A 69,281-nucleotide genomic window follows, 5' to 3' on the forward strand; every position below is an offset into this window, starting at 1 on the left:
AAGAAGAGGCAGAGTCTGTACGAGAATCAAGCTTGACCAGGTAGGCTGTGCTGGGGACCTAGGAGAAGCCTCGTGACCCCAAAATAAGGGCCTGGGGCGTGGGGGCCTCAGAAGGTCACATAAAGGGACCAGGGACCAGGTTCTGGGCTCCTGTAAAGAACCCATTGAGGGCTGGAGAGATGGCTCAGAGGTTCAGAGCACTGTCTGTTCTTCCAAAGGTCCTGAGTTCAGTTCCCAGCAACTGCTTGGAGGCTCACAACCATCTATAATGAGATCTGGTGCCCTCTTCTGGCCTGCAGGTGTACATGCAGGCAGAGTATTGTATACATAATAATAAATAAATCTTAAAAAAAAAAAAGGAGCCTATCAAAGGGCATTGGGTAACCAAGTCTTTAACTTCATACCCTTGGCCTTTCTGTTGCCCTCCAAGCCCTTGGGAAAGTCGAGGGCATCAAAGGCCAGCTCAGCCAGAGAAGTTTCGGAGTCTTAGGGAACTCTTAGTGTACAAACTGTGTGATGAACAATCAATTCAAGATTGTATATAGTCGGTTTCTCGGCATCACCTGGGATCCAGAGGCCTCCACTGACACCGAGACCCGAGGGCCCTAAAGTGCTGGTTGTAACCCACACGCGCCCTCCTGTGCACTTGAAAGCACGTCTGGTTTAAATTGTATTTATTATTGTGTAAGTACATGGTGCCCGAAGCCTTCCCTCCTGTGCTGGGGCTCAGGTGCACCTCGGTGGTGCAGGAGGCCCTGGGTTCCACCTCCGAGTGTCACCTCCCCAGGAAGGATTTGGAGGGAGGTGAGGGCAATTCCAGTCAGTTCTCTTCTCCCACCTGCCTGTGGGGCCCAGGGCTTGAACTCGCGTCTCCAGGGCTTACACAGCAAGCTCTTTACCCACTGAGCCATCTTGCCGGCCCTTTAAGTCACCTGGACGGCTTCTGACGCCCAATGCGTTAGTGTTGTCCATCCTGCTACTGCCTCGGGGAATGTTGACACATCTGCACATGCTCAGTAGAGGCACATCCGTTCTTTGTGGAGCTCATCACCCCGGGATTGGCTGAAGGTGCCGACTGGGGTGTCACAGACGGGTAGGGCCAGCTCAGTTTATTTAGAAGTCACACACTCAGATCGGGTGTGTACTCTGCTCAACACCTGCATGGGTCGTCAATGCCATGTGGTTGTGGGGTCCCCAGGCTACCTGAGGACATAAGACGTCGATGGACCCTGCGACGTAGGAGAGTGGGGTGCACACTGTAAAAGCTGGCCTGGGTGTGGTAAGGAGAGAGCCACTTCCTGAATCACAGACAGCAAGGCCCGAGGCCTAGCCCTAGTGAATGTGGCGCTGTTTAGAGTCTGCAGGCTCCACCTTGTTGGTCTGTTTTGGGTTTTTTTGGGTTTGTTTTTGTTTTTATTTTGTTTTGTTTTTGCCCTGGAACTCAGAACTTAGGCCAGTGTCGTGTACAGATGCCTCACAGGGCTCCTTCAGCCTGGCTCTGTTGCACTCTAGATAATTTCTAGAACATTGTGCGGGGATGTTACAGACATGTTACAGCATGTGCCATATAATTACATACGTGGACGGACATGTGTATATATCACAAATCCAAAGGACAAATGAATCATGTCCTAAGCGTGTCTGCTCAGGGCTGCGGTGTAGGGCTCAGGGCCTTGCATTTATTCTGTGTTGTCTGTCGGTGTTGATACGGAGTTTTAGTGTGTGGGCACAGGGTAGTGTTCCAGTCCTGATGCGCCCTATGCTTCTTGCTTGACGGTGTCTAGAGCCTTCTGTAGCGACTTTGCAACAGCCCATTGGAGGAAGCTGAGGCTCTGAGGTGATGTGAGGCGTCTGGTCTTTGATGCTCTCCTCAGCTAGTCTGTCCTCACCTCCCTCTAAATCCTTCCTGGGGAGGTGACACTCAGAGGTGGAACCCTCTGCACCACCGGGGTGCACCTGAGTCCCAGCACAGGATAGAAGGCCCCGATGGGGAGAGCCGTGCCCAGTGCTCTGCTAACAAAGCACTGTCTTTTCTCTGCAGACGGGACATCGCTGCACCCATAAACTCAAGCCTTAACCGCAGACGTCTGAACCAAGGCCAAGCCACCCGCTCCTTCCTGGCCACACTTATGTGCCTGGGTTTTCCGCCTTGAAGACACTGTGCTGAGCCCCATCTGGGTCCCCACAGCAAGACCCTGTCCCAGGACCGGCTCCAGTCCTCAGAAGGATCTTCCAGCTCTCCTTGCGGATGTGTCCAGGCCTGTGGATTGGCCTTTGGTGTGACAGCGGCCTTCCTACCCTCCACATACACCTCACAGGGCTCCCCAGCTGGGGAAGCAGACCTAGGCTCCTCTCCTTCTGGAAAGACTTTGACAGCCAACCTTGCGAGGATCCCGGATGGCGAAGGCCACTCACTGCCCCAGCATGACATGGTGTCCCCTGGGTTGGGTTTTGATTGGCTCTTTCCCCCCACTAAGATCCTGCATTCAGATTTATAAGCACACCCGTCATTCAGTCCCCACACCTGTCTTTCCTGTGGGGCCGAGCGCACAGTTGGCCTGCGTCTCACTGCTTCAGTGTTTGCTTTCGAGGGGGATAAAGCAATAACGTGTGTATGCTTCAGCGCTGACTGCAGGGTGGATGGACGGTGTCCAGTTGCCTTGGGACTTCCACCCTTGTCCGTGTCTGGCTTGCTCTGATCTCCACGGGGTGGCCTTTGCCCCTTAGTCCCAGGGGTTACGAACCTCAGTCGGAACGGTCGGTGCCTTGGCTGCTCATACCAGACCTGCTATGGGCGACTTTCTTTCTTATCTTTTCTGAATCCCCATATCCTCCAGAAGAGAACACCTGGCTCAGAACAGATGCGGGCCCCGCCCCGCCCGCCCCACCGTCCACGACCCACCTGGCCGAGTGATTGTCTGGGGCCATCTGCGCACCTGAAAGAGTCCTGTAGCGGGAGCCTCAAGCCTGATGCTCAGGCCTGACTCCTTAGCCACTCTCAAAGCTTCTGTGCTTTAGACACCACCTCATCTTACTCCCTTTTCTAAGTTCAAGGTGACATCGGAAGTCCCAACACCAGCTGCCAACACTGACGCACCAGGCCAGCTGCCCACCGTGCCAGCAGTTTCCTTCCAGACACCTTTTTCCAAATTTGCCTTGGTGACATGCTTGGGCAGGTCCAAGGTGGCCCATAGCTGTGGAGAGCCCTGGGTCTAGTGTTCTGAAGGGTGCCTGCCTGCCTGGCACTTGTGTCCACCGCTGCTCTGGCATCGTCAGTGGCGAAGGTCATTCTCTGTAAATCTATTACTTGCAAATGGGGAGGAGGCCTGCCTCTCCCTCCGTGACTGCCTCTCTGTCTTCTCACTCTGCCTCTCCCTCTCTGCCTGTTTTCCCTTTGGAAGGGTGTGATGGACAGGATGGCGTGCTTTGGGGTGCCTGTGGGCTGAGGTGTTTAGCACCACGGAGACTGCAGGCCTCACCCACACCTGACGCTGTGCATCTGTTCACAAACAGCATCCCCTTTCTTCCATGAGCTAGTGGTGTGCGGACACGCACCCCCCAAAATCATTTAGGGTTCAGTCTCCTTACAGAGGCTTCCATGGCTCCTGTTTTGTTTTTAGAATCCATTTTGTGTTCTGCAGCGATTTGGACCCAGTAGCCTGCCAGGGACTTGCTCTGAAACACACTAGCAGGGCTAAGGGTGTGGCTCTGTGGGTGGAGTGTGTGTCTGACCCACAGCAGGCCCTGGGTTCACACTAGCAGGGCTAAGGGTGTGGCTCCGTGGGTGGAGTGTGTGTGTCTGGCACACAGCAGGCCCCAGGTTCTGTCCCGACATCAATGTGGTGGCGCACACCAGTGATTCTAGCACCTAGCGGGTAGGAGGAAGGGGCTTGGAAGTTCAGGGCCATCCTTGGCTACACCAGAAAGCTGGAGGCCAGCCCGGGACAGAAGACCAAGACAAAGGAACACTGGGCTCATGTTTTGATTCTGACTTCCCTTGGACTCCTTTCTCTGTACCGGGCAGGAAGAAGCCGTGGTGGCGGGAGGTGCTCCTGTCTATCCCAGAAGGCACAGTAGAATCGAAATGAGTTTGCCTTGTCTGTCTGTTGTGACCTCTCAGGCTTGATTGACAGGAAGTCAGTTTGATTCCACGTGAAGTCCCACATGCTGACCTTGGCACTGGCCCAGGGCCAGATTTTTTATCTTTTTTTTTCCCCCTCCATCCCTCCAGAACACAAGATCTGACCACCTCACTGGGTCCTGAGTAATCCTTGTGGTGTGGGTTGACCATGCCCCCCCACCCCCACCCCCTTTTATGGTCCCTGCAGCACAGGCAATGCCGGAGCATGGACGACTGGCTCATTTAGTCTACTTTTCTAAACCAGGCGAGGACTTGGGCTAAGGAGTGTGTTGTTTGTTTTCCCCAGGACACTCCTTTTAAAGGAACCTTATATGCCTTAGTCGGGTGTGCAGTTCAGACACCTGCCTCTCCCCACAGCCCCCCCTCCTGGTGACTCTGGCTGTCTGCAGAGCCCAACCTATGCTCCATAGACCCCCTCTTTTCCCATCAGCGTTTTGACAGTTGGCATTTGGATAATCCGCACCCCCTCGCATTCTCCTGCACAGTCCTGTCCTCACATACAGAGGCCTGTGTGTGAAATTGCATGACACTGTGGGGAGTCCTCAGCTACAACAGGGAATCCAGTGGCCCTGGGGAGTTTGGGAGCCTAGTGTAAAATTTATCTGAAGGCCTGGGTTGGGTATGATGCAGGGACAGACAGGGTCAGAGGGGTCTGTATCCTAGGGAAGTAAGCCAAAGGTTCTCTCCTACGATGAGGCCACCTCTAGGAGGCAACTGCTAAAGCAAAGAGCCTTGGGGATAGGCCCAGGCCCTCACCTCTGAGCAGGGATTGGGAAAATCCTAGTGTGATTTCCCTGAGGGAAGCCCAGCTAGTCCTGGGGGAGGGTGTGTGTGGCAGGGAGCCGGGTAAGAGCTGCTGTGTCAATCCTGCTTTTAAGATCTAGGCTTGATTGCAAAGTGAAAACACGCCCACCCCTTCTTAACATTCAGCCCTGGCAAATCATTTGGGCCGCAGAGATGCTGTACCCTCCAAATGTGCCTTTGCCCCACCACGTGTCGCAGGGAGCAGATCCTAACCCTAACCCTGAGTTCCCGACATTGCTGGGGACAGTCTTGAGGAGGAGGGAGCCCCAGAGAACTAGCAGGTCCTCTCTGTTATCTGAGTCTGCCCTGGCCTCCAGCCCCTCAGTGAGGGAGGACCCCTATTGCCCTTTTAGGGAAGTCATGTTCCAGAAACCTGAGGCCACGGCAGAAGGCAGCAGGCAGGGGGATGTGACTTCACCTGTCCCTGTCCCTGTCCCGGACCCCCATTATACCCCAGAGCGTCCCCTTTGTCTCTGTGGTTCCCACAGGAAGGGAGAACCTCACAGCCTGCACCCTTTACCCTCCAAGCGTCTCCTTAAACTTTTAACGTCACCTATGCCGTGACAATCCCTGAGCATTGAGCCAGCTTTAAAAAAAAAAAATCTCTGCTAGTCTCTAGAGGACAGTCTCTGCTTTTTAATGTCGTCCCGTGTCGCCTTACAGACTCTGTTATATGGGGCTCGCAGAGGTGACACATTGATACACAGAAGGCATTTGTACCAAGTTGTTTTCTTACTCTGTTCTACAAGGATTGTGGTCCTCAACACGCTTTGTATGCTGGGGTGGGAGAATGGAATTATATATGTGAATATAGGGTATATATTTTCCTAACTGTCCTTCTGGGTCCTGCCTGGGATGTTCTGGTCACGCTAGGAAAGGACTCACCAGGTGTGCGTCCCGTCTGTGGCGCTCTGACAGGTGCCTTACCAGTCCACAAGCTGCAGGACTTTGGGATGAAGGCAGATGGTGGGCACCGTAGCGAGTCCCAGGAAGGACCTAGCTGCGTGACTGAGAACTCATCCATAAAAACCTATATTTTTTACTGTCAGAACAGATGGGGCTTCCTGGACTTCACAGTGACCGGATGTCCCCTGTGCTTTTATATTTTGTCACCGTGTAAGAGTTTTACTGGCACAGACAGGCAGCCGGGAATCCAGCCGACTGCACTAAGTGGGGGTGAGCTCTGCATGTGCAAAGGGGGGGCACACCCAGACTCCAAAAATAGTAAATAAAGTTTTCATGTCAGTTGTGCTGCTGAAGCTTGTGTCTGCGAGTAGGCGACCCTGGGTCCTGCCCTCCCACACACACAGTCAGGGCTGCTCTTGTACTGAGCTGTGCCTGGGCAGCAGGAGGGAGACTCTGGCCCCCCCCCCCCCAGATGTGTGGCCGTTTCATCCTGGGAGATATGGAAATAAGCTGGTGATCACTGAGGCTCAAGGCAGTAGAATCCCCACTCTGCTCCTTTCTGGCTGCAGGGTCTCTCTGTGCTGGTTCCTCTTAGCTACAGAATCGTGTGTGTGTGTGTGTGTGTGTGTGTGTGTGTGTGTGTGTGTGTGTACGTGTACGCAGCATTTGTGGGAAGAGTTATGGTGGGATGGTCTCTAGGAGGGTTGTCCCAGGGAGGCCATTGGCAATGGTGGAAACACTCGAGTTTTACAGGAGAGAGGAGATGCTAGGGCCATTGGTAAGTAGAGGTCAGGGGTGCTAATCAATAACCTACCTAATGATAGTCAGTAATCAATCCAGGATGGTGAGTGCTAGCCTACCCAGGGAAGTTAATCAACAGCCTATCCAGTGATAACCTAGTTGATAACCTACCCAGGGATAGAGATGGAAGCCAACCTAGAGATGCAAAAACAGAGCACCCGAGGATGTTAACCAACAACCTAGCTAGGGATGTTTATAACTTAGTTGTTTCGGTTTTCTTCCCGGCGCTGTGATGCGCCCATACCCACAAGCAACTTAGGGGGAGCAAGGTCTAATTGGCCAACACTCCCACATCACCGTCCTTCAATTGAGGCGCATCAAGGCAGGAACTCAAGCAGAAACCAAGGAGAATGGTGCTTATTAGGTTTTTTTTTTTTTTGGTTTGGGTGGGTGGTTTGGTTTAGCTTTTTCCTTTTAGATTTTTCGAGACAAGGTTTCTCCGTGTAGCTTTGGCTTTCCTGGACTTGCTTTGTAGACCAGGCTGGCCACGAACTCACAGAGATCCACCTGCCTCTGCCTCCCAAGTGCTGGGATCACAGGCGTGCGTCACCACGCCCAGCCTTGCTTACTGGTTTTACTGGTTTGTTTTCAGGCCCACGCTTAGCTAGTCAGGACCACCTGACTGGGAATTGGTGTCACCCACAGTGAGCCAAACCGTCCTATGTCAAATACTACTCAAGATATATTCCCTGAAGAGATGCCCGTAGGTCCTTGTGGTCAACAAGCTCCCCTTATCTGCTGGCTCTGTGTTGTCTCAAACTGACACTATCCAGGGATGCTAGTCAACAGCTTACCCAGGAATGCTAATCAATAGCATATCTAGGGAGGCTGATGAACAATCTACTCAGGAATACTCAGGTTTTCTAGAGGGTGGGACTGACAGGGTGAATTATGTGCTCAAAGGTCACTTATTAGGCTGCCTTTCACAGTATGACCCAAGCAACCCGGACATGAGGTGTCTTCACACTAGGGAAGCTGAAGGTGGGTTCTGCTCAGTCGTGATGCAGGACACCTCAGTGGGCCTCATCTGGAGCTGGAGGACTCCTGGGAAGCCGCTGGTCTTCGGTCTGTGCTAGGAGGCTGAAGCACCTGGGTTCTGAGGCAGCTGTGGTAGAGAGCAAAAGGCAAACGCAAATGCTTGTCCCTTACTTAGATGGCCTTCTGTCCAGGTTTTTAAGGTGGGTGTTCTAGGTTCATTTCTGTGGCTGTAATAAAACACCCCAAGGAGAAGCAGTTTGTGGAGAAAAGATGTATTTGGTTTATAATCCCAGTGTCAGCCCCGTCCACAGGGACAACTTTGGCTGCTCACACCCAAGAGCAGAGGGACATGAGGGTAGCTTTGCTTGCTCCTGCCCACCTCAGTCTCTCCACCCTTAGCAGCTTAACACCCTGACTAGGGAATGGTGCCACCCACATTTAGCGTGGGACTTGCTGCATCAATGATCTTGCTTAGGACAATTCCCATGGATGTGTCCATGGGCAACGCAGAGTAGACGACCCCTCACTGGGATTCTAGGTTTTGTCAAGTTTCAAATAAAAGCTAATCATTGCAATGGACTTTTCCACACCCATTAACCTTATCTGGAAAATCCCTCACAGATGTGCTCAGAGGCTGACAATACAACATCACAGGGGTGCCCAGAGATGACCTAATCTATATAAGCCCACTCAGGTGTTCCCAGAGGCTGACATAAGCTAGTTGACCCCTCGCAGGTGTGCCCAGAGGCTGACATAAGCTAGGTGACCCCTCGCAGGTGTCCCCAGAGGCTGACATAAGCTAGGTGACCCCTCGCAGGTGTGCCCAGAGGCTGACATAAGCTAGGTGACCCCTCGCAGGTGTCCCCAGAGGCTGACACAAGCTAGGTGACCCCTCGCAGGTGTGCCCAGAGGCGTCTTCTGTGCGTGATTCTAGGTCTTGCCAAATTGACAATATGAACCCCCAGAGGTGCTGATCAGTAGCTACTCAAGCATTATAGTTGTCTTAGTTAGGATGAAACACCATGATCAAAATCCAGTTGAGAAGAAAAGGGTTTATTTCGCTCACAGTTCCATATGACACTTCATCATCAAAAGTCGTGAGGGCAGGAACCCAAGCAGGGCAGGAACCTGGAGGCAGGAGCTGATGCAAAAGCCACGGAGGGGGACTGTTTGCTGGCTTGCTCCCCATGGTTTGCTCAGTCTGCTTTCTTACAGAACCCAGGGATGGCCCCACCCACCGTGGCCTGGGCCCTCCCCCATCAATCATAATTAAGAAATGCTTTACAGGCTTGCCCACAGCCTGATCTTATGGAGCCATTTTCTTTTCTTCTTCTTTTTTTTTAAAGACTTATTTATTTAATATTTATATACTGTTCTGCCTGCATGTTAGCTTGCACGCCAGTAGAGGGCACCAGATCTCAGTATAGGTGGTTGTGAGCCACCATGTGGTTGCTGGGAATTGAACTCAGGACCTTTGGAAGAGCAGACAGGGCTCTTAACCACTGAGCCAGCTCTCCAGCTCTGGAGCCATTTTCTTAATTGAGGCTCTCTCTTCTCTGGTTAGTCATAAAACTCTCCAGCACCGTGATTAGAGGCTTTGGTAGAGATACTGAGCAGCAAGCCCCCTCACAGGGCAGTGCCCTGTTCCACCCTTGCTAAGAGTGGTGTGGCTCTGGAGGGCAGCGATGCTGATGTTCAGAGCTGTGTGTTAGGGGATAGCAGACAGAAGTGTTGAGATGGCCGAGTGCTCAGGGTCCAGTGGAGAGAGGGTGCCATGCTGCCCCCAGCACTGTTCTTTTCTTTGTATCCCAGCCAGAGACAACTGCCTCAGAAAAGAACCTCTCTTGGCCTTGTCACCTGTGGCAGGAAGTGGCCATTGGTGTGAAATATCCATGGTAGGCAGGGCTCTGGGGGTACAGAATAAAATGGCAGCCATGTGATGTGTTCTGTGCTCACATGACTTCTCTTTGAGACAGCTCAGGCTGGCCTCAAACCTGCAACGTAAGACTAGTCTTGAATTCCTGATCCTCCTGCCTCAGTTTCCCAAGTGCTGTGGTTACAGGACAGTGCCACCACATCAGTGAGGAGCTTTGGAGTGTTGATTTGTGTGGTGCCGGCCTCCCTTACGCCAAGCCAGCAAACCGCACTGGCTCTACCCATCCCCCTCCCCCAGCCATACACTCTCCGGAGACAGAAACCCTGCATCGTCACAGAATATCCCCCATAGTCTCATGTGTAGACAGCTGGTTCCCAGATGGCAGTGCTGGAAAGTTTTGGAGCCCTTGGGAGGTGGGTCTGACAAGAAGAAGTGGCCAGGGAGCTCGTCTTCCAGAGTGTTCTGCCCTGACCCCATCCTGTGTCTGTCCTTCTGCTTCGTGGTTTGCCTCAAGGCAAAGAACTTTGTCCACCACACACCTCCTGCCGTGAGACTCTCTGTAAGGGTGTGCAGACCAGCAACCCTGGCCTGAGCTGCCTGAAACTGTCTGCCCTTGTTTCTGTCAGGCATTTTGGTCACAGTGACCTAGTGATAACTTACACATTAGTTCGTGGGGATGGAGCGATGGCTAAGTGGCTGTGCAAGCGCAAGGACCCAAGTTCAAATCTCTGGCAACCCATGAAAAGGCGGTGGTGATCCAGGCCGTGGTGGCGCATGCCTTTTAATCCTAGCACTCAGGAGGCAGAGGAGGCAGGTCTCTGAGATCAAGGCTAGCCTGGTCTACAGAGTGAGTCCTAGGACAGCCACAGATGATCCTGTCTTAGAGGTTGGGGATGGAGGCAGGAGGATGCCTGTGGGCTGCCTCTGGGCCTTGCTCCAGGTTCAGTGAGGGGGCTCTGTCTCAGAGAAATAAGGCAGAGAGCTATAGGGAAGGCCACCAGACTCCACTGGCCTGTGTTCACACCCAGCCACACACATACTCGCTCACAGAATACATGCTCACACACCAAAACTCAAACCTATTTGTAGCTATGATCCTGAGACATCAGTGACCCACCTCAGTCATGAGATCTGTGAAATTCAGAGTCTAGGGGGTGGGGTCACTGACAACACCCCCAAGGATCCAGTAATCAGGTTTTAGGCTGACTTGAGGGTTTGAGCCTACAGCAAACAGCTATGTAATGCTAAGTAACTGATGTGGTCTTTCTGAACAGTTTCTTCATCATTGTTAATATGAAGATCAAAGCTTCTCCCCTAAAGATGCTGAGAACGGGTCAACACGAAACTCCCATTAATAGGTCCTCTATAAGTGGCAGTTGCCACTCATATGTGCTGCCCTCATGAGGATCATGTCTTCACTGAGGTGACAGCCCGTGTGAGTGTCTGCGTGGATTTACAGTGGATGTAGAAAGGCGTTTGTGGTGCTCTGGCTTCAAGTCCAGCTGCCCAGCACTTGGAGCCAGAAGTCTCCTGCTTCAGGATCCAGAGCCTGTACCTGTCTAGGGATGCTGAGAACTCTGGTCAGAAAATGGCCCTGAGAAACTCGAGAAGGAGAATTGGGGGTCACAGGAGGGGTTTGTGCCCCGTGCCCCCTGTCTAGTCTGTCGGGCCTCCCATAAAGCCAGCAAAGGCCATCAGTCCCCAGGAAGTCATCAGAGTTGCGCCGGAGGTGACTGGCCTTGGGGGCCTCCCCAGCCTTCCCATTAGGGTGAAATGGCCCGGACAGGATTGGGTGGACAGGGTGCTATCTCAGCAGGCCACAATGTGCTGGGCCAACAGAACATGCCCATAAATAGGCCGGCCTTGGAGGCAGGCCAGTCTGGGGACAGCTGGCCCTTGAAGCAGGTTTGTACTGGACTGGGTGAGGCAGGGGGGACGTGTGCATTGTGGAAGGTGCAACCTCGGCTCTCTGTGGGTGTGCATGGCTGGTGCCCGGCTCACTTGAGAATAGGGGCTGACCTACCTCCAGGACGCAAGACTGCCTGTAGGCCTGGCCGCAGATGGACCTGGGGAACTGCCTTGTCTGTGGGTTTGAGCACGAAACTGTGTGTAGGCTAGGGGCCAAGGACTGGCCGGCTCTGAGGATGGGAAAGCACCCTTCAGGTATATGGGGGCGTCCCCATGAGGTGGGCCAAGCCCCATGCCCTGCTGATAGTGGCTAGATGCAGTTGATGGGCCTCACACCACTGTGCCAGGACAGGTCATGAGGGAGACAAAGATCAGGAACAGGTGTGTGAAGGACAGTGTATGTGTGCACAGGCCTGTGAGCAGAAGTCTGCAGAGCCTGGATCCTGTGTCTCTGTCCTCGAGGCTAAGAGGACCCTGCTGCAGGGTCCACTCTGCAAAAGCCTAGAACACACAGCAAGCACTCAAGGGGGTGAGCAGTCAGCTTCATGGATTGGTTCCGAAGACCAGGCCCATTCCACAGCTGCCTGGTCCGTCTTTCTGTTTTTTTCCTGCCTGCTATGGTCTGCTGTCCACCCTGACAATGGTGTCCTGTCCTGGTCACTGAGGCTGCAGAGAGTCCCATAGAGATGTCCATCCTTGTGCAGAGAGCATTTTAGTGTCGGGGTGGAAAGGATGCCAATCTGGTCCGAGTCCTTTCTTCCCTGTGGCCTCAGTAAAGTGGTTCTTGCTTTTCTGGGTCCCTGAGATTCCCCAACCCCACTGACTGGCCCAGATGCATGGCGCAGAGCACGTGGCCAGGGGGTGTTTGCTGACTGACTGACTGTAGATCTTGATTCATGGCTATGAGCCATGGGCAGCAAGGGCCTCGCTACTGTTTGGTTCCAGTCACGTCGGCACTTGATACCACTGGGAGGAGCTGGTGACCTGGTTCGGCTCTGGTCTGAGGCAGAAGTGTCCCTGGAGAGATGGCAGAGCAGCACAGTGCACCTGAGCAGGCTGCAGCTGGCAAGAGCCACGGAGGCCTTGGGGGCAGCTACAAGGTACCTGGGACTCAGTGGGACCTCAGCCCAGGGCCGAGGGCAGCAAACGACTCCGTGGAGCACAGGGGCACCAGGCTTCAGGGGATGTGGCTTCAAGCTCTGCCTTTCCTGTGTGGCCATGCGTGAGTCTCTTGATGTCTCTGGGCGCTGACAGCTTCATCTTTAAAAAGGGAGTGATGCCAGCTGTCCTCGGCCTCAGAGTTGTCCTGAGATAAAGCGGATGGCAGGAGCCTGTCTGGCAGATGGGAGAAGTGTGACGTTGCTGACTCTGTCCCTTCCAAGCCAGGCTGAGGCTTTGGAGGGAGCGTCTGACATGGATGGGGTGAAGGAATGCAGGAACATGTGGTGTGGGCATTTCTGAGTCTGCCCTGGCGATTTTAAAAGGCAGGAGCTGTGCCATTGTTGTAATTTCTCACTGTGGCCACCAGGGAGCGGTGCAGACCCGTGTGTTTCAGGCTAGCGGGGAAGCAGATGCCCCGCCCCTGCTGTTTTGAGGGAGGACTTTGGAGCCAAGACGCTCACCTGTGTCATTCCAGGTGACGGTGTATGAGTTAGAGAACTTCCAGGGAAAGCGATGTGAGCTCTCGGCCGAGTGTCCCAACCTCACCGACAGCCTGCTGGAGAAGGTGGGCTCCATCCAAGTGGAGTCTGGACCGTGAGTACCTGGCCCTTGCCCACTGCCCCAGCCTCCTGCTGTCTGAGGCCCAATCCAGCCCTAGATCTGCCCTGGGCCCTTAGACCACGCCCTGCATTTCTTTGCCTCAGTTTCCCCGATTCATAAAACATCAGAATCCTGGCTTTAGATACTGTGATGTGTGGCAGGAACAGGAGGGAGGTCAGCTGGTGCCCAGTTCAGAGATGAAAGACCAAATTAACACCAGCTGTATAGAGTTACGTAAATAGTGGCTTCTCGGCTAAGAGCGCCTACTCCTGTTGTTGCAGAGGACCTGGCTTCAAGTCCCAGCAGCCACGTGGCAGCTCACGACTTTCTGTAGCCCCAGATCCAGAGGACCCCATACCCTCTCTTGTTCTCCGCAGGCACCAGGCTGTAGAGTTTCACATGAGTTATAGCAGGAAGGCTCAGCCCTTTTTATCACTGGCGTAGCAGAGGGAACTGGGGCCGGCCCTCAAGGCAGCAGGCCCTTGTGCAGGGCACTGAGCTCTGGCCTTCAGATCGCATCTAGGTTCTGGGACTTTCTGTTTATAAACTCGGGCTGCATGTCTGCCACCTGTGTCTCCTCACCTGAGGACAAACAGTGGTGTGGATTTCAGAGAGCGGGAGAAGCAACGTGGATGGGTGGATACAAGGGGGAAAAAGGGAGGGCAGGCCTATGCACCAGATGCCTGCAGTACCCTTGGTGGCCAGAAGAGGTCACTGGATCTCTCAGAACTGGAGTTGTGCCAGTCATGGGCTGCCATCTGTGCTGGGACTTGAACCCTGGTCCCTGTAGCACCAGCCACTGATCTTAACTGCTGAGCAAGAGCTCCAGCCCCTCACCCATGGATCTTTTGTTCAGTCTATGGCAGGAACTTTAGGGGATTTCCCCCCCCAAAACTCCTCCCAAGCTCGGCCACATGTGGACTCTCGGCATGTCCCCAATAGGTTTCTGGCCTAGGGCATCAGTCCTGGAGCCCCCCTAGTGGCAGGCTATACAGGGAGTCTGTTCTGGGTTAGGGATGGGGAGGGTGTGCAGTCAAGGTGTGCCCTTTCTCCTGCATCTGGGTCCCTGCTCAGCCACCCCAGAGGTGACCCTGTTCCTACCACGCTCAGGTGGCTGGCATTCGAGCGCAGGGCCTTCCGTGGGGAGCAGTTTGTCCTGGAGAAGGGGGACTACCCTCGCTGGGACGCCTGGTCCAGCAGCCGACGCAGTGACATTCTCCTGTCTCTCCGGCCTTTGCACATTGTGAGTCAGGGCTGTTGCTATCTGTGTGTGTGTGTATGTGTGTGTGTGTGTGTGTGTGTGTGTGTGTGTGTGTGTGTGTGTGTGTTCAGGCCAGTTTGGCCACTGCAGCCCTGCCTGGTCAGGACTTAGATTCTTCCCTCAACAATAGTATGGAGGAAGAAGAAGCTGGCTGCTGAGTGGGCCCTGGGGAAGGACACAGGATCCCAGTCCTGAACTATCCGGGCACGACCCAGGACCCTCTCATAGTAACCTGATTAACCCGAGAGGCCTCATAGTCCAGGCTCAGATCAATATTGCTAAAAGAAACACAGAGCTCAAAAGCCCAGAAAACCAGTCCGCACTCCTGCGTGGCACTTCCTGAAGGGGACACGGTCCGTGAGGCCACTGAACCACCAAACCACTGCTCCATCCACACAGAAGCCACCACAGCTCCTCCTCCCAGTGTCTGGACAGAGTTGTTTTTAGCCAACAGGGGAATATAACCCAGGAAGATGAAGCCAGATTCAACCTAGGAGAGGGGAGGCTGGAACATTGTCTTTGTGGTCCCCTCTGAGCCTCAGTTTCTCTTTCTGGTGGTGAAGACGGTGGCATGAGATCTGTCCAGTTGCCTTCCCCTATCTTGCTCAGCCGCGGGAGGTGGGGTTGTCTTGAGTCCTGCTCTCTTGCAAGAAGTTGTGTTGAAAAGATTCTTCCTGTTCTGGGTGTGGGGCCCCCCTCTCACCCTTGACCTTTGCCCCCCAGGATGGCCCAGACCACAAGCTGCACCTGTTTGAGAACCCAGCCTTCAGTGAGCGCAAGATGGAGATAGTGGATGATGATGTGCCCAGCCTGTGGGCCCACGGGTTCCAGGACCGTGTGGCCAGCATCCGAGTCATCAATGGGACGTAAGGGAACCCCAGCCCCCTCTGCTCCAGCCCTGTCCCCTGGTGGCTGCTCCTGTAGCGCCAGGCTCACCACAGCCACCAGTGGCTCTGAGCCTGCGTGGTGGAGGGAGCGGTGGACCGGTCCAACATCCTAGCACCCAGGGACTTGGCAGGGGGAGTGGGAGTTCAAAAGTGGCCTGAGCTCCAGAGCCAGGTCCTGCCTCAAAACTCCAAGAGTTGTGGCAAGGGCACGGTGGTGCACACCTTTAATCTGAGCACCTAGGAAGCAAAGGCAGGTGGATCTCTGTAAGGTCAAGTTCAGCCTGATCTACAGAAGAAGTTCCAGAACAGCCAGGGCTACTGGGAGAAACCCTGGCTTTCTTGAAAACCAAACCAAACCAAAAAAAAGTTTAAGAGTTGGACTCTATCCTCAGCAATGTGCACAAGCTCATAATCTCTCTCTCTCTCTCTCTCTCTCTCTCTCTCTCTCTCTCTCTCTCTCTCCCTCCTTATTTTCTCTTTGCCTTTCTCCCCTCCCTCCCACTCCCTCCCCTTCCCCCTATGAGAATGCCTCAGCACCAGCCTCCTGCTCCACTGAGGTTCCTAGGCAGCCTAGACTCCTAGCCGGTTTTGTTGTTTTGGTTTTGTAACTAGCCCCCACCGTGTGGTCTACACTCAGGTCCCTTTGACTCCCCTAACTCCCCAGGCCTGGAGGCCTGAATTCTCAGGGTGACCTTGATCTCACAGTCTCTGTTATTATCAGTCTGGAGCGAGCAGCTGTGAGCTGGCTTGCTGTTTCCATTATCAAAACCTCGGGGTCACCTTGCCTTTCCCCTCCCTTGTGGGTTTGAACCTGGGATGGAGCCTGGAAAGGTAATGCTGAGAGTACACTCGGTGGCTTTTTCCTGAGTGTCAGGGATGGGGGTCCTGTGGTCACTTAGAGCTTCTCTCAGTTACCGTCAGCCTGATGGTGAGCGTGACAGGCACACTGGTGGAGGTGCCTCTGAGAGCCCCAAGGGTATGTGTGACCTCCCAGGAGACAGAAGGTTGGGCAAGGAAGGACAGACCAGTCAGAAGGGATGGCGGGTTCGAAGGCTCAGACTCCGCCGCACGGTGGGATGAAGGGCTGGAGGATGAAATGATGCGGAGAGGTGAGGCAAGAGACGCTTGGAGAACGGTGGATGGTTAGATCCATCCCAGGGGCTCTGCGGAGCCAAGGAGGACTTGAGATAGGTGGGAGGCATAGCAAACGCAGGCCTTAAAGAGCTTTAAAGGGCTGTGCCTGCAGCGCGGAAGGCGACTGGAGGGACGCGCCTCACCTCACTCACCCATCCTCCGCAGGTGGGTGGGCTATGAGTTCCCCGGCTACCGTGGGCGCCAGTACGTGTTCGAGCGGGGCGAGTTCCGCCACTGGAATGAATGGGACGCCAATCAGCCGCAGCTGCAGTCCGTGCGACGCATCCGTGACCAGAAGTGGCACAAGCGCGGCTGTTTCCTGAGCAGCTGAGGACGTGGGTCCCAGGGGCCAACGCTGCTGTACCCTACCGACCCCGATCAATAAAGCCCACCAGCCATGCTGCTCTGTCTGCGTCACTTCCTGTGGTGGGGCCGCTTCAGGGGCCAAGATAGGCAAGGTGGGGAGAAGGGGGTGTGTCTGTGCCCAAATCTAGTCCTGTCAGCTGAGGGACACGTCCTCTCTGCCACAAGCTTACTTCTGCCACCAGTGCCTACATCTGAACAGCTGTCCATCTGCCTCTCATCTGTTCATTTATCCGTCCTTCCATCCATCTTCCTACCCACTCATCTATCCGTCATCTACCCATTTTTCCTTCTTTTTCTTCTATATTTTCTTCTTTCCATCATATATATTCCATACATCCTTGCTACCATCCATCTATCTTTCCATCCATCCATCATCCATCCGTAGATAGAGCTATCTATCCTCCTTCCATCTGTCAGTTTGTCTGTCCTTCCACCCATCCTTCTTTCTCCCACGCTTGCCCGTGTCATTCATTTCTCCTGTAGTCTCCCATCTGCCAGTTAAACCCATTGCTTTTCTTTTATGTGGCAAGTGCCATGCCCTGCTGGAGGCAGAGGGAAGTAAGCCACCAGAGCATAGGGCTGCCGTAGCTGAAACCACTCTGATTTGCGGAGAAACAGAGGTGCGGAGAGCTGACCATGTGCTGCCCTCAGCTGCACAGCTTTCAAGGGGGAGGACCAGGGCTCCCGGGCTGCTCCAAAGCCCCTTGTCCCCACACAGGGGCTGCTATGCTGTGCTGACCTTCACCGTACTCCCAAGGCAGCTATGACTGCCCTCCCTGTGCACTGAGCATTGCTGTGCCCCAGGCTGCAGCTCAGGGCTCTCTGCAGCCGGGCAGCTGGCTCTGGGGTCTCCTGCTGAGGAGGAAACTTCACCAGAGCTGCCACTTGAACAGCCCAGGGTCCTTAGCCCTCAGGGAGAACCTCCTCGTCTTTTTGGCAGATCCTGGCACCCAGGCATTTTTTTTTTCTCATGGTGTTTGAACAAGCCTGAGGTAGAGAGATACTAACGCACATTCACTCAATAACAACGCCCTCGCCAAATGCCCGTTGAAAACAGAAACCTCCGGCTGCCTTCCTTCCTCCACCCTACCCTAGCTTTGTCAAAGCCCTAAGCTATTGCAACATTGTTTCGCACCATTCTTTAGACTACAGTTAAAGAAAGGCCACCTGCCTTTCTCTTCACCCTGCCCTAGCTTTGTCAAAGCCCTTAGCTAATGCAACATTGTATCAAGGCAGTCTGTATACTCAGTTAAAGAAAGGCCTTCTTAACAGCTTTGTTCTGAGAATCTGTATGAGGACGGGCCGTAGTTAATTTCATTTCAAGATACCAAAGGGGTGTCACAGATAACAGTCACAGTCCCTTTGGATAGATTCCTGAAGGAGACATAAACGTATTTTCGTTACAATCCCAAGAGTGGGATCCGAACGGTCTTGGGAGAGAACAGGTGAGGTTAATCCACTCGAAGAGCAACCACCTCCTGTGGGAGCTTGATTGTTGCCAGCTGAAAAGATCCCGTGACCAGACTCTGGGAGGAGATATATAAATGAGCCCAGAACTGGAGGTGGGGCTTTTTAGAGACTTGGGAGAGTTTTGGCTGTTCATCACTGCACTTTGAGCCTCTCCAAAAGAGAACCGCTTGAGGGAAGGCTTCCGGGCTCCGGCTCCGGCTCCGGCTCCTGCTGAGGTTCTGGGTTCTGATTACTCCAGGTTCCAGCAGAAGAAATCCTACAAATTATGCCAGGAGAATCGTTTCTCAGAACTGATATCCTTAAGGTTTTGTTGTTGTGTTCCTTGATCCTCATTTCCTATTGTTTTGGTTGGTTGGGTTATAAGCGATGACGTACGCTCGGTTAATAAGTTATAATAAAATATATTGGTTAAGAAAATTGAGCCTACAGATTCCTCCCAATTGGATGATCTAAGAAGCATTTTGAGTCCCCATTGCTTTTCATCTAAGGACTATGTTGTGTTTGTCCAAAAGGTACACGCAGGCCTGCTGTCTTCACAGCCACTGAAGGTGAGCCTTTTCTTCTGGGCATCGGTTGAGCTGGCTGCACTGACAGGGCCTCGGGTCTCATGTTTCTCCCTCGTACCCCTGTCCTGGTCAGCAGGAGCTTGGTTACACATGGGTGTTCAGGGCAAAGACTCTGCCATCCCGCCGTGTCACCATCTTAAAAACATGCAGGAGGAGAGAGCCATGGCACATGGCATGGTTATTTGGCTAGAAGGCGTCACATGACCTAGCATGCCCACGAACTGATGTTGGAAGCCCCAGTGACAACCCCGTCTCAGATGTTATCTGTGTGTTCTGCCTGTGGCACTCCCAAGACCCCAGTAAACAGTCCAGCCTGGGGCTCTGGTCTTGACTCCTCCTTCTGGGTAGAGCCTTCTTGCTCTCTCAGTCAGTCCGCACACACATTTTCTGAGGACCTACTATGGGCTGAGCCTGTGCGTGTCCAGAGGGTACAGAGGTAGCTAAGTTGTAGCTCCCTCCACACAAGGTTTGCAAAACAGCAAAGGGCTTTGAGAGCTTGTGGACCTGTCAGCAGAGAGCTGTACTCAGGCTGGGGAGGGGATGTGAATCGGTTCCCACTGAGTTCTCTCGGGAGGCTCCGTGAACTGAATGGACAATGGATGATCAACTGAATACAAAGCCTCGGGCTGCTGCTGACCCTGTCCCCCAGCATGTCCTCCTTTGAATGGATGGTCAGAAAACAAGAAACATAAAAAGTTCAGAAGATGGTTTGGCCCAAGCGATGAATGTTTTCAGAGATGAGGCCACCAAGTGCTTTCTATGGTGGCTTCCAGGCTGCCTTCTCTGAGAAAGGACTGACCCAACCCTATAATAGCCATGTGTTAGGTACTTAGCCCCACCCCATCCTGGTTTGAAGAAGGAAACTTGACTGTGGGGGGGGGAGGGGGGAGGCTTCTGAGATGTTTTCTACTCACCATCCTTTCACCTGAGAATTCTTTTATGTGATGGGTGGGGGCGGGGCTACAGACACATGAAACAGTCAAATATTCCCTGATAATTTACAAGTTTATCTTTATTTAAGACAGGGGCTGGAGAGATGGCTCAGCAGTTTAGAGCACTGTCTGCTTTTTGAGAGGTTATGAGTTCACTTCTCAGCAGCCATGTGGTGGCTCACAATCCTCTATATGGGGATGCCTTCTTCTGTCATGCAGATGTACATGCATATAGAACACTCATACATGTGTGTATATGTGTGTGTGTATGTGTGTGTATATATATATTTAAGATAATACTTCACATGCACATAAATTTGTGATTTATTATAAATAAAAGCAACTTTGTATGCTAAAGGGGTGACGTGCTTGTCTGACTTTACATGGATGTTCTACTTTGCTTTTCTGTTGCTGTGATAAAGACGCTCTGACTTAGGGATGGAAAGCATTTATTTCATCTCATGCTGTCAGGCTGCAGGGCATCACTGAGGAAGTCAGGGCAGGAACCCAAAGCACAGCTCACCGTGGAGGAATGGTGCCTGGCGGATTGCTCTCCCTCTCAGCTGGCTCTGTTACACAGCTCAGGCCCACTTGCTTGGGGATGGTGTCACCACAGTGGGCTGCATGCTCCTACGTTCACAGTCAAGACAATGTCCCGCAGACATGGCCGTGGGCCACCACGAAGGGGAAGTTCTCTAACTGAGGTTCTCTCTTCTTGGGTGATCTTAGATCAGTGGTTCTCACCCTTCCAATGCTTTGACCATTTGACACAGTTCCTCCTGTGGTGGTGACCCCCATCCACAGATTTATTTTCACTGCTACTTCATAACCATAGTTTTGCTACTGTTACGAATTATAATGTAAATTATATATAAACTTGCCAAAGGGGTCACGACCCACAGGTTGAGAACCACTGCTCTAACTTGTGTGGAGTTGACAATAAAACATCACCAGGACAACGGACACTGAGGAAACATGGCTCTCCCTCCTCGAGCAGCCACCCAATCCAACAGCTCCTCTGCAAGGGGCGGCCCTGTCTCTGTTCCTCCCCTGAGCATGAAATGTTGACTTGGCTGGACCTTGTAACCACAGCTGCTGTGAGTTCATGCATTGAATATCTGGGTCATGTTCACAAACAACATTTTACAGCCCCCTTTCCCATCCCCAAACTCTCACATTCTCTTCGTCTCTACATGCCAGGTGTCTGCTGCTTTCAAGCCATGCACTTTCTAATGCTTGGTCTGTGTCAGGCTCCAGGCTTTGAAGATGGCACAGAAAGCAAGCTGGGCAGGAGGCACCTCTGCCCTCATGATGACCTGCAGGTGGGAAATACATGAGGAAGGGTGTTGGGACATGTGAGAAACAGCATGGGCAGAGGACTCAGGAACACACACACACACGTGTGTGTGTGTGTGTGTGCTTGTGAACTATGTAGTGTGTATGTGATGTGTCTGTGTGTGTGTGGTGTACATGGGTGTGTGTATCTGGTATGTGTATGTGTACAGGTGTGTGTCTTTGTGTACTATGTGATGTGTGTGTATTTGTGTACTATATGGTGTGTATGTGGTAGGTGTAAGTGTACAGTGTGTGTGAGTGTGTGTGTGTGCGTGCGTGCATTGTGTGGCTGCTGAGAGAATGGAAAAGTGACGAGAGAGAGGTTTTGCTATCTTGGCCTCAGTACCATCTCTCTCTCTTTGCATGACCTTGGGTTCAAGGTCAAGACAGCCTGGGCTGTAGGAAGACAAGAACTCCAGCGGGACAGCAGTAAAGTTTGGAGAGACTTCTCTTACGTCAGGACCCATTCCTAGTCATGCCCCACTGAAGGGCAGCAGACACAGGCAGCCAGGGTCCCTTAGAAGTTTACCCCTCAGCCAGCCCTCCTAGCCCACCTTGTCACTGCAGGATTGGGCCCTAACCTGCTTTGGCCACACCTCAGTACACTTGAATTGTTAATCTGGTTTCTTTGAATAAAATCCCATTGCTGTCAGATCTTTCTCCCATGCTAACTCCTTATCACGGAGTGTGGGTGCCTGATGCGGACAGGCCTGAGGAGGAGGAGTCCGTCAGTGACCAAAGAACAGAACTTGTCCCTAGTGGATGGCTGGATGAGTGAAGGAACAGATGGACAGACAGGTGAGTGGGTAAAACGGTGAGTACGTGGATGGATGGTTGGATGGACAGACAGACAAATGGGTGGGTGGAAAGATGGACAGATAGACAGGGATGGATAATTATGGCTCAGTAGACGGAGGGATGGATAGACAGATGGGGGCTGTTTGAGTGAATGAATGGTATACAGTAGATCAGTGAACTGCGGCTGAATAGGAGTCACTCTTCCCTCGTGGTGGCTGGCGAGCTGGTTAGGATTGCCGGCTTAGTAACGAGAATCTAGAGAGATGCGCTATCTTAGGCAGCGTCTCTATTGCTGTGAGGAAATGTCATGCCCAAAAAGCAAGTTGGGGAGGAAAGGGTTATTGGCCTACACTGTTCATCATGGGAGGACTTCAGGACAGGCACCCAAGCAGGGCAGGAACCTGGAGGCAGGAGCTGATGCAGAGGCCGTGGAGGGCTGCTGCTCACTGGCTTGCTCAGCCTGCTTTCTTATAGAACTCAAGCCCACCAGACCAGGAGTGGCTCCACCCACAATGGGCTGGGCCCTCCCCCTCCCATCAATCACTAATTAAGGCGATGTCCCAAAGCCAGAGCTTACGGAGACATTGTTTCAGTTGAGGCTAACTCCTTTCATATAACTCTAGCTTGTGCCCAGTTGACATAAAATGAGCCAGGCCAGTGAATGATGGACGGGTGGGTAGGCAGGTGGATTGGCACGGGATTACGTGGACGAGTGGATGAGTGGATGAATGTTGGTCTCTTCCTAAAGTGTCCCTTTTCTGCTCGCTTTTCCCCAGGGACACTGAGATGGCCTTTGTCTGCTATGCCCCAAGCCTGGTGACTGCACCCGTGAACCTGGCATGGCCCCGTCCTGGCAGCAGGACGGCTGATGCATGCAAAGTGGGCATCTCCTTACCCGGGCCGCCTGACACACTGGCGCAGCCGAATCTGAAAGCTAATGACATTATTGTGTGGAGACACAATGTCTGTGGGCATTTGCTGACCCGGGCTTTGGTGTAGGCTTAGCCTGCATTCTCACCCCGCTTTCCGCAGGGAGGCAGTGCTCACCCGTCTTGGCACCAGCTCCCCTGGGGAAGGTATAAATACCACCTCCCACCAGCTGGGCTTCACGGCACTCGCGGGGGCTGGCGATCTGGTAAGAAGGCTTCTGCCGCTTGCTCTGCCCTTTGCTCTTCTCTCCTCCTTTTTGGAAAGTGTGGAGCAGTGACTTCAGCACTTGGACTCAGTTTCCCCTTCTGTTAAGTGGGTAGAAGGGGTCGCCAAAGCCCTTCCGCCATGGGTTAAGAAGCGATATAGTAGACTGGCCAGGTGCCTAGCCAGTGCCTGGACAAGGCTCCCCCGTTAATGTGTTAACCAGATTCTCAGCACCCCTTTCCTGCTGGATGCTGGAAAGGAAGATGCATCTGGCTTGTGATCCAGAGGTGGCCTCAGCTTGAGCACGTCTAGGTTGCTGAGACAGCTTCCTCATGTCAGTCACTGTAGCTCCCTTGGGTCTGCCTTGGGGGACCCATGGGCTGAACTCAGCGGCACTTTTTTTCTGAGCACTGAGATTTCGGTGTCACCAAGTCCCCTGGAAATGGTCCTGATCATGCCACCCTGGTTGTCCCTTCCTGGGTGCAGTGTGCGTGTGCGTGTGCGTGTGCGTGTGTGTGTGTGTGTTCCAGGGCCCAGTGAGATGCACCCAGTTGTGTGTTTGGAGTCCTGGCTCACAGAGAGGATGAGGAACCTCTATTGCTTTCCTGGTGTACGGAGCAGGAAACTGAGGCACTGGGAGAGGGTGGGACTTATGGGTGGCCCTTCAGCTGCTATGAGCCCTTGGTCTGGTCCAACTCCTAAAAGGTAGAGAATTTGACGAGCCGGAAGTGGACACCGGAGAGCCTTCCAACACGACTCCACAACACGAGAATCCAGCAATAGGCGAGAGAAATTGTGGGAGAGAGTGGGAGAACTTTTCCACTTAGACTTGGGCTGGATTCCCAGTGAAGGTGAGGCCAGAGGCCAGGTGGCTGCTTCCAGAAAAATCTAAAACCAAGCCGAAGAGAAAAGGGCTGAGGGCTGTACCAGGGTTAGCCCAGAAATCCTCTGGCAGCAGAAAGCCGAGAACCAACAAGGTCCTCATGCAGCTCTGTCATTTCTTTCAGGTCACCTCGACACCAGAGAGTCCACCATGGCCTCAGACCACCAGATGCAGGCGGGCAAGCCGCAGCCCCTCGACCCTAAGGTGGGTACCCTGCTGGTGTGTGTGGGGGGCGGGGTCAGTCCCCTCTGCAAGGTCAACTTCCTCCTTCCTGGTGCCCTTTCTCTGTCATGTTCCTCTGGGGACTCAGTCTTCCCCAGCTAGCTGCACACCTGGGGCTCTGTGCCCCTCCCCCCAGCTAGCTGCACACCTGGGGCTCTGTGCCCCTCCCCCCAGCTAGCTGCACACCTGGGGCTCTGTGCCCCTCCCCCCAGCTAGCTGCACACCTGGGGCTCTGTGCCCCTGCCCCCAGCTAGCTGCACACCTGGGGCTCCTGTACCCCTGCCCCCAGCTAGCTGCACACCTGGGGCTCTGTGCCCCTGCCCCCAGCTAGCTGCACACCTGGGGCTCTGTGCCCCTGCCCCCAGCTAGCTGCACACCTGGGGCTCCTGTACCCCTGCCCCCAGCTAGCTGCACACCTGGGACTCTGTGCCCCTGCCCCCAGCTAGCTGCACACCTGGGGCTCCTGTACCCCTCCTCCCAGCTAGCCGCGCACCTGGGGCTCATTCCCTGTGCCCCTCCCCACCCAGATGCCTAGTGTCACCTTCAGACTTCAGAGAATTAAATTTCTCTGCTTCTCTGCTGCCCCACATGCTACTGCGCACGGGCCTACCTGAGACTAGGGCAGAGACACAGTGCCAACTGGAGAGGATTTCAGCCCCACTCCCGCTGTGTGGCCCAGACTGGTGGCTTGACTTCTCTGAACATCAGCCTTATGCAATGGGGAGTGTCAGTCACATGTAGAACAATTGTGCAGCTCCTGCTTAGCCCCCCCCCACCTGCCCCCTCCAGAGGCTCGCGTGCTGTCCTCCCACCTGCTTTCTGATGCCTACACTTCTGAGGGGGCAGAGCTTATTCCAACCTCGGGGGCTGGCCACGCTCAGTCTGGCTCAGCCCCCACCTCCTCATTTCCCTCCCCATGAGCTTCCCTTTCAGTGGGTGACAGTCAGCAACCAGGGGACCCATAGCCTTGAGGAGAGGAAGGCACTGAACACTAAGTAGGTTAAGGGGATCCTGAGGACTGGCGTACACAGCAAATGGTGTGTCAGCTTAGTGCTTAGTAGGGACCTCCATGAGGAGGTGACTGGGATCACGTGATGGAGCAACCTTGTGAAAATAGGGGCAGGGAATGGAGCAGTGGGAGCAGCATGCACAGAGGCCCAAAGGTTGCCAATCAGCTGGGAGAGTTTGAAGAAAAATGAGGTGGCTAGCTTCAGAGCACAGCTCTTCAGTAATATGATGTCATCACACACATACTGTGATGTCACATATGCACTGTGATGTCATAAACCCACGGTGCCATCACATATACATACAGTGATGTCACACACATGCTGTGATGTCACAAATGCACCATGCCATCACATATACATATAGTGACATCACATACATTTTATGATGTCACAGATGTACAGTGACGTCACATATATACCATGAACACATACATAATTAAAATCAGCCAACAGCCACAGTGGAAATTGTCAAAAGAAAGAAACAGGTGATTGATTTTTATATTCTCCCTTGTTAAACAGTTCACGTCCACCCTGCCTGTCTTCAGATCTGTGCTTCCCCTGAGCAGCCCACATTCCAGCGAGCTGCGTGTGCAGGGCGGTGCATCTAGTGGCTTCTGCACTGGGCAGTGCTGGTTCAAGGGTTAACCAATAGGAAAGAATGTCAACTCTATAGAAACAATAACTATGTTAATAACAGCAATCATCAGTATTTCCCACACCAGCAGCAGGGTACAGCACTCCTGGGACCCAGGGCTTCCCAAACGCATGGACAGCTGGACCCTCCACACCGGTCACTCCCCAGGAAGCCCTTACATCCCAGGCCACATTCTAGATCTTCTCAGTGCCCCCTACAAACAGGTTCTGCAGAGCTGGAAAGTCCGGTTCCTCCCGGGGGGCCTTCCACTGCTGTGCAGGAGGGGCCAGTGACCGTGAAGACTGAACTGAGCCACAGAATCCCTCCTGGCTGCTCCTGTTGCTCCCTTTATCCCATTAATCCCGAGCCTGGGAAACAGAAGTGCTTTCTCCAGCCAGGGCTGACCCTGCTGACCCTGCAGCTACCCCTCGCGCCTCACCCCCCTCCTGCCCACTTCTTCCACCAGAAGTGGCCGCGGGCCCTGAGGACAGGCTGAATGCCTGGGAAGGCTCCTGTTCTCAGTGGAGCTGTGAACATGGACTCTACTCATGCTTAGCTCGTGGCTGCAAGGCCTTGTGGGTCTCTTTACTCTGCATGGTCTTACTGGGATCTTACTGGGATCTAGCTGGGCCCCCTGCCCAGGGCTCATGAGAGGGCACCTCGAGGTAAGAGGAGGATTTCTACTAAGATCCATCTCCTATGCCGGGCACAGGAAGTCCTGAAGCTTGCCATGGGTAGAGGCTTGAAGGCCCAGGAACGTGTGGGTTTACAGGAGACACAGGAAGGGCTGTGTGGTGCCTGTGGAGGGAGATTTTGCACCTTCTGAGAGCTGTGTGGCACATAGCGTCTGGGCTGCTGGACCCTAGAACCAGTGCCACAAAACTATCTTTTGTCAAGATCTCAGGTTTGGTGTGCATGCTCAGCTTGCACACTGTCTGCTAGTTTCTGCTGTATCACACAAGTTCACACCCTGATCTGCGGCTCGTGCCCCAGTTAATGTACTCATGACAAGCTGGGGTACTGCTTAGGGGAGAGTGGCTGCTGGACATGTGGCGTGAGTGACCCCGGCGTCATCTCCAGCACCCCACAGACACAAACATGATGTCTCCCGTGACTGCACAAAAGCTAACCACCACCCCTGCCATCCTGATAGCTTCCCCTGTCCCTGGTTGGCTCTGCCACCCATCTTACAGACATGGAAACTGAGGCTCAGAGAGCAGCACCTACAGGCGTCAGGTCTCAGGCCCTCACTCATGCTTTATGCCTGTTCTGACTTGGAGGGGCGAAAGCCTGCAGCCCCAGGACTCTGAGCCGGCTTCTCAAACCCTGTTCAACCCACTCTCGGTTTTTTCCAGATCATCATCTTTGAGCAGGAGAACTTCCAGGGCCACTCTCGTGAGCTCAGTGGGCCCTGCCCCAACCTGAAAGAGACCGGCATGGAGAAGACAGGCTCTGTCCTGGTACAGGCTGGACCGTGAGTGTCTGGGGGCGGGGGTGTGTCTCACCCAGCCTGGGGCTGTCAGCGACGCCAGTCAGGGTGTTGAATTGGGGCCGTCTGACCTTTCTGTGCTCCTAGGCTGTGCAGTGATGGGGGTCAGGATTTTGGGGTCTGGCAGCCCAGAGGGAGCTTATGTTTAGGAGGCAGAGAGAGCTGGGCTCAAGTCCCAGACAGGCAGCTTCTAGGCTGTGTGGTGTCCAACCTTGGACTTCTCTCTCTTGTTATGCACTTTCCTTTTGGTAGTCCACGCCTTTGCTGTCACACTTCAGGCCCTGTCTCTGCTCAAGACAGGAGAGGTAATTATGGGGGCTGCCTCTCCCCGCGCCATGCAGCGAGGTGTGCAAGGGCCGTGGTGTCCCTCATCTCCCTCAGCACTCCTCTCTAGACGGCTTTTGAGTTTGGGAGCACCAGTGACCCCCAACAAGTCAGTAGACAAGTATGTCTGGTGGTTCAGGGGTCCCGCACCAGCCAGGTTTTAGGAGAATTTGCTGAGTGTGATGACCCACTGGAGTCTGAGTCTAGCGAGCCTGTGCAGATGCAGTTACTAATGTGTGCAGGGAACTAGGCTATGCCTCCGGAGAACTCAAGTCTTCACCCTTTGAGTATCACTTATGACCTCATCCACTTTTATCACTTGATGGGAGAATTTCCCAAGCACATTTTTAATATTGAAAATAAGTTTTTGTGTGTTTGATCAGGTGTGTGTGTGTGTGTGTGTGTGTGTGTGTGTGTGTGTTGTGTGAGGGTAATAGTGGTGGTAGTTACTGAGGGGGAGACCCATGGCCTTACCTATGCAAGGCAAGTTCCCCCGCCCCAAACCACCACCACTGAGCTATCCGTTGCCCTTGGAAACTATTTTATATATATAAACACTCTTTCTCTCAGAATATGTTTTAATTTTTAAAACTAAAATTTTAAATTTTTTGAGGGCCTCACTACTTAGCCCAGGTGGGTTTGGAACTCCCCGGAAGGCTGGAATTCCAAGAAAAAAAAATTAATTCTTGTGCATTGCTTAAAATATGTGCTCAATAGCAGGAAGGAATGGCACAGGAAAAAGTCATCCTTTTACTCTCAAATTTGACACTAGCTTGCCCTTCAGAAATATCCATTAAGATTTTGCCACAAATCTAGATTTTTTTTTCTGGCTTGTTTTTGTTTTCATATTGTTGCTTGTTTGGGTATTTTAAAGGTTGTATTTGGATGGTATTGTGCAGTGTCAGGAGACAGCACAGCGGTACCCGTGTCATAAGTCACACTTTACATCGTCATCTTCAGAGCAGTTTGAGGTCCTTACACATCAAGACCACAGAAGGAAACTTCAGATCAGGACATAGGCCCCACCTAGGACTCCTGGGTTTAGAGCCCAGTAACTCACGTCCGGCCAGATCTCATGCTCATATGGGTGTCCAGCTGAGTTTGTGGACCTGTGTCGTCTGTCACTCCGTATGGTGGCTTTGTATGTGTTTCCTAATTTATCCACCCAGCCCTGGCTGGTGCAGGCTCGAGCCCTAGGCTACATCTAGAGTTGTAACCATGGAGATGTAAAGGTGTTGTAAGCAACACCATGCCGGTCAGCATTGTCCAGTCCTGCTGGAGCTCTGACTGCCGTTCTCAAGATCACAGAGCCTAATGCAGACTCGCTCCATCCAATGTAAATCTTCCTTTTAGTGTGCTTGACAGACGCAGTTGCCTCTCTCACCAACTGACTTAGATTTGAGTGGCCACCACTGTCATGGTCTCTGCCCTGGAGAACCCCAGAAACTTGGCATTTGAGGTTCCTGCCTCCTCTATGGGCCACGCTTTCTCAAGGCATTCCACCTCACACCCACAGGTGTCACATCCTGGATTCAACAATCACCAGCAGAAAATGTCTGTAGGGAAATCACGTGCTCTTAGCAAGTGCTCACTCGCTTTCTTGCTGCTGTTCCCTAAAAAGTGGGGTACAATAGTTTCCACACTGCCTACAAGGCAGCTGATGGCCCAAGTCACAGGCCGGTCTTGATCCACTTTCACCAGCACTGAGTGGCCACTAGATGTCTCTCTACCATGGCTCCAGGAGCTTACAGTATAAAGAGACAAGGGGAGCATCGATTCTGGAGCCTGTTGTATGGCCTGGGTGACCTCATGGTCCAGAGCTCAACGGCCAGCCGATGGCGCTTACCTCTTTTCCCTCAGTGCCTGGCTGAGGTCACCCTGTCGGCTGTGGTCTCCAGGCTCAGGCATGCACGCTGTGCCCAGTGGCCAGTGTCACTAGATAGGGCCGTGCGGTTCTTGTTCTGCACTCAGGACTGGTTCTTGCTTTCAGCATCCTCTTGGTCTTAGGATGCAGGGTGTATGTGTTGTCGTCTGTAGCCAAGCTGCCCTTCAGATTTGTCACTCAATTCTCCTGTGCGCTGCAGGCGTTGAGGGCGGTGGGGCCTGAGTTCTGGAGAACCAAGGTCCGTCTCTGTGCTTGGGGCCGGTGCAGCTGAGCTGGCAGGCCCTGCCCCAGGATGCCTGCAGAGGAACTCACTAGCCCTGTCTTGTGCCTTTCAGCTGGGTGGGCTATGAGCAGGCCAATTGCAAGGGCGAGCAGTTTGTGTTTGAAAAGGGTGAGTATCCACGCTGGGACTCCTGGACCAGCAGCCGGAGGACAGACTCCCTCAGCTCCCTGAGGCCCATCAAAGTGGTAAGCCCCTTCAGGTCTTCCTGCCTTCTCCTGAACCATGGGGCCAGAGGGACAGGGCCCAGGGGACCTCTGACCCACACTGTGCAGTGATGATTAACCAAGGACCACCACTGTGGCATTTGGCCTCCTCGAGCCTGTTTGCTCTTCTGCAAAATGGGGCTTTAGTTCTTGCAGGTGGAGACTCCCTCGTTCCTAGCCCAGCTCCAGGCTACTTCCCGGGACAACTGTGATGTCCTGTGGGACCTGTCCCTTAGGACCAGGCTCAGCTAGCAATCATGAGGAGGGAGCGGAAGGTGCATTAACCTCTAGTCAGGACTCAGCCAGTGTGAGCTTCCGTTCTATTTCGGACCCTGATTCTTACTAGCGTGTGAACTGTTGAGGAGGGAAAGAGACTCAGCAATGCTCAGTTTTGTGCCCAGACCTTCCAAAGCCAGACTTGCACCTCCCAGAGCTCCCCGCAGACATGGGCTCTTGTGTGAACTGTGCTCCTTTCAGCTGTGTGATTTTGGGCAAGTCACTTGACCTCTCTGAGTTTCAGTTTTCTCTTGTGTCACATGGTGTAGGGGCTGCTGAAAGGGGGGAAAAAAGGGGGAGGAGGGAAGGAAGGAAGGAAGGAAGAAAGGCAGGGGAGTAGGAAGATACAAGAGAGGGGGATAACAATGGAGATGTAATCTGAATAAACTATAACAAAAAAAAAAAGGAATTGCTGAAAGGATGGAATAAGAGCTAAAGGGGCGGTAGGCCTGGAGATGGTGGGAGACGCTGTGCCTGCTGCGGCCACCAGAAGCCAGCACGCTGTCTGTGTGCAGGCTGCTGCTGTTTATGAAGTAGGAAGTGGAAGTCAGGGGGGGGGGCAGCTGGAGGAACCCAGAAGTTGGGGGCCTGGGGGGGGGGACCCAGAGTCTCAGAATCAAATGCTCCCTGAGAACAGGATTTGAGCCCGCCAGTCCCATAAGCATCCAGTCCCCAGCCTTTGTCCCGCCTTGAGGTGGGCGTATTGGCAGAGGTGGGGGAGGGGTGGGACAGGATGGGAGGGGCACCCCCAGGCTCCACCCACCCCGGTTCGCCCACAGGACAGCCAAGAGCACAAGATCATTCTGTATGAGAACCCCAACTTCACCGGGAAGAAGATGGAGATCGTAGATGATGATGTACCCAGTTTCCACGCCCACGGGTACCAGGAGAAGGTGTCTTCTGTGCGCGTGCAGAGCGGCACGTGAGTGCGACCCCAGGCCTCAGCCTCCAGGACCCTGAGTCCTGCCCTGCCCTGAGGTCGCTGGCAGGACCAGGGGGTGGGAACCACCAGCCTGTAGACTACAGGAAGTCCTATCTTTGACTGTGTCCCCCAGGGTTGCCCAGGCGGGTGGAGGGAGCAGGTGACACAGGTGGACTGGTTGTAGCTCTCGGAAGAGAAGGCAAAGTTTCTGCCTCTACAGACCCCTGAGGCAGCAAACAGTCACAAAGAGGAACTCCCCTTTGACACATGACCTTGGTTGGCCTCTGGCTTGTGGAGTCCTCACTGTGAACTGGGGCACACAGGAAGTCCTAGGCAGCTCCTCAGGCAGTGTGTGCTGGGGTGGTGCTTACAGTCGGCAGCCTACAGCCATAGCCGGGATGCCGAGGCAGCGTTAGAATTACAGAGCAAAGAGAGCCCGAAAGCCGTCCAAAGAAAGCTGCGGGTGCAGCGGCCCTGTGGTGAGAGGAGGCCTCTGAGGCGGTCGTTTCCTGGTCTCTGTTGTTGAATGTGGCCGTGACAGAGCACAGGACTGCAGGGCAGGGGTGGAGGTGTCCAGTGTCCGCCGGGCAGGTCTCTCAGCCTGGACAAGGTTGCCGTTTCCAAGTACACTCTGCCGGGTGAAGGCTTGAATAGAGGGTTTTCACTGTCTCCCCCTCACCCTGAGCCTCGCTGCTAGGCATGGGGCCAAGATGGGGATGTCCCGAGGGCGCACAGACGCCCGTGTGATTCTAAGCTTTTGTGGAATATCCAGTTTGTGCTGGAAGATAGAGAGTTTCCCATCAGGAGAGGGAAGCAAGGAGAGGTCCAGAGTTAGAGACTGGGGTACAACGGGGTGTCCTGGTCTTTCCTACACCTCTTGACGTCAGGACACCTCCACCGGTTTCTGCTTTCATTTCACCATGCCCCTCCCCCCTACCTCTGCCTTCAGGTGGGTTGGGTACCAGTATCCCGGCTACCGTGGCCTGCAGTACCTGCTGGAGAAAGGGGATTACAAGGACAACAGTGACTTCGGGGCCCCTCACCCCCAGGTGCAGTCTGTGCGTCGCATCCGTGACATGCAGTGGCACCAGCGAGGCGCCTTCCACTCCTCCAGCTAAAGCCCTGACCCTCCCCCTCCCCAGGAGCCAGGCCCACCACCCCGGAGCCTCCTGACAACCAGAGTGAATAAAGTGTGGCTTGCAACTTGTTTGCTGTAGATCTTTTATCATGGGGTGTGCCTGGGGCACATGTGTGTGCACATGTGTACATATGTGTGGGGAGGGAGGAAAAGGGAGGGAGATGGGCAGTTAGCAGGCATCTGGGCTGAGGTCTGCGATGAGGCCCCGTTGAATCCTGCATCTCTGCCACTCCATAGAACACACCAGCGGCCTCTCTGAGCCTTTGTTTGATTTACCTTGCATGTGGGCAATGTGGCTGAAGTTCTGGGCTGTGAACAGTGACTCTCGGGGTGAGGGACAGGTGCCTGGCCCACCTTCTGCCACCGTCACTGCCCAGTCATTACTACAGAGTGGACCATGGCTTTTGGAGTTGTTTTGTGTCTGGCGGAGGATCCAAGAAAGGCCTCGCAGTGCCCGCCACATCTTGAGAGAAGCCTTAGCCACGTGTTCCGTGCATGCTCGGATTCACTGCTCTGTGTTGGGGTTGGTTTGGTCACCTGTGTGGCTAGGCTAGGAGATCACAACTCAGGAGGTCACTGACAGGACTGACCCAGGTGACCTCTCAGAACCGTGGTGCTCCTAGGAGGGAGATGAGGGACAGAGATGACAGGCACGTGCGGGCGATGCTGGTCCTCTTCCCCTTTGTGGCTTCCGGTGTGAGGTGGGTGCTGTGGTCTAACTTTCCTCCCCTCTCCTCTGGTAGCTATGGGTACCGTCTTAAAATTGAACAGACTCAGACCTCAAGCTCCCCCCTTCCTGGTTTGCAGTCCTTAGAAGTCTTGCTAACCCCAGGACACAAATCCAGTCTCCAGCACCCCCGAATGCCCCAGAGCTTTGCTCGCAGTGTATATTCCTCCTTTTCCTGGAGGTGATTTCTGTGCACTGAAGGCAGTAAGACCCAGATTCTCTGTTGGTTTTTAAATTTTTTCCACTCTAGGCAGCTGCTGACTTGCAGGGGAAGAAACCCACATGGGGTCTGTTCCCGGGCTGTATGCTCTGTCCCTGTCGCTTCCTACGTATTCTGCCCCTGCTGCTACCAAGCTCTACTTTGTAGGTGAGGGTCCCCAAGGCTGTAGTCCGCAGGAACACTTGGATGCTCTTGTCCATCTACAGGCTCTTTAGAAGCACCCTCTCCAACATAGAAGAATGGGACACCGAGGTGGCATTATCAGTTTGTGCCCAGTTGCTATAACAAAATACCAGAGGCTAGCTACTTATAAAGCAAGAAGTTAGTTCCTCAGGCCAGCAGCCACCTCCTGTGGACACAGGAGTCCCCTTGGAAGGGTGACAGAGTGGAGCAATGGCAGGGAAGCAACTGTATACGGAAGGGGCTGAGGTCACTCTGGCAAGGACGTCCTTCATCCCACCAGACTGGAGTCATGACTTCCCAGGATGGCGTCCCAGTGACTCTGGCTCCCTGCTCTAGATCCTGCCTCGTTTTTATTATTATTAAAAACATTTTTAGATTTATTTATTTCATTTTATGTGTATGAGTGTTTTGTCTGTGTGTGTATGTATGTGCACCTCATTAGTGTCTGCTTGGTACTGGATCCAAGAAGAGGGAACTGGACCCCCTAAAATGAATTACAGATAGTTGGGAGCCATGGATGCTGGGAATCAAACCCAGGTCCTCTGAAAAGCAGCCAGTGCTTTTAGCCACTGAGCATCTTTCTGGCTCCTCAGCCCCAAATCAGCATTCAGCACCAATCTCTGTCTCTCTGTCTCTCTGTGTCTCTGTCTGTCTCTCTGTGTCTCTGTGTCTCTGTCTCTGTCTGTCTCTCTGTCTCTCTGTGTCTCTGTGTCTCTGTGTCTCTCTCTGTCTCTGTCTCTCTGTCTCTCTCTCTCTCTCTCTCTCTCTCTCTCTCTCTCTCTCTCTCTCTCTCTCTCTGTGTGTGTGTGTGTGTTTGCAGCAGGAGTCCCACTTGACCCACAGCAGGAGGGAATGGCCACATGCTAACACATTCCATTTCCTTGCTTATTTTCAACCACCATGGTCAGGGGATACTTTCTTCCTGAGACTAAACTGGATGGGGGAGTTGAGCCAAGGTGATTGGCTATTATAGATCCAGTTGCATCATCATTCACCAGGCCTCCAGGAGCTCAAATTGGGGGGCGGGGGGATGTTATTTGGATGTTGGCTGGAGCAGATATAATTCGATGGCACTGGAGTAGGGGACCTCTAATCCAACATGAGTTTTCCCTATGAGAAGGGAAAACAGACACAGACACACCACACGCAGTCATGGAGAGTTATGTGCGACTGTTGATCTTGTTGCCAGCTTGAGGGGACTGGACTCACCTGTGGAGCAATTGAGGGTGGTGACCACCCTCACGAGGGAGGCAGCACCTTCCAGTGGGAGGCCTGGGTATAAAGAGGTCCACTGATGAGATCAGGGTGGGCCCACCTGCCTTCGCCCCTGCCTGAGCGAGAGTATCTGTTGCCGCTGCCTCGCCCTGTTCGGACCCCAGACTCCAGCGTCTTCTGCTTTCCTATGTGGAGCCAAGCCCAGCCACTCTGCAGGAACCTCCCAGACTGCACAGCTGTACCGGGGCTTCCGGGCATTTAGCCTTGTGGACTGGTGGCTCCTGGGTTCCCTCCAGGGTGTGAGGGGTCATTGCTGGACTATAGCCTGGCTGTCTGAGCCCCAGAACAAATCTTTTTATTATGTATTTTACTACGTCATTATTTGTTCTTTTAGGAAGCCCTGACACACCACACTAAGAAGGGTGCGTTGCTTTTGTCATCGGTGAAAGTCCTAAGAACGCTGTGAGGGGCAGCAGACAGGTGGAGCAGGCGCCCCTCAGCCTGTGGGAGGAGCTGAACTGCCAGTACGTCAATCAAACAGAAACCACACCCACAGAAAACTCACAAGGGGGTGGTGGCAACAGAAAAGAGCCATCCACCTCCCCCAGCCAGCCAGGTGAGGGGGAAATGTCTAAAGAGGTGTGGAATTTTCCAGGTGAAGTCGAGGTAATCAGCAGCCTTGGCAAATGGAACAGATGTGCAAAGTAGTGCATGGTGAGTCGTATTCCCTCCCCCAATCCCTGTGCCCCAGCCCTGCCTGCACCCACAAAGCTTAAGAGGCTTGGCTTAGAGCCAGGTCCAGTGGTGGCACATGCCTTTAATCCTAGCACTCGGGAGGCAGAGGCAGACAGATTGAATGGCTGTGAGTTCGAGGCCAGTCTGTTCTACAAAGTGAGTCCAGGACAGCCAAGGCTACACAGAGAAACCCTGTCTCTAAAAACAAAACAAAACAAAACACCCAACAACAACAACAAAGCGGCTTGGCTGGTTGGGTTCTGAAAGATTAGGATGACGGCTGTGATACGTGGGTGCCCAGGAGGGTTGGGTGCTGCCAGGGAAAGCAGTTACCCACCGCGGAATGATCAGCCTGTCACACAGTAAGTGGTAAAACTTTGAACCGCCACGTCTTTTGTTTGAAGGTCTGCGCTTGTGGGAAGTGGGTTGCTGAGGGTGGCTCTGGGCAGGGAAAGCTCACGTGACTGAATGCACAGCTGGCTGGGCCTCAGCTTAGGTGACTTGGACACACCCAGGTGGATGCTCCTTGGGGTGTTGGCATCCTCCGTCCCCTCACTTCATGGCAATGCCAGTGCCCCAGGAGGAAGGTGCAGCTGAGTGACATCTTTGTGACTGGCTCCTCACTCTCCTGAGGAGTCCAGACCGTGCGGGTGGGACACAGGTCCCACCAGCCAATAGAACATCTGGTGGTGGCCACCCTCACCATACACAGTCTTCGGCTGAGACACTGGGCGCATCAGGAGTGGGCTTCCATTGGGGCAGGACGGGGTCTGTGAACTCCAGAACGCTACAGGTTCTCTCGGACCTGGACTCAGGACTTGGTGGCTGGTCCGAACTCCTGGCCCCCGTTTGTCTGTCACTGTGGAGTGTGATCTGTCCGTCACCTTCCCTCCCTCTTTACAACCCCCGACTTGTCCTGGAAGCCCACAAACATCCTTTCTGGACCCCACCCTCTTCCCAACCCTCTGGGAGCCACTTCTCCTGCTGGCCACTAGGTGTCAGCAAAGCGCCACCCTCAGCGAACCGTCAGTCACCGAGGTGGGCGGGGCCTCGCTCCCCCCATCACTCTTCCCCCCCCCCCCACACCCCCAAAGCGGCGCAGTGAGCCCTCCGGGTCCCACGCAGGAACGCGTGCCGGGCACGCACGGACTCTGGCAGCGCAAGGTACCTGCAGGGAAAGATCAGCTTTCCGTCGTATGCTTCCAATCCCTGTAACAAAAGTCAGAACACAAACAGCCGCGGAGGCCAAATGAAAAATGTTTTATTCTTGCCTTCCTCACAGCTGGATCGCTTGGGGTTAGGGTAGCTTCGTCTAGGCTTCTGCGCTGACTGCCTCACGTGGGCGCCCACGAGCCTTTCTAGAAAAGAGCTGGGTGAGAGGTGTCTTCTGTAGGAAGGGCCCCGCGTATGTATAAACCACAGCGTCAGCCAGTTTCCATGAAACTCCAGGAATCTGAAACTTGAATTTTCTTCTCCCTTATACCAAAACAACAAACAACAAACAAACAAAAAACTTCGGTCCCCCCCCTCCCCCGGCCCCCAAGCATTTAAAACATAAAAACATTGTTCAAAAAGAGTTGATGTGTGGCCTGGGAACACAGTCCTGTCATCCTCTAAACACCACGTTCACACATGGCCAGTGTCTTGTGAAGTTCTGTAGTCACAGAACAAAAGAAAAGCCACCAATCAAGGCACTTTTAAAGTATTGGTGGTGGCATCAGGTAAGCAGGTTGCAGCAACGCCAGTGGGGGTGGGGCCACATCTGAGCTATGTGCCAGGTGTCGTCTGATCACTGTCTCAGCCTGTCCGTGGACACTAGTGGTTTGTTCATGCATTGCAAAGGAGGTACCTAGTGGTCACAAAGGCTGCTGGGCCAGGCACAGAGAAAGGCAGCATATATCAAAGGCTGAAGATGCCCGAGACAGTTTGGCTCTGAACTTGGCAACTTTGCAACCCCACCCCCACACCCTGCATCCCTGCATTTCTGATCAGTAAGCCAGCCTTGTAGGGTCTTTATTGCTGCCATAAACACCAGGGCCAAAGCAAGCTGGGGAGGAAAGGGTTTATTCGGCTTACACTTCCACATCACTGTCCATCACTGAAGGAAGTCAGGACAGGAACTCAGCAGGGCAGGAACCTGGAGGCAGGAGCTGATGCAGAGGCCATGGAGGGATGCTGCTCACTGGCTTGCTCCCCATGGCTTGCTCAGCCTGCTTTCTTATAGAACCCAGGACCACCAGCCCAGGGGATGGCCCCACACACCATGGGCTGGGCCCTCCCCCATCAATTACTAATTAAGAAAGCACCCCACAGGCTTGACTACAACCTGGACCTTATGGAAGAATTTTCTCAGGTGAGGCTCCCTCCTGTCAGATGACTCTAGCTTGTGTGAAGTTGACATAAAACTAGACAGTACACAGACAGCCTCTCTCCAGGAATTCCCCAGGGATGGCCCTGTGATAGGCCTCAGGTGACATCTGGTGCTGGCTTGTTAACGTCTTCCAGAATGTTTCACCTGGAAGTCAGAAGTTCAGCATTGAACTGGGGTCCCTCGCTCAGTCATCTTCCCTTCCTCTAGGCTCAGAGCAGGAGGTTTCTATTCATCCTTAGTAACCATATCTCTCCCACCCTCACTAGACCCCCATCTATCCACCAACCCCTCCCCCCTGTCAGCAACTGTGTTGCATCACACAGTCTCTGGTACAGAGCAGGTGTGAGACAGCTGCTAGCTGGGCAAAGGTGCAAGGACACCCTCCTTTCCTTCCGAGCTGAGCCCTCCAGTCTCCAAACGCGGATGTTCTCAGCAGGAGGGAACCATCGAGGGCCCACATTGGGGTGTTCCTTCACTCACACCCCAGAGACCTCACCCACGAGGAGCTGATGGCTTTTATGTGAGGTTGGTACCACTCAGCACCAGCCTTTGGACTTTTTGCCACACTGGCAAGCTCCCAGCAGCACAGAAGAAGCCGCCAGCACCTGGCTTACTTGATTTCTCACAGCTGATGTAGGAGCTACCTCGTTTGAGCTGGGAGATTTCTCCTGCCTGTGGGTGCTTTGCAGCGTCCCCCCAGTGTGCACCTGAACCTCTCTGGCTAGGGCGGGATACCTGGTGAAGGCGACGGATAGCAGAGATCAAAGCCTCTTGAGGCTTTTTGTAGGGATCTTGGTGGTTTGGCATACTGTCTCCAGATTGAAGAAAAAGACTGTTTAATTAATTACTTCATTATTTTATATGTATCATTGTTTTACATATATATGTATACTCGTGTGTGTGTGCGTGTGTATGTGTGTGTGTGTGTGTGTGTGTGTGTGTGTGTGTGTGATATGCATGCTTGGTGCCCTCAGAGGCCAGAAGAGGTATCAGATCCCCTGGAACTGGAGGGTGTAAGGTACCATGTGGGTGCTGGGAACTGAGCCCTTGTCCTCCACAGGAGCAGCTGGTGCTCTTAACCCCTGAGCCATCTCTCCAAACCCAGAAGGGTGGTTTTATAGCATTTTGTCTAATTCCTTGATCATGCCCTTCTCCTGGGCTGAGGTCTCTATGAAGGCAGATGCCAGCTCTGCATCCTTAGAGCCTGGTGCACGGCTGAGCTTGCTTGCTTGAATGAATGAATGAATGAATGAATGAATGGATGGGTGGATGGATGGATGGGTGGGTGGGTGGATGGGTGGATGATGAGTGACTCAGCATCAGTCACGTGAGGGTAGGAGGCTATGGCGGAACCAGCCAGGTTATTGAAGTCAGATGGCGTTCCTATGAGCACTATCTACCAGCTGCCGAACACTTGCTAGTCTCTCCCAAGAGCACAGACTCTGGCATGTGTCATGGGATTCAGCGGGACTGTGTGTGTGTTTGGTTCTCTTCCCCGGAAACAGGACGTGTGTGGTCTGCTCGGCTCGGCTCGGCTCGGCTCAGGGCAGTGTGTGAAGCAGGAGTTCCCGCTCGGGGCCCAGCTGCCGGGGCACGGGAGTGGGGGCTACCGATGTGTCTGATGCGTCTCATACCGGACATGGCTGTGTTGCCAGCCAGGGGCGTGGAGAAGGCATCCTTCACTCCAGGACCTCTCTGCGTGTCATTGGGCTGTCCCCTGCCTCACAACATCAGGGTGCCAAAGAGGAGTGTCTTCAGACTTGACCTTGGCAAGTGGTCAAGTGAGAGCTGTCAGCGTTAGGTGGGGGGGGGGATGACACTGGGTGGGGTCAGGCCAGCTACAGGGGTGGGGGTGGGGGACACTTCGGGGCAGGTTAAGGGAAGTACATGCTAAGATGGGGAAATGAGGCCCAAAGCCTCAGTCCCTTGGTCTGATCCTCTGTGCTCCCATAGACCAAGGCACACATTTATTGTGTACATGTGTGTTTGGTATGTACACAGCCATTACTGCAAGTGGACGGGGGCGGGGCTTCCAGGTAGAGGAGGGGTTTGGGGAAGGTGGACCACCACTTGCTCGCAGCATGAGAGGAGCCACGGGTTCCAACCCTGACACCTCATCGACCTGGTGTGGTGGCAATGTATCAGGACTCCCAGTTCTTGGGTCTTAGAGGCAGAAGGGTCAGAAGTCCAAGGTCATTGTTGGCTAGGTAGGGAGCGCAAGGTCAGTCTGAATTGCATGAGGTCCTGGCTGTCTCAAAAAACAAACAACAACAAAACAAACAAACAAACAAAAATAAAAAGAGACAAAGGAGATGAGCTCTGTAGTGTTTTTTGGCCCACACCACCCGCATGTGGCTGCTCACACACACCTGCCACACATGGCTGCTCACACACACCTGCCACACATGGCTGCTCACACACACATTTGCTCCCCCCCCCTCCCCAAGATTCCCACCCCTAGCTTCTTGCCCCTTGTTCATGGGCGCATTTGGGCACTGCCCACAGTTGTTGGCCTCAGATGGGGGGTTGTGGGGAACAGGACGAGCGCTGTGGAGCAGCTGCCTTCATCACCCAGGGAACATCTGTGGGGTACCGATAACAACCCCATTTGGCCTCTTAACTGTTTCATTGGCATCAGTTTTTCAATGAAAAGAGCTGGATATTAGCCTTGACTTATTCAAGAAGTTGGGTTTTGTTTTGTTTTGTTTTTGTTTTTGTTTTTAAAGCAGCAAACAAGAAAACCAACATACAGACAGGCACCAAGAAGGTGCCAGGGGGACAGAGACATCCACTACTGCCTCTCTTTGACACCACCTTTCCCGGGCTGCTGTGCACTGGGGAGTCCTGGACAAATTTGGTGTCCCCTGGTGCCATAACCTTGAGGATAGCACATCTAGCTAAAGCTTGGGGGTGTCCAGTGTGTGGAAAATATGAACAGACTTCTCCATGTCTCTGTGGATGCTAGGGTGCAGGGCGGGACCTCTGGAGACTTGTGTGGGAGACCTGAGAGCTTCCCCTGTGAGCGCACTCTGTGGTCCTGTTCCCCACATGAGCCGATGAGTCAGAGCACATTCTTCCGCTTTCTGCTTCAGATATTTTTGTTTACAGAGTTCCCACAGATACTGCGTTCTGTTGTGACCAGTTTTGTTTGTTCAGAAAAATGTAGACTCGTGTGTGTGTGTGTGTGTGTGTGTGTGTGTGTGTGTGTGTTAACTGACACGTAAAAACAGGCTCAGATGCAATGGGAAACTGTATGGTACTTCAAAACACACAGCTTTCTTATCTATCTATCTATCTATCTATCTATCTATCTATCTATCTGTCATCATCTATCTATTTGCTATCTTGGCAGAGCTAGGGATTGAATCTAGAACCAGGCAGATGCCAGGCAAATGCTCGGCCACTGATTTACACCCCTGGTTCTCTTTCTTCCCCACACCTTTCAGGTTTTTTTTCCCCCAAAATCTCATTTATGAACAGGGCCTCAGAAAGTTGTCCAGGCTGGCCTCGAACTTGCATTACTTGGGCATGTGTTGCGGTCATCTTGGAGGAAAGAGATAGGTTCAAAAGGGCTGGGAGTTGGCTGGGTGGACTCTGCTAAATGTCACAGCACTTGGGGACCTACCCCCCTCATCCCGTAGTCCCCACCTTACACCTGTCCCTCCCTCCTGTGCCCTGGCCTGAACCCCAAGCTTGGCCCCCCACTGTGTTTTTGCAGGGAGTGGACCTCATACAAACTGGACCACACAGCCTCTCAGAAACTGCCACCAAGCACTGGTATCTTGGCAACCACAAGATCAAAACAAGCTTGGAATAAAAGATGGAAAGGGAGGGGGAGGGAGGAACTCGCTGGACGCCATCACCCTCACAGCGACCCGCTGCGGGAGTCAGAGCACCTGAGTCTGTGGTTGGCATCCTGTCTGAGGAATTCCCATCCCAAAGTCGCTTACTGCCAGACTGTGTCCAGAGCAGAGGAGCACACCTTGAAACACACAGGCGACAGTGTCCCTGTGGGCACAGCTTCTGGGGAGGATGAACAAGCAGGTTCCTAGTGTAGGCTTCAAACTGTCCCAAACCTACTTTATTTGGGGTTCTTTAATGCTTATACCTCCCTTCCAACCCACCTACCCTAGATAGGAGAGAAAGGAGGTTGATGGGGAACAGGAGAAGCAGACATTTTTACTAGACATTCAGTTCCTGGGAGCGATTCCACTGGCGTAGTTGGCAGGATTCCAGCGGACCCGTTAAACAGCATCCACGGCTACGGTTGATGCCCAAGGGTGTCTGAGGGGGAAGCTTGGCCTCTCAGCTCCAGTGGAGCACAGATGCCATCAGTTCACGTGGGGCTTCCCGTATCCGAGACCTTCCCCCCCCCCCCCCCCCGTACCCTCTGATTCAACTACAGTTGGATCAAAATCACCTAGAAAGGGCCGTATTTTTGAACATTGTGGTGCCTTGAGTAAATGTGCCCTATAGTCCTGGGCATTTGAGGACTTGGTTCCCAGTTGGTGCTGTTTCTAGAGCTTTGGGTGGCACGGGAGGGTTGGGAAGCTAGGCCTTGCGGGGAAGTACGTCACTGGCAGTGGGCGCTGGGGTTAGTACGTCACTGGCAGTGGGCTCTGGGGTAAGTACGTCACTGGATGTGGGCGCTGGGGGAAGTACATCACTGGAGGTGGGCGCTGGGGTAAGTACGTCACTGGAGGTGGGCGCTGGGGTTAGTACGTCACTGCCGGTGGGCTTTGAGGGCTTAGAAGATCTTGCATTACTTCTACTTGGCTCTATTTCCTGCTTGCAGTTAAGGATGCTAGCACTTGGCTTCCTGGTCTGACTGCTTGCTGCCATGTTTTCCCACCACGATGGCCTCATCCCCCTGGAATTAAAAGCCCAAATAAACCCTCCGCCTATAAGTTGCTGTGGCCCTGGTGTCTTACCACAGCAACAGAGAAGAAACGAATAAAAACATTTTGGATTACTTTTACCCTAAGTTGTTCCCTGGATCACCAGGTATCAAAGACCACAGCACTCCAGCTAGGGCCCCACTGTCAGCCCTCTGAGATGACTGTGCGGTGTGGGAGGGCGTGAGCTATGCAAACACTAACTGCTCCGGCGCCTGGCTAGCAACATTGTGTCCAAGGGCCCCGCAGCCTACTTTATCTTCTCCAGGATCATAAAACCAGCCCCAGCTGAGAGCTGTCACTTACACCATCACCTGCCAGGATGGGGTGGTAGTTGCTGTGGTGGCGGCTGTATGTCATTAGGGTCACCTGGTTTGTAGAGCCATTTGGATCTCGTTAGCCATTTACAGCTAAGGAGAAAGCACAGAGCTCTAGTCGTTTCCTAAAGTCACCCAGCCATGTTTGGAGAACCAGCTGTGAGCCCAGTGTGGATGTTGTAGACTTAAGCCACTGTGTGGCCCAGGGAGGCAGAAGGCTGGAGCAGAGACACCAGGAGCAGAGCCAGGGCCTGCAGTGGAGGAGGCTCACAGGCCCTGCTGGAGTGGGGTGAGTCGTCAGGGAATATGGAATGCAGAGAGCACAGGGCACCTTAGGACACCTCCCCTCCCTTGTCTTTCTTCCTCTCTCTCTCCTTTCTCTCCTCCCTTTCTCCCACCCTCCATCAGCCCCTCCCCCCTCCCTCCACTTAGTCAAGTTTTGTTATATGGTCAGGCTACAATCCTCCTGCCTCAGTCTTCCAAATACAGGACTTACAGGTATGTACAGTTCACTCGGCTCACTCTGAGATGTGACCTTAAACATTATGAAATGCTCATTAGGGAGCTGGCATCGTTGTTACACGTTTACAGATGAGGCCACTGGGGCCCAGAGACACGTAGCAATTGTCCAGGACCACACAGCTGTGGAGTACGGCGGATGCTAACTCAGCATGGGTTGTTTGCTGAGCCTGTGGGGTGGGTCCCTGGAGAGTGACCACAGTAAGGCTGTACTGTACATCTGTACCCCGGGACCACAGGATAATACATGTTTATGCTCCTGTGTATCCTGAGAGTGGTCGTGGCCAGGCTGGACCCTGCTGCATAGCTACCTCCTGCCCCATGTCTAGGGTCCCCCCATGGAGTCAGTGGGCTACCCTGGGCCTGTTCTTCTTTTGTTGATGGTGGCAGATGAGCAAGTGAGTGGCAATATGCCAACTCCCGAGGGCTAGGCTCAGGACTGGCAAATGGTCACTTCAGCCTCTTCTTGGCCTGAGAAGGTCACAGGACTCATTTTGTGTGGAAGGGTAGATGGCGGCCCTACATCCCGTGTATGCCATGTAGCGTGGAGACCGTCCCAGAAGGGAAACACTGGGAGCTGAGCTTCATTCTTCCATTGTGTCTGCTCTGTTCCAGAGCCTGCAGGCATGCCCTGACTTTCTTTCCAGAGATGGAGTGTGTTATTGGCTGTAACCTGAACTCGCTGACTCTTGTCACACAGAGAGCATGCTGGGAGGTGGCAGGACTCAGTAGGGATAGGGCTACCACTGTGACAAAATACCAGAGACAAAGCGATTACAAGGAAGAAAGGTTTTGTAGGTTTCTATCTAAGCTGCTTAGGCTTTTTCACTTTGGGCCTTGGTGGAAAGTAGGTGGATGATGGGAGCCAGGAAAAGAGTGTGTGTGTGTGTGTGTGTGTGTGTGTGTGTGTGTGTGTCCCTATATACCTGCTTCATAGCCCCAGTGATGTAACTTCCTCCCATTAGGCCCCGCCTCCTAAGGCACCCTGTGGCGCCCAAGCCTTCAATACATGGGTCTTTGACAACTTTGCATCCAAATTGTAACTGACACAAGGCCCCCGGCTCTCTCCCTGTGGAGTACAGGCTGCCACACTGTGAGAACACTCAAGCGCCTACAGAGACGCCACACAGAGAAGACCTGAAGCCTCCAGCTGCAGCTGTGTGGGAACCAAGTGAAGGTGGGAGCCCCTGACCACGGGTCACAACCCCTGGCCTGAGCCACTCCCAAATTGCTATGGACCGTCCTCAGCTTCCATCAGCAGGCGGCTCACACACAGTCGCCAGGCGGGCAAGGAGTCCGGTTCTCTGATCGCCATTCTGGACACGCGCTGGCTAGGGTTTGAGAGGGGCCGTTCCATCTTCTCCCCAGGCTGCCAGCGGCATCCCTGCAATTTCCCAAGATTGGGGGACCAAAAATACCCATGGCAAACTGCAGTCGTTAGGAGGCACCTGCTCCTCAGAGGCCCAAAGCGGGCAGATCTCAAAAGGAAAGAAAAGACTCAGCAGACAGGGACAGCTGCGCGGGGACCAAGCCAGCACCGAGGCAGGCTCACTTTGTCGCTGGGGTCCCTCCACAGAGCTGAGGGGGTGAAGAATTTGAGCACAGATGGATAGAGTGAATTGGAAGGAGCTGGCGTTGCAGAGTGCCGAGGCCCCGCGGGGCCTCCTGGGACACTCAGCGCACACCGTGGGCAGGCGTCATCCTCATTGACTGGACTGTGTGGAATCATCTAGAAGACACAGCTCTGAGTGAGGTGTCTATGAAGATGCTTTTAGGGAAGTTTAGATTTAGTCTGAGTGTGGGGGGCAGCATCCCATGGGCTGGGGTTGTGGACTGAAAAAAGAGGAGAAGCAGGGGGACCAGCCGTCGCCTCTCTCTGTCTCCTGACTGCCCATGCGACACGTGAAAGTGGCTTCGCACACGATCACCAAGCCTTCCCACCGGGATGGGCTGTGCGTCACCTGGGATCGCAGTATGCCCTGTCGTTCCTGGGGCTGCTTTTGTCAGTGTTGTGTGCAGCAACAAAAACAGAAGCTTATGCAGAGCAAGCAGAGGCGGGCTGTGGAGACTGCACCGGGGCCTGGGTGTTCTCAGGGCTGCTGAGACTTGGGCCTGTGGTCAGGTCTGCAGGGTTAGAGACAGTGCGGCATCCAGAGGCCACGACAGACCTCGCGGAGACTCTTAGCATGGCGTTTGCTAGCTGTTCTCATTTGGAATTTGGATCTGGAATGTTGCCACAGTCCTGCATGTGGATGTCAGGGTTCAGGCTAATTGTCCCTCTGCCCCCCACACACACACCTTGTATCTCCACCAGGGAGCTGGTACCATAGTCTGGGTACAAGAAGAGAGCCGCCCCCCGCCCCCCCCCCCCCACACCAGGTATGTGTGGATGGTTCCAAGCCTTCTGCTGCAGTGCCTGATAAGGTTTAGAAGGCAGGAACCTTCCTCGAGGCTGGACTTAGCTACCTAGTCTCATCTTAATGTTGAAAGCCAAACCCAGTCTCTTCTTGTGTTCTGAAATGAAGTCTAACCTCCCAACTCTAGTGGATATCCTGGGATGCACAGGTCAAGGGCTGTGCTAGGGAGGCAAAGTATGATGGGAACTTTCCTACTCTGACCTTGTTCTATACTGCCCTGGCCTTGGTGGGGGCACTGGCTTTGACAGCGACATCTCTTCCTTGGTGTCCCCACTGCTGGTGCATATCGCTAGTTCAAACCTTTCCTTAGATTGCTATGTAGATGCTGAGAGAGGAGGAGGGAAAGGAAGAGGAGGAAATATGTGGGGGGAGAGAGACGCACAGAGAGAGACACACAGAGAGAGACAGAGACAGAGGGAGACAGAGAGAGACAGAGAGAGACAGAGAGAGATAGAGACACACACACACACACACACACACACACACACACAGAGACAGAGATAGAGGGAGACAGAGAGAGACAGAGACAGAGAGAGAGACAGAGAAACAGAGACAGAGACAAACAGAGAGAGACACACAGAGAGACAGAGAGAGACAAAGAGAGACAGAGAGAGATAGACACACACACACACACACACACACACACACACACAGAGAGAGAGAGAGAGAGAGAGAGAGAGAGAGAGATCCAGTTTGGATCCAATCACCTGTCCTCCTGCCTTACAGACGGAGTAGTGCAGAGATTGCCGAGGAAGAGAGGTCTGAAAGGAAGGAAATTGCATCGACACCTGGATCCAGCCACGCCTGAAGCAAGATAACACTTCTCTGTCTTACTTGAAACTTAAAACCGTTTGCACGGAAGCCATGATCTCAGCCTCTTCTCATCCCTTAACCTCACTTAGAAACTGGCAAATGAGGCAGCAGCCACGGCTTCAGGCCCCCAGGCGTCAGTCAGTCTGAGCCGAGAGCCAAGATGCCAGGTGGCCAAGCTATCCGCGGCTCACGGGGTAGCCTGCAATCTGCTTTACTGCATGTTTGGACTTTGGACCTGGAGCCCTGCACCCTGAGTTCCCGAGGCTCAGTTTCCCTCTCTGTAATTTGTAGATCCCAATGCGTTCATTCCAGTGTAGCACAAGGGAGGGTTCACGAGGTCACAAATATTGAGTGCACAGCCTGGCGCCCAGCACAAAGGGAGAACGGTCAACTGGAGCTGTCCAGCTGCCCATCCCTGAGCTCCTGCCCCCAAGCCTGACCCACTTTCACCCACAGTTGGCCACAGGCCCAGGCCCTGGCCTATTTTAGATACACCTCTTCCCCCCCTCCCCAGAGGAAAAAACCTTGCACAGGCCACCTTCAAACAGGCAGGTTATTGTGGGGAGAAACCGGAGCGCGGGCAGGGACAGTGTGGGGCTAGAACTGGTTTCTTGTGTCCTTTGCTCTCTCCCTGGTCCCCCCAAGGGAAGGGCCCTGACAATGCCCGAGAATAAACCACAGCTCAAAGCATGATGGGAGGTGAAGCCCTCTCTGCCCTTGTAGGCACGGATGGGTCCATTCGGTGCTGACAGACTGGGTTCATGGCCTAAGAGCTGTGCGGTTCCTCATGGCCACCGGGAAAGAGGAAGCAGCTGGTATGTTCAAGTGGAGCGATGTGTGGGTGTGACTTACCATCCAAGCCTGGATGCTGAGAGCGCAAACAGCCACCCAGGGAGCAGGCTTCAGCAAGGGAAGGATGTTAGAGGAGGCAAAAGCCACTGGCAAGAGCTCCTAGGACCAGGCTGCTGCCCTGGAGGTGCCAAGGTTGATTTTGCCCTGAGAAGGCTGCTCTTAGTGCCTAAGGTCTATGTGTCTTGTCTGCCTGGTAAAGGCAGACTTTCAGGTGTGGCTTCATCCGGGAGGGTGGGGTGGGGTGGGGCGGTGGGTTGGGCTCGGATGATGTCACTAGAATTCTGTTTCTCTCTTACGCTGACTTTAAGGAACATTGCTCTTTTTGTAACAGAGGCATTCGGCTCTCAGAGGCCAGGAACCTTGCTCTGGGATGGTTCGAGAACTCTGCGATGCTAGCAAGGTGACCTGTATGCACACACATGTGCTTCCAACATGCTTGTACACGTCTCTTCTTATGCAGAAACAGAGCCCCTGACTCATGAAGGTGCAGACACTCACTCATGTCCATTTTCCAAATTTCCAGGAAGCTTTCTCCACACTCAGGATGCAGAGTGGGATGTCCTTGCTCATCTGGCACAGCTGGCACATTGATCAGCCGGGCCGCTTACTGGCCTCAGTGTGAGGCAACCTGGGTGTGCTAGGCTTGGATCCCTGAGGACACGGAGGCTTTGTCCTGGAGTTCAGGATGAAGACAGACATGGAGCTGCTGGGCGTGGGTTCCTTACAGGGACCTGACTCCGAGAAGCAAACTGGAGCTGAGAGAAGGGTCCTGATAAGATCATTGGAGTCAGCTGGGCGGTGGTGGCACACGCCTTTAATCCCAGCACTCGGGAGGCAGAGGCAGGTGGATCGCTGTGAGTTCGAGGCCAGCCTGGTCTACAAACTGAGTCCAAGTCAGCCAGGGCTATTACACAGAAAAACAACAACAGCAACAAACCACTGGAGTCCTGGGACCCAGCTACACAGCCCCCGGGCAGTTCAAACGCAGAAACTAATTACATCTGGTTTCCTCAGCTCAAGTTCTTCACCACCTGCGACTGACAAAGTGCTAGCTGTTTATTGGGGTTCAGGGCATGTTTGCACTAAGGGGATTGTTGGTGAATATATATTTTGGGGTTCAGGCATGTTTGCACTGAGGGGATTGTTGATGAATATATATTTTTGGTTGGGCAAACAGAAAGTCTAGCAGACTCTACCGTGTGCAGAATTCAGAAGGCGTGGGGCTCATCTTGGACTCAGACTCCTGGGCTGTGTTCAGCCACTTAATTATTTAGTTGTTTTTATTGTGAGGTGCTGGGAATTGAAGCCAGGCCTTTGTGAGTGCCAGGAAAGCACTGTACCCTTGAGCTGTACTTCTGCCAGGGCCACTTTAACTTTATCCTCCCTTTTCTCCAAAGATTTTGAAGTCCAGACACCCCTGCTGGAGTGGGATGAACAACTTCTGGGCTTAGCAACTAAGTGACAAGGATAAATGACGTCGGGTCCCAGCTGAGCTGACTGGGCTCACTCCCTTTTATGGTAATGGACAGTGCTGTGGCCTCACTGCCTGTAAGTGCCACCCATGTCACCAAGTTACTGCAAGAACCTGGCCCCTGCCAAGCCAGTAGCAGATGCTTCTGCGGAAACTGGGGGGCTTTGGACAAGTTGCCCTACTGTGGGAGCCGCAAGGCCTGGCCCTATCACAGCAAATCACGCCTCCACCAGCCAGCTGGCGCCTAGCCCTGCGAGCATGGACGGCCTCTGTGCTTTGAGGTAATTAATTATGCGAAGTGGCAACGAGCCGGCAAGACTTAGAGCAGATGGACCCGGGAGGAAACCAGATCCCCTGGAGACAGGAGGGTGGTGGAGGGGGTGTGCCTGCCGGTGTGCCTGTGTGTACATGTGTGTTTATATGTGTGTCCGTGTGTGTGCTTGCATGTGCACCTATGTGTGCATTGTGTGCCTGTGAATGTGCATATCCTATGCCTGTGAGGGGAGAGGCTATGTGCCTGTGTGTGTGTGCCCATGTGTGCACGTGCATGCCTCTGTGTGTGTGCATATCTTGCGTGTGCCTGTGAGTATGTGGGAGGTTGTGTGCCTGTATGTTTGTGTGTTTGTGTGTGTGTGTATGTGTGTGAGAGAGAGAATCTGTGTGCCGGTGGAGGTGTGTGTGTGTGTATGTATGTATGTGTGCCAGTTGATGGAGAAGGCTGTGCGCCTAGGGAGGAGTGTGTGTGTGTGTCCGTTGGTGAAGGCTGTGTGCGTATGGAGGTGTGTATGTGTGTGTATGTGTGTGTGTGCCGGTTGGTGGAGAAGGCTGTGTGCCCGTGTGTGAACAGCTGTGGGCCCTCCGCAGTTCCTTCTCCCTCTGGAGACTTCTGTATGTCCCATTTCTCAATGGCTTCCAGAGAAGAAGGTGTCAGTTGGGAGAGACCGGGGAGTGATAAAACTGAGAGAAGGCGAGCTTGGCTCCATGCTTGTGTGAGCTTGGAGCTGCCTGCTGAGCACTGTGCTGTCAGAGTTTCTGGATGAGAGGAGCGACTGTGCCCAGGTGCCACCATCTCCCTGAGGGGCCACCAACATGTCAGGACTGTCCTCCCCAGCCCGGTCACTCTCTGTAGCCCCAGAAGCAGCCCCCCTTGCCCCCCTTGCCTGCAACGTCTGCCTCTACTTGGCCCAAGAACTTCTCGAATATTCACCTGGCTGCCACCAACCTCCACCTAGTGCCTTCCAGACTCTTCCTCATGCTCTCAGGACGCAGGCAAGCTTGTCTGTGGGGCACCCAGGACCCCTTAACATCCTGGCCTCTGGTTGGCCACTCCATCCCTCTCCGGCGCCCTCTCATGCCACCTGGGCCGTTTTCTGCCTCTGTGCCTTCAGGAAGGCTGCCCCCTCTCCTGGCATGCCTTTCCATCTCTTTTTGCCTAGAAAGCCCTGGCCAGGCCCGCGGTCTCCTTCACACCCCTCCCTTGTGCCCACCTGAATGTGTGACCTGGTTTTTAAACAAGTCTGCGCTGGAGGTGTTCCTTCCTCTTAGCCTGCCCACTTGCTACCTAGTCATGGTGAGTGCGCATGCTCCAAAGACAACAGAGGGGGTGCTTCCAATCCTTACGTCAAGGGCGGAGCTGGAGGAGGAGCTTGGAGGAGGAGTGGAGCTGGTGGGGTTTTGCTTGCTGTAGTTCAGTTCCATGCCTGTGCCTCCGCTCTACAAAGCACCGGCCAATAGCAGGTGGAGCAGTGTTCCCAGGGCTGTGTTCTGAGACTCAGTGGACCAAAAGAACAAAAGTGGAAGTGATAATAGGCCCAGAGGACTTCTGGAACTCTCCGTCTTAGCACCCTGCCCAGCGGCATGGGAACATAGGAGTTCCCCCTTAGCTAAGACATATGCTCACACCTGCTCTGTGTGGAGGCTTGTAAGTGGCGGCACTGGCCTTGTGTATGCAGCGAAGGTTGGTCATCATAGTAACCGGGCTGGGGTTGGGGTCGCCGAGGAGACACTGGGTGTGCCCAGTAAGGGGGTTCCCAGCAGGGCTTAACTGCGGAGGGAAAGACCCATCCTGAATGTGGGCTGCACCACCGCTGAGCCACAGTGCGGAGCCAAAGAAAAAGAAAAACGGACGCAGAGAGCAGCAGAGCCCACCCGCGCTGCTCCCTGACAGCGACGCAGGGTGAGCAGCACCGCCGAGCTCCCAGCACTTTGCCTTTCCTGCCACGACCCACTGTGCGCTCGACACACTGTGCGCTGGCACTGGGAGCTTCGACAAGCCCTTTCCTTTGGTTGCCTTTGGCAAGTATTTTGTGGCAACAAAGAAAGAAGTGCAGAAGATCCTAGACTCCGCCCCCCCCCCCCCCCCCCCCGCTTCCCCCACCCACCCACCTGTAGTGTAGGTCTTACAATGTAGCCCTCTGAGCATGCTCTCCTGTGTTGCCAGAGCTTTCTTTTCTAGGATTAGCTGATGTTTCAAGGAGGCAAAGGGAGGTGTTAGGGTCAAGTAAGGTGCTGGCTTCTTGAGGGCCACAAGCTCTTTGGATTACTGAGCCCTTGTGCCTGTTGCGGCTCCGTGTGGCATCTGACGGGGGTTGTGAGCGTTGTTGAGTCTGACATGTTCTAACCTCTTTTACTCTAGAGTTCTACCAGATGCCATGCTGGCTGGTCTTCTGTCAACTTGACACAAGCTAGAGTCATCTGAAAGGAGGGAGCCTCAACTGAGAAGATGCTTCCTTAAGATTCAGCTGTAGGAAACTTTCTTAATTAGTGAGTGATGGGGGAGGGCCCAGCCCATTGTGAGTGGGGCATCCCTGGCCTGGTGGTCCTGGGCTCTATAAGAAAGCAGGCTGAGCCAGCCATGGGGAGCAAGCCAGTGAGCAGCACCCTGCCCCACCCCCGGCCTCTGCATCAGCTCCTGCCTCCAGGTTCCTGCCCTGCTTGGCTTCCAGCCCTCACTGCTTTTCCTACGGAACTGTGAGTGAAATCAACCCTGCCCTCCCCCTAGTGACTTTTGGCCGTGGTGTTTCATCACAGCAGTAGTGACCCTGACTAAGACGGATGGGGTTTTGGGAAGGCTGAACTTCTCTAAGCGTCCTTCTGGAATGTGGGTCTAGCTGTGTTGTTCTTGGAAGTGGTCAGGCCCCGCTGACTCCCCGCTGGGAGTCATCTGCTCAGCCGACTGTGGCACCTCCATTAATGCAGCCAATGACTGAACCCCTAGTGTACTGAGCTCATAAGCGTCCTTCCTTTCTTCCTTCCTTCCTTTCCTTTTTTTTTTTTTTTAAATGTTATTTATTTTCAAACGTGTGGGTGTTTGGTCTGCATATATGTCTGTGCACCACATGTGCGTGGGCAGTGCCCTTGGAGGCCAGAAGAGGGTGCCAGAGCCTCTGGAACCGGAATTACATACAGATGGTTGTGAGCCTCCCTCCATGTGGGTGCTGGGAATCGAACCCTGGACCTCTGGAAGAGCAGTCAATGCTCTTAGCTGCCGAGGCATCGCTCCAGCCCCTTGTTCTCTTACAAGTGTCAGTCTCTGTGGTTCTGTCATTTTATCTCCTGCTTCACAAGTTTGAAAAAAAAAAAAAAAGGCCAATTCTTCAGTCACGCCCTACAGGCTGTCCCCAGCTCCAGCCCCTGGCCTGGGCACGCTCCTTTGCAAGAGAGAGACAAAACCAAGTTCAGGACCCAGGTTAGACAGCATCCGCCCCCCTTGCCCCGCTACCTCTCTCTCAGAATGGCCTGAGGAGCAGTGAGGAGGGTTCCCTTCTGACTCACGGTTAGTTTCCTTGCAACAGGAATCTGTTAATTTTATTTCTGTTGAGCTTTTTTACAAACCCATCTACACCGCCTGTGCCATTTAAAAGGCCCCCAACACAAGCTTGTACTTATCCCTGGTAAATGTCACTGTCTAGGATTTGCCTTCTGACTCCTCCTGTGCTCCTGATCCTGCTGCAGCCTTTCATATTTCCAGCCTCCAAATGGACTCTGCCCGCATGGCACAGTGCAGCACGTGACCTTTGGCGTGGCAGTGTGTGTTTGTGCCATGCCGCCGTATCTCTGCTAATAACCAGAGTTTCCTCCTGAAAGTTCCCTCCTCCGCCCTCGGGGAGTTCCTAGACTTGGCTCTATCTCCAGTCCGTGAAGAGCTCATGACCAAGGTCTGGCCATTGGGATGTGGTACCCACTTCCCGTCCCTGATCAAGGAGACACTTAGAGACCTCATTGGTACTTGTCCCTTGGGGGAGCCCAAAACATGAGGCCCCTGGCTCAGTTCCCAGAATGCACAGAAGCCTTGGGCGTGGCAGCAAGCATCTGTAATCCCAGATCTCCTACTGTGAGATGGGAGGGGAGGCAGGAGAGACCACAGAAGCAAGCTCTGGGCCAGCTAGCCGGGCAGAGATCCCCTCTGAACCAAGGTGGAAGGTGAAGACTGACACCTGCTGTCGCCTTCGACCTTACATATCTGCTATGACACATGCACTCTCATACTCATTAACACACACACACACACACACACACACACACACACACACACAGAGGCAGAGTTTTTTTTTTAAGTTGGTATGTGGCTCTTTGTGGTTTTTGGGTGGCCTATGATCTCTTGAGAACTTACTAGAAGCTATGCGAAACCTCTCTCCAGCAAAGCAGACCCAGCACTGTGTATGAAGCCCAGAACCTTGGTCGCGCTGCACAAATGCGGGGGATAAAGTTAAGAGTTCTTGCCGCTCTTCCAGAGGATCTGAGCTCAGTTCCAGCACCACATGGAGTGGTTCACAACCAGCTGAAACCCCAGCTCCAGGGCACCCAGCACCCTCTTCTGGTCTCTGAGTTTATTTCACGTATTTGCACAAATCCACACACATAACTAAAAATAGAAATAAGACCTTTGAATGAGTAATTGTGGTGGAGGGGGCAACAGGTGTAAGATCTGAACACAGCACCTTGGCCTGAGCGTAGACCAGACATGTCTGTGCTCCAAGCACAACCGGGTGACCGTGGACAAGTCTCTTGACATCTCTGAGCCTGAGTCCCCATCTTTAAAGTGCAAATAAAAAAAAAAATGGCATCTGTATTATAGGGGAGTGGAAATGAAGCAACAGTGCCCAGGAAGAGCGGGGAGCACAGGACCCCAAAGATCTATTTTACATTCACAAATGTTTATTCATTGAGTAATACTATATGTTGATGGTATTTTAAGTGCTGAATGTGTGGCCAGGGGCAAAGAGACATAAAGCCACGTCCTCCTAGCTCAGGCATCACCTGGATTTATCCAGGAAGTATAAGTTCAGGACAAAGGATTCTGGGTAGCTACTTGCCCAAGGTACAGTGACAGGCAGAGCCAGTGTGGAGTAGGAGGACCAAGGTAAGGAGGAGAGGGTAGCACGTCCTGCTGGTGGCCACGGTGCCTCTCTTGGGGACTGTCTTCGGTGAGGACATGTGACCCACAGAGCAACATTCCTAATCCCGAAATGTAAACTCCACAATGTTCTGAACGTTAATGCTTTCTGAGCACACGTGTGGTGTCACGCCAGACCGTGTCAGCACACAGGGGCACATCAGGCCCCCCCCCCCCAGACCGGTCTGTTCAGTAGCCTGCTTACCCATGGCGTTGCTTGATTTCTTGGTATAAGCACTCTGAGTTATTTGTGCATTGTAGATATTAGTCTGCTAGAGTGTCGCTGGCAGAGATTTTCTCTCATCCTGTGGGCTGCCTCTTCACGCAGCTGTTTCCTGTGCTGGGTGGGAGCCTTTTAATTCTACAAAGCCCACTCGTTGGCTCTTGTCTCTTTCATGTCTGAGTCTTTTGCGGAAAAGACCCTGCCCGTGTCTATATATCCTGAAGTGCTTTCTGGGTTTCTCCTCTGACAGTTTCAGAGGCTTAGGTCTGACACCGAGGGCTTTGATCCAGTTGGAACTGCCAGTAAACATGTGAAAATGTTCAACACTACTAGCCATCAGGGAAATGCAAATTAAGAACACATTGAGACTCACTCTGGCTCCAGCCGGAAAGGCTGTCATCAAGAAAACAAGAGAGAGCAAATGTTGGCGAGGAAGCGGAGAGAAGGGAGCCCTTGGATGGGGCTGGGGGACGTGAATTCCTGCAGCTGCCATGGAAATCAGTGTAGAGGTTCCCCAAAAGCTGAGAACAGAACCACCCCAGTGTGTTTGCTCAAAGGACTCCAAATGAACACCTCAGAGATAACCTATGTCAGCTTTAACCGGCTACTTGATCCAACCTCAAATCACATGGGAGGAGTCTCCATGAGGGCTTGTCCACGTGGGGCACGTCTGTGAGGGTTGTCTTCATTTGGTTAACCAATGTGGGAATAGCCCAGCCCACTGTGGGCGGCACCATCCCCTAGGCAGGGGAACCTGAGCTGTGGGAGAAAGCGGTGGAGCAGAACACAAGCAAGGGAACGTGTGCAAATTCACTCATTTCTGCTCTTGACTATGGGTGTGATGCATCCAGCTGTTTGGAGCACCTATCATCCTGATGCCCCTGACGCTATATATAACCTGACATAAGCTCCCTTTTCCGTAGTGAAAGCTTTTCATTTCTTTAAAGACATGGAAATGTTCTGGGAATACTTTTTTTTTTTTTTGGCATTTAACCCAGGTGTGGGATACAGGGATGCTTCAGATGGTCCACAGCAGGTGACTATTTTTTGCCTCGTGCTCTAGCAAGGGTGTAATTTTGTCAGCTGCAGATAGTTTCTGCAAGTGTCTGGCATTTGGGATTCTGGGGACTCTTGAGAGGGGATGTAAGTGCTAGATCCCTGACTGAGGCTGTGGCAGCTGCTGCTCCTCCTCCTGATGTGTTGATTGCTGGTTGCTGTTGTTGCCGTTTTCCCAGTGGTCATGCACAAACTGACTAGGAGAAGAAATTGAATATCCTCATGGCAAAGGTCAAACTTGACCCAAGGAACTCAGTGCCCCCGATCAGCAGGAGGTTGTCTAACGATAGTGATGGCCTCCCTTTTCCCTCCATCCTTTTTTCTCTCCTACCAAGGGTTGTGGGTTGGAAGGGTGGAAGAGAGTAAGGAACCCCCAAAGTAAACGAAAAAAAAAAGTCCGGTTACACTTCTCCTGTAAGTTGCGTTTTTCCAGGTATTTTATCACAGTAACAGAAATGAAACTAGGACACCACCATTCATGTTTATTGCGGTGCTGTTCCCAACAGCTGAGTTGTCGGATCAGCCACCAACAGAAACACAAATAAAGAAAAATGAAATGCATAAAGAAAATGAATGATATCATTTGCAGGAAACTGATGCAACCGGAAATGATCATATTCAGCATTTTAAGTCAAACTCAGAAAGACAAATGTTGAATTTTTTTTTCTCATTTGTGGATCCTATGTTTTATACAGACACATAAGGTCACGTCTGTATATGTGACACAAAAGGGGACTGATGAGGAGGGAGGGGCCGAGGTGTGTGTGTGTGTGTGTGTGTGTGTGTGTGTGTGTATGTATGTGTGTGTGTGTGAATGTGTGTGTGTGTTCAGATTGTGTTATGTAATCACATGGATGCATCTATGAAGGGAACTGATGAGTAGGGAGGGGCCGAGGTGTGTGTGTGTGTGTGTGTGTGTGTGTGTGTGTGTGTGTAGGGTGTGTGTGTGTGTGTGTGTGTGTGTGTGTGTGTGTGTGTGTAGATTGTGTTATGTAATCACATGGACGCATCTATGAAAGGGAACTGATGAGGAGGGAGGGACCAAGGTGTGTGTGTGTGTGTGTGTGTGTGTGTGTGTGTGTGTGTTTAGATTGTGTTATGTAATCACATGGACGCATCTATGAAGGGGACTGATGAGGAGGGAGGGACCGAGGTGTGTGTGTGTGTTCAGATTGTGTTACATAATCACATGGACGCATCTGTGAAGCACAGTTCTTGCACACTAGAGACTCACAAGCCCCAGCTGCCCCACGTGGAAAGCAGCCGGCAGGGCTACGTGAACATGGCGGCTGGGTAAACGGATTTGGGGTTTGGACTTGGCTCCCAACCCCAAGATATCTATCGGGTATTCAAACATGTGAGGGAAGCGGAGACTCCCACGTTTCTGGTCTCCAGCTTATCCTTGTTTTTGTCCATCTTTGGAATCAGAATAACCCTAGCCTCAAAGGATGACTGAGGCCATGGCCCCTCTTCTGCTTCTAGAAGACAGAAGAATGCTACCCACCCCCCTTCACGTGGTCAGCAGAGTTCACAGCGCTGTCCACGGGGTCCTGGACTTTCTTTCTGAGGTCCTTGGTGACAACTCCACCCCTTGTCACATTCTAGGGCTTCGTACGTGCTCTAGATCAGGGCTTCTCAACCTGCGGGTCACACCGCCTTTTTGTCCTTTGGGGGTCAAACAATCCTTTCACCGGGGTCACACATCAGATATCCTGCACGTAAGACAGTTATACCACCATTCGTAACAATAGCGAAATTGCTGTGGTGAAGCAATGGAAGTAATTTTATGGTTGGCAGGGGGTGGGGGGTCACCACAGCACGAGGAACTGTATTAGAGGGCTGCGGCATTGGGGAGGCTGAGAACCGCGGATGCAGGTCGTCTTGGGTTTTCTTTCTGTGGCTTCTGTGCTCCTCGCTGTCTGCTTCCTGTAGGCTACCACAGTTGGAGACTGTCCCCTGCTGCAGAACGCCAGGGGAAGCCTGACAGCAGTGTGACAGGAGCCTGGAGGGGGCAACGTGGCCCAGTTCCCTTTCTGTCACTGTGGCAAAAACCTCTGACAGAAACAGCCTGGGGAGGAACGGTCTCTCTTTGTTCAAAGCTTGAGAGAGCTAAGTCCATCCGCAGGAGTTGTGGTGGGGTTTCTGTGGCGGGAGACTTCACTGGACATGGGTCAGGAAGCAGAGAGGAGACAGAGCTAGAGATGCTCCATTGGAAGGTGTCACACCCTCCCTCAAACAGTGCCATCAGCTAGTGGCTTGACACTCAACTCTTGAGCCTTCGGGCACGTTGTTTCAGATTCAAACCCTAACGGCAGGGTTAGCTCAGGACTAGAGGCAGAGAGATGAGATGGGTAGACACTGATTATATGGCTACATGGAAGGGAACTGAAAATCCCAGTTAGGAAAACAGTTAAAATTAAAGGCAGAGGTGAACAAAAATAAACGGTGGGCTGGGCGCGGTGGCACACGCCTTTAATCCCAGCACTCGGGAGGCAGAGGCGGGTGGATCTCTGTGAGTTCAAGGCCAGCCTGGTCTACAAAGTGAGTCTAGGATAGCCAAGGCTAAACAGAGAAACCCTGTCTCGGAAAACCAAACCAAACAAATAAACAAGTGGCCTGTTCAGAGAGGCCAAGACAGGGATGAATGAACAGGTGCATTGGACCAGAAAGAAAAAATGAGACTGGAGCAAGATTATGAAAACACTTATCTGAGAATGTGGGATTACACTTCTTGATTGATGGGAAGCTGCCCGCATTTTTCTAAGCTGGACCCGAAGGCCATTGCCTCAGTAACTATCTAGGACGATGGTTTGAGTGACATGGAGGGGGTAGCCGGAGACAAGCCAGGCTGCTGTCGCTGTCAGGTAGGATGCTGAGAGAGAGTGGAAGCAGGCAGAAGGGAGCTGGAGGCTGGACCCCTGTGATCCCGAGTGTGAGAATCGGTGAGCCAGAGGGTGAGCTATCAGCGATGGAGCAGCAGGAAGGAACGACCAAGGCTAGAGGTAGGGCAGGAGCTGGGGCAGCCGAGCGCCACGTCTGTGCACCCCTGGAAGCAGGCTGCAGACACGGCTGGACTGAAGCTGGCACATTAGTTTCAGAAGCGTCAAGGGAAGAGACGCCAACGGGTGTGAGGAGCCTCGGGAAAGCATTCTTGTCTCCTGGAAGCCGTGCGCTGGCTGGGAAACCTTGACATTGAATCGATTGCTCTAATCACCAGGACAGCGGTGTTCGCATTCAGGCTTCCCAGCAGGCTTTGCAACGGCGGAGGACTGGTGTGCAGGCTCAGGCAGGTGAAACAAACAAACAAACAAAATGTCTAGTTTCAGCGTACAATATTTTTCTTTTTTTTTTTTTCATAGGAAAAATAAAAACGCCTGTAGAGAGAAATGCATCCTTGTTGGCAGTCTGAGTGATACTGCCTTGACTTCCCCTGGGTGGCCGGTGCAGAGTGAGTGTGTGTGTGTGTGTGTGTGTGTGTGTGTGTGTGTGTGTGTGTGTGTGTAAGCGCTCTGATGTGGGCAGCCGCTTACTCAGTGGCTGAGCCTCGAGGTTTCTCTTAGGATTGTGAAAACACAAAATGAAGCAAGTGCATGCTTGGTGACTTAGCACTCCCTAGTGACCCCCCCCCCCCAGCTGCACATCCTCAGGCAGAGACCTCCAAGCACAGAGCCAAGCAAAATGCAAACCTAGACTTGTTTTGTAAAGCTGAAACAACCCTGGCATGGGGAGGTGGCTCAGTATGTAAAGGGCTTGCAAGGAAGCAGGGGGATCTGAGTTTGAGTCCCCAGCAGGGACGTGAAAGCCAGGCATGGTGGCGCATGTCTACTCCAGGGCTGGGGAGATGGGGACAAGAGGGTCATGTGTGGGGAGCTTACTTGTTGTTGTAGCTGACTTAGTGAGCTTCAGGTTCAGGGAGAGACTCTGCCTCAAGAAGAAATAAGGGGGTGAACTGAACGGAGGAAAAGGATGACACCTGATGTGGCCTCTGTCCTCCGCACACTTGTGGACACACTCATAAATTTGTATGCACAATGCACACGCACACCCACACATGTGTACATGTCCAAATATAAGCATGCATAGATGATACACACTTGCAAATGCGTGCTCACATAGACATGCATGTGCATGCACTCATGCACAGATGTGTTGTATCGCAGCTTGTTTTTCTAGGGTCAACACTATAAAAAACTTTTTTTTTTAAACGACAATGACTACTCAATGACAGCGCAGCTTCTGTTCTGTGAGACTTTCTCGGTAAAAGCGGCCAGTGACTCTTGGAGATGAGGCTGATTTCAGGACGGAGCAGGAAATGGACTTAGGTATCTCGCCGTATCAGAAGCAAGACTGCTGTGGCTGTCTGGAAAGGCCTCAGGTCCAACTGACTGGCTTCCTCTGTGTGAGGTCAGGACTCTGGGAGCCGCAGAAAGAATGACCTTAGGGCCACGGACAGCCTCAGTGGCCGGCAGCACACATTGTGAGGGCTTTAGTTAGAATCCCCAGGATTCGAGTGAAGCCAGGTACAGTATAAACTTGGTGCTTCTATGAGGTGGGAAGTCAAGAAAGAAGAGTCTTCCAGAATCCTCTGGGCCAGCTGTCTGGCTTACACAGCCACAGCCACCTTGGCTTCGGAAGACGAGGAGGAGGATTCTGAATGACCTTTATGTTACTGTGACAAAATGCTCGACAGGAATAGCTCCGGGGAGGAAGGGTTTGCTTTGACTAGGGGCTTTCACAGCCTCTCAGTCTTCAATACGGGGTGGGGGTTGGTGGAGGAGGGCGAAGGCGGTGTGTGTGTGTGGGGGGGGACAGAGAGGTGTGCTGCTGAGGATCACACAGGACTGCAGAGGGCGAGGTGGGGCTACAACCAGTGATCCCTTCCTCCATCCTAAAGCGTCTGTACAGAGCCTCTCAGAACAGCTGGGGACACTCATCAAAATACGAGGTTGAAGGAGACATTTCAGATCCAAACTACGACACCATTCTCATGAGAAATGCCCAGAGAGGAGGCTTGTTCTCCACAGATGTCACTCAGGTAACAAGTGAGGAGCAGCTGACAGGGCGGGGCTATAAGAGCTCTGGGCAGCCCTGCCTGTTATTGTGTGTGTGCCTGGCAGACACGATGTGCCTCCCAGCAGAATGAGGGCGCACACTGGGACAGCGCTGAGGCAGAGGGGCTCCTGTGACTTGCAACCCTTGTGTCCTTCCCTGTCCTGTGGGAGGACACCGGGTGGGCTTGGTGATGGTGTGTCATGGACGAAAACCTTGGGCTGTGAAGTGGTCCTAGTATTACTTTATTATTGTTGTTGTTGTTGTTATTGTTATTATTATTATTATTATTATTATTATTATTATTATTATTATTCAGGCTCTCACTATGTAGACCTGGCTGGTCTAGAACTCTCTATGTAGACCAGGCTCTGGCCTCAAACTCACAAGAGATCCTCCTGCCTCTACCTCCTGAGTCCTGGGATTAAGTGTGTTCGCCATTATGTTGACGTTAACTTTAGTATTTTTCATCATCTTTTTTTGTCGGGGAGGGGTTGTGACTTCAGACAAACTGTTATGATAATTTCCCAAAGCCTTCCAGAGTCTGTGTCGCTAGGGCCCAGTCCTCCGTGTGGCAGCGTTGGGAGGGGGAGCCTCAAAGGGGAAGGACCTTGTTGAAGGGCTGAGGATTGAAGGGACTGTGTGACCTGAGGGCTTCCTTTCCTTTTAGTGCTGGCATGAGGGAAGCAGTTCAGTCTCCCTTGCGCTCCTGCCGTGAAGCACTGCCTCACACAAGGCAACAGGAGCCATCAGTCACAGACTGAGAGCTTCAGAACTGAGAGCCGAAACCTTTCCACTTAGTACGTCTGTGGTCTCGGGGACTTGTAGTAACAGGAGGCTATCAGTGTATGGCGCCGTTTCTGTGTGGCCTGTTTCTCCTCTTACTGCTCATGTCTTCTTATCCTGTCACCCTGTCTTCAGGTCTCTGGACGTAATGGAGTGACACCAACACACCATTTGTATTTGTGCAGCACGTGTGTGCCTGGTGGCTGCAGAGCCCAGAAGAGGGCGTCAGATCCTTTGGAGCTGGAGTTGCAGATGGTGTGAGCCTCCGTGTGTGTGTGTGTGTGTGTGTGTGTGTGTGTGTGTGTGTGTGTGTGTGTGTGTGTGTGTGCCCTCTGTGAGAGCCGCCAGTTCTCTCAGACACTGAGCCACCTCTGTAGCCCCTGAAGGTTGATTTTAGACCAGGTGCTTCAGATGTTCACCCTCCCTGCCTGAGCCTGACAATTTCAGGGTCTCCTCAGAGTGAGCCCCAATAAACCCTCCTCTCCACTCCTACCCCTTTATGCTGTTTTTGGCAGACAGCTTGTCAAAACGACAAGAAAAGTAGCTAATGTGTAACTGAATACAAAGGAAAACACTAGATATTAAGTGACAATAAAATAGATGATTTTCAGAGACTATTTTTAGTTCTAAGATTTACCAGGCTCAGAGAGACTCCTTAGCACTTAAGGTGCTCACAGAAGTCTACACATAGAAAGGTCACGTTAGGGGTGGTGGCTGTTCCATCACACAGATCCAGACATTGCTTGCATCAGGGCTCCTGCTCTACAGCTGCGCTGCTGTTTGGGGGGGGGGTTGACCCTGTGGGACCCACCCCGTCCTCTGCAACCTGAGAAGACACACAGCAGCTGACCCCCTAGTTCACCGAATGCCGAGTTCCCAGAGCTTGTTCCTGCCCCAGGACCTTTTTGCCAAGAGCAGCGGTTCTCCATCTTCCTACTACTGTGGTCCTTTAATACTGTTCCTCACGCTGTGGTGACCCCCAGCCATAAAATTATTTTCGTTGCTACTTCATAATTGCAATTTTGCTACTGTTATGAATTATACTGTAAATATTTGTGTTTTCCGATGGTGTTAGGCGACCCCTTAGAAAGGGTCGTTCATGCCCCTGAGGGACCGCAACCCACAGGTCGAGAACCACTGGCCTAGAGTGTCCTTGTCATGACTTCTGTCCTCTGCCCATGTGTCAGTGTCTCCTCAGAGAGACCTCCTGACCACCCCAAATCCCTGCTGTTTCCTCACAGTGTCATTTACAAGTGCACAGTGAGTGACTGCTTTGCTTAGCTTCATGTCCCATCATCCTCTCAGCCTCTTCTGGGGCCCTTCTTTGACTGTTCTATGTCCCCAGGGGCCCCAGCATCTGGTTTGGGGACCTAGGGTCAAATCCAGGCAGCTAACTCCCATTTGTGCGCCACCCTGTGTGTTGTCAGGATGCCCTTCTCTTGGGTTTTTAGAAATTCACGTGTATGTACACATTTGCACATGCGTGTGTGGAGGCCAGAGGTCACCCTTGGGCATTATTCCTTAGGTACTGTTGAGTAACTTTTTTAAGGATAAGATCTCTCAGTGGGAGACCCCGAGCTCACCCAGTAGGCGACACTGGCTGGTCAGCGCGCACAGGCATCTCCCTGGCTCTGCCTCCCCAGTGCTGGGATTACAGAAGCCCGCCACCACGCCCAGTTTTACACATCGGTTCTGGGTATCACACGCGGATGCTTAGGTTTGCGTGGCAAGCACTCTGCCGACTGAGCTGACTCCCCAGGTACAGAGAACGCCATCCCAAACAGCCGCTGTCACCAACACAGAGCTCGCAGGAGATGGTGAAAGAACAAACGGAGCTCCAGGCAGCTGTGCGAGCCCCTCCCTCCTCGTGTTCCTCCCTCCTTTTCCTGCTCAGGAAGGAGACCAGAGCTGCTTCTCTGAAGATTTCCTTTGCAGAAGGATGCACACCGTGTGGCTACCCCTGGAAACTGACAGACCATAGGTGCTGGTGCTCTTGAGGAGCCTAAAGTGAGGATGTGCGGTGTGCGTGGAAATGCCAGTGGCCAGATGGCAAGGAGGATGGAAGAGGGGGCAAGGCAGGTGGGGGGACAAGAACTTGCTGCTCCCTTCTTGGTGCTGCTGCTGTCATGGCCGCTTGGAACATGGACACTCACTGCTTTCTCTCCTTCCCTTTGGTCATTTCCCCTTCTTTCTGGTTTCTTTGGTCATTTTGACTCGTGGTGGCACCTTGTGTGTGTGTGTGTGTGTGTGTGTGTGTGTGTGTGTGTGTGAAGAATTTGTCATGGCCTGTATTTGTGTCTGTATGTGCACATGAGTGCAGTGCCCACAGAGGCCAGAAGAGGACGTGATGTTCTCTGGGGCAGGGGTTACACGTGGTTGTGAGCCATCCAACATGGCTGCTGGGAACCAAATCTGGATCTTCTGCAAGATGGGTCCGTGCTCATAAGTGCCAAGCCATCTCTTTTCTCTTTGTGGTGCGTGCGTGCGTGCGTGCGTGTGTGCGTGCGTGCGTGTGTGCGTGCGTGCGTAATGATTGGGTATATGTGTATGTGGGGAGCATAGTTCACCCTTGGGCATTCTGTCTTGGCATGCTGTCTGCTCTGGTGTCTGAGGCTAGCCTGGACTGGCTGATTTGGCTGGCTAGCCTGTGCTGGCCAGTGAACACCAGTGATCTTCCTGTGTCTGCCTCCTCCCTGCTGGGATTGCAGGGACATATCTTTCCACCTGACTTTTCTACATGAATACTTTGGGCGGGGGGAGCGAGGAACTCAGGTCCTCACGCATAAATGTCCATCAGTGTCCTGGCCCAGGCACCTCCACAGCCCCAGCTTGGGATTTCTTAAGTGTGGCTTTTGATGCTTCGGGAAGGAGGTGACACCACAATCCCCTAAGGCCCTATGGTCTAGAAATCTGACGTGCTTGCTCAACACAAGCCTCAGCACCATTTACACCACCGCAGAGGTTTGACTTTCACTTAAGGTAGCAGGAGACGAATCCTTCAGACTACGTGAGCACTGTTTCCTGCCCTCCTAGAGTCCCTCTGCATGCCCATGAGCCTGTCCTGCTCAAAGCATGTTTTTTAAAAAAGATTTATTTATTATTATGTATATATTGCTCTGCCCATATATACACCTGCAGGCCAGAAGAGGGCACCAGATCTCATTATAGATGGTTGTGAGTCACCATGTGGTTTCTGGGAATTGAACTCAGGACCTCTGGAGGAGCAGCCTGTGCTCTTAACCACTGAGCCATCTCTCCAGCCCTCAAAGCATGTTTTTACTGACTGTAAAAGCACAGTGCCTGCTTAGAGCACCCAGTGGCTCCCATTACCCAGCATTCAGCCCACACTCCCATGACTGCTGCCCTGTGAACTCAGGTGTGAGGGTCTGGATATGGGCTTGGTGTTGATGGGCACAGCAGGGCCGGTGTAGGAGAATGAGGGGTGCAGTGGGACCCGTGACCACCCCACACGTGGCATGAAGGGTGCAGCGGGACCCGTGACCACCCCACACGTGGCATGAAGGGTGCAGCGGGACCCGTGACCACCCCACACGTGACATGAAGGGTGCAGCGGGACCCGTGACCACCCCACACGTGGCATGAAGGGTGCAGCGGGACCCGTGACCACCCCACACGTGGCATGAAGGGTGCAGCGGGACCCGTGACCACCCCACACGTGGCATGAAGGGTGCAGCGGGACCCGTGACCACCCCACACGTGGCATGAAGGGTGCAGTGGGACCCGTGACCACCCCACACGTGGCATGAAGGGTGCAGTGGGACCCGTGACCACCCCACACGTGGCATGAAGGGTGCAGCGGGACCCGTGACCACCCCATGCATGGCTGCTTGTTTCTCTCAGCTCCCACCAACACTCCTTTCAGTTGGTGGCAGCTGGTCTTACTTGTGTGAGAACTTCTGTGTACATGTACACACCACACACACCACAAACCACACCCACCCACACCCACACACATACATAATACACACATACATATACTACATGTACCACACACATACACACACCACACTACACACATACTTCACACCACACCACACCACACACAGGTCTTGCACATCTCCTGAAACCTAAAACACCACTGTGTGTACAAGGTTCTCTCTAGAATCTGTCTGCACTGGGTGCACCTTCATTATTTGACAATGCAGCCTACAGTTCTTTTCTGGGCTGGACCAAATGGCCCAAGTCTCGGGGTGAAACGTACAGATTCCTGAGAACCAAGCGTCCCAGGGGTGACTGAATTAAGCTTAGGAATCAGGATGCCATCTTTGATGCCCCAATCCACGTGGAGGCAGCTCGTGGGGGCACTTAAGGTGGAATTCTACGTCCTTAGGCAGACCTGTGCAGTCTGTTGGCTTCACTGTGAGTCCAAGCATGCCTGCTAAGCAGGGTAATTGCTGTAGTCTACCACACACTGGCAGTGTGCTCAACTGTGGAGGGGCAAAGAAAGTGTGAAAGAGAGCTAATTGTGTGGTAGAAATGAGAAGATGGATGGATGGATGGACGGAGGGAGGGGGAGGGAGAGAGGGAGGGAGGAAGGGAGGAAGGTGGCCCTCTGCAGAGTGCCTTCCCAGGAGACCAGCCTCAAGGAAAACCAGGTCACTTTTACTCAGGCCACTTGTAAATGAAACAGAGGTGGGGGTGTCCCCAATGTCCTTAGAGAAAAACCAAGCCACCAAGGATTTGGAAGGATCTAAGCACCAGGGCAGGGGACTCTAACCTCCCCAGCGCCAACGCAAGGAAGAGGGAGAACCAGATGTGCGGGTGGCCTGGGGTCCCATAAGGGATCCTGTCTCTGAGAAGAAGGGGTGCAGGACAGAGTGTTTTTGGGGTGGCGTGAGAACTCTGGGAGCCACGGAAAATCTGGAGCCAACCGGCCTCTGCCAAATATGAGTGGATTTGACTGCATGGCTGCACTTGGTGTTTGCTGCCCCTGCTCTTCTGAGGCCCTCAGAAGACACAAGACACCAGGTTGGGAAGGGCCCTTGCAGCAAGGAAAGGAGAGTTAAGGCCCTAGGAGCAGAGAATTAAGCCCCAAACCAGCTGTCAGTGAAAATCTAAGGCCCAGAATCCAATAATCACAGCAAACACACACACCTGGAATTGCACTCTTGCCCAGTTAACCCTCCCATGACATCACAGCCCTGAATGACCTTACCCTTGTGAGACCCTGGGAAGTGGACCCTGCTGAACCCCACCTAAACTCCTGGCCCAGAGACTGGCGGGACAGCCAGTACGAGCTGCATGGAGCTGTCAAGAGGGTTGCCATATTGAGACACAGCAGCAGTTGACCCAAGGGCAGTCGCATCAGGAGCCTGGCGGTGGCCGGATGGAGCCTCTGGGAACCGTCTCTGAGTCTCAGGAAACCACTTTCTCACTTGGCCTTGGTGCTGAGTGTGATCACAGGAGCTCTGGCTTCCACTCCCAGGTGGGTGGTTATAGCTGTAACAACGCTTCTAGAAAACGGTTCAGCTGGGGAAAAGCCCTGATCATGCGCTCTGTGCCCACATGTCAGTAACGGAGCTGACGGAGCCACAGGAGCAGGCAGTCAAGGCCAGAGAGAGGCCAGTGCCTCTGCCCTCCCTGCTCCCAGGGGACCTGGGGAACCCTGGCCCTGGGCCAATCAGCTCAATGTCTGGTTTGCCTGTGGCTGTATTTGCATAGGACACGTGGGTCCCGCACTTCCGATGAGATGAGGCAGAGCCAACTGCTCTCTCTTTCCAAGGACTACTTACTGGGTGGAATTGCTTTCCCAGGATGGCCCCAGCCTGCTCGCTGTGTGTTTGTTTAGAGAAACGGAGGGCGGTAGCTACAGAACCACCACTTGTTTCCTTCCTGGGTTCTCCTTTAAAGACCTTTATGAGAAGAGTCCTGCTGAAAGGTCTGCCCTACCCGCCCCCACGCCCTCTCTGGCCTTACTTGGGACCACGTTAAAGGGACAGAAGATCTCTGTTGAGGAGCAATGAGTTCTTTTCACAAGGTTATGGGATTGTATCCCATCCCTTCCTACGGTCTCTCGGCCCCCTCCTCCCGTGGCCCATTTCTCATCTCATCTTTGTACCCGTTCCCTGCTCTACTATCCTCTTGGGTGGGGGAGGGTCTCAGACTATTTCCCAGCATCCTTTACTTCATTTGGGGGATGGGCGGCGGATGGAGAAGGTCTCATGTACTCTATGTTGGCTTTACATATACTACGTAGCCAGAAAGACCTTGGACTTTGAATCCTTCTGCCCCCACCACCAAAAGGCTGGGATTACAGGTATGTGCTATCACGCCTGGTTTAGAGGATGCTGGGGATTGAACCCAGGGCTTTGTAGATTGAGGTGGGTCAGGGTAGGCACTCTACCCACTGAGCTGCACCCCACCCTTCTGGGAGAGTACCCTACACACATACACACTCACTCTGTGAATACTCTAGTGTAAGACTTCTGTGTCCATTGGCTGGGTAACACCCTCTGGTCAAACAACCACCTGCCATTAGTGGCCCTGTCTAGAATGTTGTTTTGTGAAGATGGGGGTGGGGGTGAGGCTGCGCCTCGTGTACAGCGCGCCTTAGGACATCGCCCTAAGTGAATGGCGGCCGGAGCGTGGGGATTTGTGGGTAGATGGATGGATGGTGGTTGGTGTCCCTTGTACCTGCCCCCTTTGAGGGGCTCAGTGGGAGATTTCCTGACTTACTTAATTAGCACATGAGCTCCTGGCTCTCTGGTGACTCCCTGGCGTGTGGTAGATCTGCCTAAGGTTAGGATAATGCTGAGTTGTAGGATGACATGACTACAGGCAAGGGCAGGAGCTGGGGGGGGGGCTCCTGGCTGGAGCAATTCCAAACCCTAACTAGGTCTGAGACACATGCGGTCTGTGGAAGTGATGGTGCCACACAAGAGCCACAGGATCCAGGAGTCTAGGAGGCTCCTGCAAAATTCTGCGCTCTGTGCATTCCAGAAAGGGTTTATGTGCATGGGACCCTTGGGTAAGCCTGCGTGACCTCACTGACTGACAGCCCAGCAGTTCTTCTTCCTACCTGCCCCAGCCCCTGACCTGATGCTCACAACAGCCTTGCATGTCAGTGTTTTGAGACAGGGTCCAGCTGTGTAGCTGAGGCTTGCCTCAAACACAGAGTCCTCCTGCTTTGGCTTCTGGGGGGCATGTGTCACCATGCCCAGCAGAACCTGTTAAGGAGAATGTAGAGAAGGAGAGAAGGAGAAAGTACCGGGGCTGGAGAGCAGGTGGAGGCAGGAGTCCCAGAGGGAGGAAGAACGCAGAAGGCGGAGGAGAAGGGCCCGGACTCTTAACAGATCTGCAAGGCTCCTTCTGAGTGGCTTCTGTCGGAGGCATGCCAGCATGCATGCACACACAGACGCACAAACACATGCACACAGACACACAGATGGTCACAAACATGCACACACAAATGCACACAGACAAATGCATACACATGCACACAGACACACAGTCACAAACTTGCACACACAAATGCACACAGACAGTGCATACAGATCTGCAAGGCTCCTTCCAAGTGGTTTCTGTCGGAGGCATGCCAGCATGCATGCACACACAGACACATACACACACAATGCACACAGACAGATGCGTACACATGCATACAGATGTGGCAGGCAGGCATGTGTGCGCGAGCACACTTATACACACATGCGTGTGCACACACCCATGCACATATGTACACAGAGAGAG

General features: G+C 53.2%; 3 protein-coding genes and 1 long non-coding RNA gene across 9 annotated transcripts in view; all 4 read left to right on the forward strand.

Moving 5' to 3' along the window:
* The window catches only part of KIAA1671, a 141,634-nt gene extending 135,444 nt beyond the window's left edge, over positions 1–6,190 (forward strand). For all 6 annotated transcript variants that reach the window (XM_084763473.1, XM_084763472.1, XM_084763474.1 and 3 more), the window contains 2 exons: positions 1–40; positions 2,042–6,190. The exon at positions 1–40 is cut by the window's left edge and continues 43 nt beyond it. In XM_084763473.1, the coding sequence (XP_084619599.1) occupies positions 1–36 (36 nt within the window). In that variant the 3' untranslated portion in view covers positions 37–40; positions 2,042–6,190. The remainder of the gene's footprint in view (positions 41–2,041) is intronic.
* Positions 6,191–11,395: 5,205 nt separating this feature from the next.
* CRYBB3 (crystallin beta B3) lies at positions 11,396–16,846 on the forward strand. The gene is made up of 6 exons (XM_084762824.1): positions 11,396–11,411; positions 12,360–12,514; positions 13,051–13,169; positions 14,286–14,418; positions 15,160–15,302; positions 16,623–16,846. Exons 2-6 carry the CDS (start codon positions 12,440–12,442, stop codon positions 16,786–16,788), a joined length of 636 nt encoding a protein of 211 aa, XP_084618950.1. The 5' UTR covers positions 11,396–11,411; positions 12,360–12,439; the 3' UTR covers positions 16,789–16,846.
* A 7,232-nt stretch (positions 16,847–24,078) lies between these two features.
* Positions 24,079–32,390, forward strand: CRYBB2 (crystallin beta B2). Its single transcript, XM_084761717.1, has 5 exons — positions 24,079–24,145; positions 27,163–27,281; positions 29,841–29,973; positions 31,047–31,189; positions 32,139–32,390. Exons 1-5 carry the CDS (start codon positions 24,092–24,094, stop codon positions 32,305–32,307), a joined length of 618 nt encoding a protein of 205 aa, XP_084617843.1. The 5' UTR covers positions 24,079–24,091; the 3' UTR covers positions 32,308–32,390.
* A 14,997-nt stretch (positions 32,391–47,387) lies between these two features.
* On the forward strand, positions 47,388–48,604 carry LOC311586280. The gene is made up of 2 exons (XR_014775512.1): positions 47,388–47,554; positions 47,923–48,604. It is a non-coding gene; the product is annotated as an uncharacterized lncRNA (long non-coding RNA).
* Positions 48,605–69,281: the final 20,677 nt, after the last annotated feature.

The sequence above is a fragment of the Acomys minous genome, assembly GCF_964271855.1.
Source record: "Acomys minous genome assembly, chromosome: 16".
Classification (NCBI taxonomy): Eukaryota; Metazoa; Chordata; class Mammalia; order Rodentia; family Muridae; genus Acomys; species Acomys minous.

What these genes read in the sequence shown, in the direction of transcription:
- CRYBB3 (XM_084762824.1), top strand. Translation starts at nt 12,440, where the DNA reads ATGGCAGAGCAGCACAGTGCACCTGAGCAGGCTGCAGCTGGCAAGAGC. An exon ending in GCCTTGGGGGCAGCTACAAG is followed by an intron (nt 12,515 to 13,050) that starts GTACCTGGGACT and finishes GTGTCATTCCAG; the next exon opens with GTGACGGTGTATGAGTTAGA. An exon ending in ATCCGAGTCATCAATGGGAC is followed by an intron (nt 15,303 to 16,622) that starts GTAAGGGAACCC and finishes CATCCTCCGCAG; the next exon opens with GTGGGTGGGCTATGAGTTCC.
- CRYBB2 (XM_084761717.1), top strand. Translation starts at nt 24,092, where the DNA reads ATGGCCTCAGACCACCAGATGCAGGCGGGCAAGCCGCAGCCCCTCGAC. An exon ending in CGCAGCCCCTCGACCCTAAG is followed by an intron (nt 24,146 to 27,162) that starts GTGGGTACCCTG and finishes GGTTTTTTCCAG; the next exon opens with ATCATCATCTTTGAGCAGGA. An exon ending in CCCTGAGGCCCATCAAAGTG is followed by an intron (nt 29,974 to 31,046) that starts GTAAGCCCCTTC and finishes GTTCGCCCACAG; the next exon opens with GACAGCCAAGAGCACAAGAT.